Source organism: Maylandia zebra, linkage group LG8 (assembly GCF_041146795.1).
Source record: "Maylandia zebra isolate NMK-2024a linkage group LG8, Mzebra_GT3a, whole genome shotgun sequence".
Classification (NCBI taxonomy): domain Eukaryota; kingdom Metazoa; phylum Chordata; class Actinopteri; order Cichliformes; family Cichlidae; genus Maylandia; species Maylandia zebra.
In genome coordinates this window covers 11,894,139-11,959,794 of record NC_135174.1, presented here as the reverse complement: position 1 = coordinate 11,959,794, position 65,656 = coordinate 11,894,139, and the positions used below count along the sequence as shown (strand labels likewise).

The following is a 65,656-nucleotide window of genomic DNA, read 5'->3' as shown; positions in this document are numbered from 1 at the left end:
GTGTTTTCCCCGTGCTCTCTCTCCTCCTGTCTGAACCTCTGTGCACTTCCTGTTTACTTTGTGACTCTCACGCCCGTACATGTCATGTTCAGTTCACCCCGCCCTGTCTCGTTATGATTATCAGTGTCACCTGTGTTCCCCGTGTGTTCCCACTTTCCTCGTTAACCCTCTGTGTATTTCTGTCTGCATCTCCCTCTGTTCAGCGTGACGTCGTCCCTCATGCTGTGTGTGATTCCCCCGTGTTTCCTGGTGAGCTTTATGTTAGTTTTTCCCCAGTTTAGTTTTGTATCTCCTATTATCTTTGGTCAGCAATAAAGCTGCTTTTTGAGTTCATCCCCGTGTGTGTGAGTTTTGCATTTTGGGTCCTCCTCCTGCCTGCCACACAGCCGAGCCTTGACAGAAACACCTGTTAAATGACATTATCTGGTTTTCTTTTAATCCCTTTTTCTTGTGGCGGTTGAACTATTAAATGCAAGAGATGTGGACTGTGACATACCAAGTGATGGCCCGTCGTGGCAGATGAACAGGAGCCATTTATCTTAAATATGTCATCTAGGAAGTGACATTCAAAATTTTCTGGGGGAGCAACAGATGTTTAAAAACCCCATTAACCAGAAATCAGTGATGTGAACAACATAAACCTCGCTCAGCAGTAGAATGACAGTTAGTGGTGCCGCGCTAAAATCTCTGGCTTTAGAGACAGGTCCTGCTTATAAAGAAATGTAATCACAATAATGATAATAAAAATTGTAAAATACTATCCAAGAGTAACAAAGTGCATCACTCAAATGCACAATATTGAAAAAATACAAAAGCTTGAAGACCAAAAAAAATTATTTTAACTAAAAATATAAATTAGGGAAATATTTCACATATTCTGAGAATATCTCATTCTAGATAATAATAATAATAATAATAATAACGTAAATGCATGAGTTTGTTGTGCATTTTTTAATGGGAGCTGTTTTGTCTCTGTCTAAATTTGCTTGGTCGTAACATGTAGGACTTATTCGACTGTAGACCCCTGAGTAACCTGATAAATTACTGCTGAGTGGAGAGCAAAGTGATCACCATCAGAAACAAAAAGCTTAAAATTAGTCAGAAACATTTAAACCACTGTACACCCTGATAGAACAAAGAATGTGTATTAAATATCACTGTATTAAAAGCTGAACGTCAGGTACAAAGGTGGAGCCATGTCAGCTGTTAATAAGATAATTATTAACTTAATTATTAAGATGATGTGTTTTTTTTTCTCAAAGATTTATTTATTGCTTTTCCAACAACATTTTAACCAACAGGAAGACAGACTTCAAATAAAATAGAGGAGGAAATTAATAAAAAGAATTGAGTGTATAATAATGTATGTACATCGTGTATGAACAGTGTTGGGGAAACACATAGATATAGTTACACATACTCTCCCATGTAGATCATTCAGATATTATTCCAGAAAAAAAAATTATATATAGATAAGTAAAATAAAATAAAACAAAGCAAAACAACCCCCCCCCCCAAAAAAATAAATAAATAAATAAAATAAACAGAAAAAACAAGGGGAAGAGACAGTGCTCCATAACACAGTGAGACAATAGGTTTAAGTGCATTATTCCAGGGCTTCGGGCTGAGGTTTAGTCCAAGGGTGTCAAGTTAGTTAGAGAGGCAACAACCTAACGGTTGCAACAATAAGCTGTGTCCTCTTCAGTTCCAGTCCATTTAATAAGATGATGTGTAACTCAAATAGAAACACTCTCAGTACTGTGATGCTGTCTGTGAATATTGCTCTGTCATAATGCCTTGACTTTTATATATGTACGTATATAAATTAAACAGTCATCCTTGGTCTTCCTTTGAAAAACATCAGGTCAGTTTTTTTAAATGTGAATTTGTTGTGAAGCAGGATTATTACAATTAAACATATTTTACGTGTAAGTGCATTAGTGCATTTGAGCAAATTCGAAACGAACTATGTCAATACAGGATTCTTTCTCCCACAATGTGGAATTACAACATTTAATCTAAAACAGATACCGAATGTCCCGAATGAAACTTATGACCACATACATGCTCATATTTTGGAAAGGATGGAAGAAGGCATAAATGGTTATGGGCTGAGTTAGGGTGATGATGGTGAACTGATGTAGGGTGGTGGTGCTGGTAGTAGTAGTGATGGTAGTGATGGTAGTGGTGGTGGCGGCGCTGGTGACTGGTTGAGGCAGGGTGGTGGGTTGATGTAGGGTGGTGGTGAAGGTGGGTTGATGTAGGGTGGTGGTTCAAGCTGAAAAACAGGACACATTTGATGAAGGAGCGTGCTTATTACTGGATTAAGAATAGACTCAGTGAGCAACATGAGCATCATCATTGTCATCATCATCATCATGACGTCATAAATGCATGAATACTTACTATGTATGGAGGAGGAGGACTGTCATTTCTTAAGTTGTACACAGGAGGCTGAAAATACAGTTCGTAAATGTGAATTACTTCCTCCTCGTCCCGCTGCTGCTCGTCCAGTATAGGGATCGTGTACACAGCGGGAGAATTATTGTGACTAGGTGAGCAGTATTGTCCTGGTTCTCTATTATAAGTTAGGCAACAAAATATGCACACAAGGACGAGGACAATCAACCCAGGAACCCTGGGAAGAGAAAGGCAACGTAATCATTAACTAACATTAATAAAATGAGGTGTTTGTATCAATCTTGCCCTGGAAAGAAATACTTACAAAAAAATAAGAAAGTCCATCAGATTTTTCTTTAAACCTAAGTAAGGTTTAAGAAAAAAGAGCACTTGTCAAAAAATAAATACATTTTCAATCTCATTTTTAACTTTATGAACTTAACTCTTCTTTATGGATGTTATGCAATCAGGTGTTCACTATCTAAGTGTTACTAAGGAGAGGTTCAAAGGTAGATTTTTATCTTCTTCTACTGTCAGACTACAACAAAAAAGAAACCTGGAAATACTTTATATAATATGGCCTACAACTTAAGGTATAATTTCCCTGTAACTACAAGGAATTTAATGTATTTTACTTAAAATTACAATGAAATACATTTACCTACAAATACTTAAAGCTGGGTACAGGAAGCACTCATTTCCTGTATTTAGAAAGTTATGTTTAAACAGTGATGACTTGGCTCTATCATTATATGGTCACATAGGCATGTAAAAGAACAGCTGACTTAGAGAACATCCATCATGCACATCAACATATTGAGTATTAAATAAAAATGTAAAAAGGCAATTCAACGCCCCATGAAATAAGGCGTGAGTATAGTGTTTGCTATTCCACAAAATGACAATGAAATTTTACACTACTTTAAATTACTTATGCAGTACATACATTTATTTACCGTAACATTTATTTACCATATAATTTCTTTGTTTCCTGTAAAAACCTGAGTTGTTGCCCGCCTATTTTATTCTGTTATTCCTACCTTTAAGCATTTGAAGCTTGATATAATTACATTATGATTTAAAATAAAAAACACTGATTTAGTTACAGGAGAATTACACCTTAGTCACAGCACATATTATAAACTCTTGGCGATGGTTGTTTAAGGTAAAGCTAATCAACATTTACGTTAAAACTTCATTTAACACAAACGTTTAATTGTTGCTAAGACACTTTATATCACACCTCGGTACAAAATTAAACCTCAACAAAATTTGGATCAAACAAAGTGGAGGACAATTACAAAACATTTATTTTTCATTTTGAATGACATGTAATGACACAGGCTGAGTGTGGCTTCTCCTCGTGATATGGGCCTCGCTAAACAAAATCCATTACTAATAGATTCATCAAATTATTTCCATTTTTAAAATAAAGCTTACCTTCAGCTATATGTAGGTTAAGCAGAATGTTGACTTATATCAATGTACAGCCTTGTTTAAGAAGCAGAAATCACCTAGATTGGAGCTATTGACGCAACTTATCATCAGTTATGCTCTTGCTACACAGTATATTGACAGCTGCGCTGGGCTAAAGTCCACTGCCATTAAAGGTAACAATATGCAGGTGTAATAAGGAAAGGAAATCACATTTTGGGGTGGGGGGGATAAGCAGACAAGGGAGAGCAAGAATCCCTGTTTCAGCTTGTTTTTAAGGAATGCAGTCGAGGTGTTGTTGAGACATGTTGGAGGAATCTGTAGAGCGGCTGTCTGTACCAACAGAACTGCCATTCAACAGGCCGTAAACCACTGCAAGCTCTCAAGCTAAAAAACGAAACAAAATGAATGTTGATCTCACGTCCTTGTTCACAGTCTGAGTAACTGCAAGTAATATGAGAAGTTATTCTACCAAGTACAAGACACACTGTAATGTTACAGTCTTAGGGGAGGTGGGGGCGGCGGTGGCGGCACATTAACAGAGGTGCCAGTGTTGAGATGTGGTGCTGACAGAAGAGGAGGCGGAGGAGGAAGAGGGGAACCTGCAGATACGGGACGAGGTGGCGACGGGAAGGTGCTTGACGGGCTTATAGCTGGTGGAGGGGGAGGTGAAGGGGGAGGCGGGGGGAGATCTGTGAGCGAGGGGAAGGTGGGCGGAGGGGGGAGGTCAGTGTCCATGGAGAAAGAGGGAGGCGGCGGGGGAACAGGCAGGTCGGGGTCCAAACAGGCTGAAGAGGCCGGAGGAGGAGGAGGCAGGCTGTTGTTGGTGGGGACTGAGGGTGGTGGCACAGCGATGCCGTGACTGGAGCTGTAGACAAGACATAAACACCATGAGCACTACTGATAACCTGACAGCGAAACTGTGTTTTATAATGGAACAGTCCACATTTGTGAAATAAAGACATTTAGAAGAAGTTGGAAACATGAACGCCACTCATGACCATGAAGGAGACTAGTGCTGGTGCACTGGTGCTCACAGAGACCACTCACACTCACACCCAGGACCTCACAGTGAACCCAGGACATTACTGCTGTGATGTGACAGTGCTAACGACCCCACAAACATACCACCTTTTTCCATATCATAATAGTTAATTTTCATTAAGTTAAGGGTGTTAATTAAAACAATTATGTCAGTGTTTCCATAAAAAACTAGCCACAAAGAGGAAGGGTCTACGTACAAAGAGGTGTCTGCAGCGCTCTGTATGCTGTCTGCAGTTCCTGCTCTCTTTCTGGGCGCTTCAGTGACCTGTGGAGTGAAGAAAAATGAAGGCCACAGAACTTCTCCACATATAACATGTACCATACCGGGAAAACAGAGATGATTTTTCTATAAAGCTTTCATCTAATAAGAAGGAAGACAAGCCTATCAGATTTTTCTTTACCTGAAAACTGTGTCCTATGTTGTCCAGTGTGAAGTACGAGATTGGCTCCCTTGAGTAGGCTTCCTTAGGCTCCTTGCCTGAAGCTGGTGGGGTCATAGGCTTGGAAAAAGTCTTATTTTTGGGGGTAGTGAACACACCGATCTCTCTCCTGGCCACCTTTTCACAGTGGATAGCTGCATCCTGCAAAGCACAGTAGAAACAGCTTCAGTCAGAAAGATGGAAAAACTCTCAATCACATCACTTGTTCCCCTGAGAACCTCTGACAAAGTTACTCTGTGGCTTTAAGCAGAAATGTTACATTGTAAATGACCAGTTTCACATACATGCAGCTAGCACTGTACTAAAAATATATGGCTATTTACCAGTGACAGCAGGTTGATGGAGGACTCCATGTCTTTAATCTGCCTGGCCTGTAAGTCCAGCAGTCTCAGCACAGAGCTGGCCACATTGTTAATCTGATAGGTCACACTGGCCAGCGACTGGTTCACCAAAACCTTGATCTCTTCAACCGCCTTGGATTGATCTTCTGCCTGAATTGTTTAAAAATTAATTAAAATGAAGATGATGATGATGATTATAAAAGATCTAAACATGCAAACCTATGAAAACTGTTTTGTTTATATAGCCCTTGTGGCCCTTTTTTGGGAGTGGGGGCATTACTCACCTGAACATAATTGTTATCGCAGTAATCTGCCACTCGGTGGAGGTTGCTGCAGTTATCAACAAGGTCCTTCCTGGCAGCCGGCGCCTCTTGTAATATCTGAGTAATTAGTTCCGAACAATTCTTTTCCTCCGTCATTTCTCCCATGGGTGTCGCTGAAAAAAAGCCTCGTAAAACCTTTAAGTGTACTTGTTAGTATCTGATGAAGATGGAAAAAGTTTTCTGGAAAGAGGCAGCCGAGGCTGGGGAATGTGAGGTCGGTGGGGAACGCGGAAAAATACTGCAGGGTACAGAATTTAGAGCAGCTGGTCCCAGGGCAGGGCTAACAAGTGAGGTCTCGACTAGGACTGCTTAAGCAACATCTGTCTCGCGAGAAACAAACAAACAAACAAAAAAACACACCATTTTTTACATTTATTTTTTGGTGGGGTTAATGTTTTACACGTCCCATAGTTTGCTTGATAAAATAATTTAAAATAATTTTGCAGGTTTTAAGGAGCCCGGATGAAAGTCACTTGTATTATTCGTTAAGTCCACTAGAGGTCAGTGTAGTCTAAATAAAATAACTCAAGGTCTGTCGACGGCGGTTGCCCTCTGCAGTGATAACAACGGTGGGGGTGAGGATGATGATCGTCGCTCCACACGTTTGGATGCAATCTGTGGAAAGCAGGTATTTTTTTAATGATAAATTCAGGTAAGTATAACCAGAGAGATGATGACTTTTGTAATTAGGTTCTTACATAATTGCCAAACGCTTCGCCAAGTTTAAATACATTGCATTGTTTTACATATCCTGTATAAACACATTCAATTCCCCAACATCCTTCTTTGAGTTCTGGGTAAAAGTTCACAAGTCCCTGACTCCAGGTTTCCAACAACTTTGCGTTGGTTTACATGCTTATGCCCTTTTTGGGGCCATGCGATAAACCACAAGAAGAACTGACCTTAACTCCAGTTATTTTGAGTTTGATTACAGCCTTTTATCTAAACAGTAAAGAGAGAGAGTATGAATCATCATAATACTGCAAGATATATGTAAAAACCTTATGTTGTCTTGTTCTGATCACCCATTCACTTCAAATTATTTCTGACACGTCACTTGAAATATTTCCTACTACTGGATTCACTGCTTTAACATTTGTAGACGATCCCTAGAGGCATCATAAGAATCCCCTGACTTTCCCCTAGTGGTACCATGAGTTTGACATTTGGACTGTATTTGAATCTTAATCACGATTACCTACCATGGCGCTTGATACAGTTCCCTGGAGTTCATTGAGGAAAGCTGCAGACCAGCTACTGAGTTAATAAAAACAAAAAAATTACAGTTAACAAGAAACATCAAGAGGCTGTGGAAAGGTGCGTCTGTACCAGGAGCATTTGCTTTACTGCCACCAACACAGGGATGGTTCTAATTTGACAAAACAGCTCTGTGATAATCGAGCTTTCTTGCTGCTAAGGTCTTGTGAGGAGACCCTGACAGACGTAGTTAGAAACCCTTTTGGATGTGGTTCCATGCAGCTTCAAGCCCTAATCACACTTTTATCCTGAAGTAGGAGCCATCGCAAAATAAATGTATTCTTTCTTTATCATTATTTTAACTGGCATCTGCTTTTTTCAGTCTTTCACAGCACATGAGATTATAAATTGAACTATAAACATTTACGGTACTGAAGTTAAAATGATTAATTGTCCCAGAGATATCTTCTTCTTTTTTTTTTATCTGGTTATAAATTTCTTTATCTTTTAACTTGATCCTAGAATTCAAGTCATGCTTATGTTTGGCTTGTATAATAGATTTTTGCCACAGTGTGTACAGTTATCAGTTTAGCTGATATTACAGAGTTATTAGGAGCAGTGGTGACTGTTAAGACGTTTTTGATAACTTTATTTCTTTATTGGATATTTGTTTCACAAGACTAATACTCAGCGCAATATCAAAGCTATCATATGATTAATGAACTCCATCTTTATCATTTAATTTATTTTAATTTGTCAGACATTTGATCTTATTCCTATCCTTAGCTTGACTTGAGTCTTAAAGGCTATATTTTAATTGATATGTAAATTCCCTCCAAATTTGTTTGATTTTCTGTGTTTCTGCACTCTTTGAAAGGACTTAAAAAAGTAACACAGAAACGTGTTGTCACATGTGCAACACCTTTTGCGTGAATTTTGACGCAACATGTGTAAAAAATGCTTAAAATTACCTTCAAACAACTTTCAAAATAAACACGTGTGTGACAAATCTGACACAACGTGTGTTGTCCCTGAGCTGATGCAACACGTGTTAGCACTTAATGTGTTGTTGTTAATACATCTGTAAGAGTGCAGGACGGGCTTTTTAAGGCTGGCTTTCATAAGCACTATACAAAGAACATTTCTTCCTCTTCTTTTTATTTGGTTATTATATTTGGCAGCGTTTGTGTGCATGCGTGCCATCATTCTGTCTGTAACCACAATAACTTTGAATGATGTTTTGAATGAATTCTGATAAAACGTTTAGGGAAGTAGAGTTAACCATCAAATAAAATTTGCCTTACATCCAGTAAAGTCTACAAGGTCAGCTCATGTATTGGTGGGAAATTGACAAAAAGCCTCAGAAGTTTAGTGTTCATTGGGAATATATAGAAAGCACTGTATGCAGATTTAAAATATGTCCCATTTGACCTCTGACCTGTCTTTAGAAGCCAATAGAATGACCTGAACATAAAGGCATTTGAGGGAATTCTGAAAATCACATTACAATAACAGGTTACAGTCAGGCATAACATTTCAAATATGTGTGCAGTGTTTCTGAATAAGTCTAATTTTTAATAAAATAAAATAGACTGATGATCAAAACCTTTTTTTGCTTGCTAGCATTACTAAACATTTAAACCCATTTACTAAACAGTGAAATGAATGCTACAAATGCATTATATGAACAAAAATACAAATAATAAAAAATAATTATAATGTCAGGTATAATACAATTGGTTTCAACAGGGCAAATAACAAAGGTCAGATTTTTTAGGCTTTATCTTCAGTTGAGCAGATCTTTCATTTCTTTTGTTTTATTTTTATTGATCGTTTGATGAATGCCAACACCAGTTCTGCAAATTGTGCCTTGTGCTGCAGCAGCACTTTATCTAAGCTCCCCAGTCATGACAAGCAGTAGTGATCCAACACACTATGCCAAGACAAGAAGTTGTGGGCTCACAACATAACATACTACAGAGCAGCCGAGGAAAGGGAAAACACTCTATACTTACCTTTCTGCACTCTCACTGACCTCAGACATTATGTCAACTTAAATGCACAACTGTGGTGTTTTAACCTGTTCATTAATGGTTGTGACTGTGCTTCTTTAGTCCTCTCGGTACTGGAAAAAGAAAAGGTATGTGTGAAGAGTGTTAAGTAATGAACAAGTTTGCTACTTTAGCTTTGACCATCTGATAAGATCTGAACTGTTGCTTTTATCAGTGAACCCCAACCCACTGCAAATGAGTAGTATTCAAATCTAAGTCCAACGTCCATATCGGTCAGGACAGCACAAACTGCTGTTTTATGGTCTTGTTTACACCGTGAAACTATTCAAGTGTGAAGCTGTTTATTTTTTAAAATGGAATTGCTTGTAGTCCCTCAAAATACATCCCATTCACTAGAGGGCATGGAAAAATATATTCTTGGTCATTTTAATTAAATATCAAAGAACCTGGTAGAAGCAAGCCAGGTTCAAATGTGTAGAGCAATGCTGGGACTAATATAACATCAACAAACCCGAAGAAGAAGTCATATAGTTTAGGTTTGTAATAATTGCAAGAAAAGTGAAATCGAGCCTCTTGAACTGAACAAATCTACGGTCCCTGGCGCTGGTTCATGCTGCATACTTATTTGAACAGAAGCAAAAATTTTAAAAATAAATGTTCTGTTGACATTCTATGCCTGGGTGTATTCATGAGGGTTGAAGAAACAGTTTCCATAACATTTAAAAATATTTTCAATTTGACATTGTTTAAATGGAGCAGTGTTCTCCTCCGGTGCCTTTTTTTGGGCTATTTTTACTTCTGTTGGCATGTTATCGCTACCAGCTGTTGAAACCATTGCCTGGATGTGGTTCATGTTGCACTCAAGGATTTTTTTTGTGCAACATTGCTCCGATTAATGCCCTGCTTTGATACTTCTATGAATCTTAATGAAAGGTTATTTTGGCTGGGCCCTTGTTTCCCATGGGGCTGCAGCAGTAGATAGACAACCATGTCTGATTTTTATAACAGATGCTCTTCATGACGCAGCGCTCCTATTTATCTCTGCTTGGGACTGGTACTAGGAGTAAACTAGCCTGAAATCCCCCTGATGCTTTTTTTTGAGTCATGAACTGGAGATCTCCCATTATTCACTTCTTCTGCTTCACTCTCCATGTGTTTATACACTACTTTGCATTTAATCATTAGTTATTAATAATCCCTGGCTCTCTTCCACAGTGTGTTTTCTGTCCTATCTCCCTCCCCTCTTCCCTTCACCAATCATTGCAGATGGCTTCAGCAGAAACTCGAGCCTGATTATGCTGAAGGCTTCTTCCTGTTAAAAGGGAGTTTTACCTCCCCGCTGTTGCCAAGTGCTCGCTGATAGTGAGTTGTTTGATAGTTGGGGTTCTCTCTGTATTATTGTGGGGTCTTTACCTTACAATAAAACGTAATTACTGTTGATTACTGTTGTTTTGATTTGGTGCTATAGAAATAAAATGTAATTGAATGCGTTAACCACTACATCACTGTGAAAATTTGCTGACCATTAAAAAAAAAAAGAGTTCCTTTTAATGCCAGGATTACACCTACCAAGTTTGGATCAACTGTCTTTGAGACAGATGAAAGAATAACAGACGTATAGAGATTCCTTTATTCATCAATAAGAATAAGTCAGACAAATGTTGATTCATCTGGAATAATAATAATAATACAGATGCCTAAATATAGTTTAGGTTGTTGTAATTGTAAGTGAAGAAACTCCATCCTTGTTTGGCTTAATGTCATCCTATACGCTGCCATACCTGCCTGCATACACTGATACACACATACAGCCCAGCAGCTGACATTTCCAACATATAGCTGCAGGGCCGGCCCGTGGCATAGGCCGTATAGGCAAATGCTAAGGGCGCCGTCCATCAGGGGGCGCCACGCCAGTGCCATAAATGTTGAAAAAAAAAAAAAGTTGGTACTATTATTTCTAAATACAAAAAATAATCCCACGTTAATTAAAATGCAAAGTAAAGCTTATTTAATAGAAACATTATTTGTTACAACATTATGCCCCCCCTCCCCGCACGGTGCGCCCCCTCCCTTCCCGTATCATGGTTCCTTTTGGACGTCACCACATCAAAAAAATCAACACAAGATGTCAAAAAGGCCAAAACTGTCAGGTGCCCAGGGAAGAAAAAAGAGAGAAGAAGAGGAGGAGAAACGAGAAAAAGACAGAGGTAGGTAACGTTAGCCTACATGAAATTATTTGTCTGAATGTGATAGTAACCTAAATTTTTAGGGTTAAGCTAATGTTACATGATTCGCTAATTGCTAATCAATAAATAGCTAGTTAACTGTTTTAACGTCAGTTAATATTGTGGAGGGGGCTAAATTGTTATGTAAAATAATAATGTAACGTTAGGTAATTACAGTACTCCCACCATTCCTCATTTGTATTCATCTTTTAAGCAGGTGTTTTTTGTTTACATTGTTATTGCCTTCTGGTTAGCTAACGTTTACCCTGCAGGTAATAGTCACTTTTCCACCCCTGTATATATTATAGTTGTAAGCCTAGTTGTTAAAGTGCACATCATTAATGTTAATTAAGCAATATCACATGAGAGGGAATGCTGTTTTTTAATATGAGCACTGCTGTGATTCGGTCAAAGATAATCATAACACAACATTCTCATATGATATTATACTGTTACTTTGCATTCTGCTATTCAGCATTTCACTGTAATGATGACAATAAATTGAATCTAATCTAATTTGCATAAGAGTTAACATCATACATATATCTCTTTGGTTTTTCATTTATATTATATCATTTCATTTTATTCCTGGAATCATATGTTTTTATTATTAGACTTTAATACTCAGTGGTGTCACATACTCCTCTCTTCAGATGCACTGTTGAAGTTTCTAAATCCCACCCCTGTTTATTGTGTTTTATTGTGTTTATGTATGTAAAATTTATTGTATTTCATATATTCATTTTTTATTTTTTGTATTCATTTATTTATTCATATCTTTTTTTATCTTGTTAATTATTCTGATTGTGAATTTGCTTTCTTTAAGTAAAAAAAAAAAAGGTCAAAGACAAAGCTATTCGGTTTCTTGTGAGTACATACACTACACTGCCGATGTAGGGGGGGCGCCACCTAAAATCTTGCCTAGGGCGCCAGATTGGTTAGGGCCGGGCCTGTATAGCTGTATGTGAAGATTGGATATTCTGGGCTATCACAGTTTCTCCACACTTCACAGACTTCCATTAAACGAAAAGCCAAATTTAATTATAGTTCTAGGGAGTGCAGGAAGATTGCATTAAAGGGACACATATCACACAGAGACACACACAAAAAAGGCAGCAGTTAACACTCTTTCATTGTCTCTCTGGGTACGCGCAACTGACAACTCAATTCCAGTTAGTCTTCAGGCACCTGCTGCCCTAGTCTTAAACAGTTTTTAGCCTATGAGCCACTGGCTTACAAAAACTCAGAACTTTGCGTTTGATGAATTTCTTTTCTTATCACAGCTGTGTCATTATTTCAGGATACAATAGCTTTCTTTACACTTTATATAGATTGTGGTTTTCTTAAGTACAGTCAGTGTCACAACAAGATGCTATCAGAAACACGTGTGAGGACATGAAAAGTCTCTCACCGTCATACCTGATTAGATTTCCATCAGCTCAGCTAGGAAGTGTTCAGTAAATAAGTGTTCAGGGTCGTTGCACGTGCTCAGCATATGGCGCACGTTTTCAAAGAGGTCAGCAAGTCCAAGCGCAGGAACATTAAAAGCTCTTTCAAGATATCAGCTATGTGGTGTGGTAGATATCTATGACTTCTAGTTGCCTTAGTGAGATCGATGGAGATTCACATGCAGGACAGTACAACCTAAACTGCTGTCACACAGTTGCCCACTTAGCTCCAAAGACAGAATGGCTCTGATTTAACAGTCGGTTCGGCTTTAATTTTCTGTTACAGGGATCATCACTGCGGTTGTCATTTCAATGTTAATTACCTTCACTGGCTAAAGTGACCCGATCATAATAAGCTAGCCAACGTGTTATAGCTCACACAAAGTGCTCAAGAGTTCATTTACCTCGTAAATAAAATGTCAGCATCAACTCAATTACAGCTGTCATCTGCTTCAGAGGGAAGATGTTATCAGCAGGAGTGCAATAATTTCCACCAGCAAAGCCATCTGGCGAGACATTAATTTTATATCCCCCCCCAATCCTCCAACCCCCTTAACATAAAAGGATTAGACATTTTAAAACCCTAATCTATTAATTTACTGTAGTCATGTTAAAATCAAGGTTAATGACTTTGCTAACTGTCTTTAACAGCTGTTATAAATCAAAGTACATGATGCTGTAGGTTAGTATGAAGAAGTATAAGCTGCAAGCATAAATGACTCTTAAACAAGCAACTGATGCCTTGACCTATAGAAAAATATGATTGATCGAGGTGCCTTATTTAAAACAAAACAGTAAACTAGTGTCTTAAGAAAATGTTGTTCTTCACTCGATCCCTTCCATCTGCAATACAAGATCAGGCGGTTTAGATCAGATGTTTCATGGCCCCATTTAGTCACTGCACTCACTACCTGTGCTACCCAAGTGGCTTAAAGACATAATCCCTCATTTTGTCACAGGACTCTAGAGTGCATATGATAAAACAACAACATCAACAACAACAAATCTGATGAGTTGAGGACCTTCTTCAGGCCTGTCCAGCTATCCTAGAATCTCCTCCATGCTCTTGAGGCAGTGCTGGGAGACGTAACAAACCTTTTAGCAATGGAACATACTGATGTGCCATCCTGGAGGGGCTGGACTACCTGTGCAACCTCTGTGGGTTCCAGGTATCACCTCATGCTACCAGTAGTAATGCTGACCCATTGCTGTTTTGGGGTTTTTCTCATAGTTATCACTCTGTTGTTAATTTTTATTTACACCAAAGCAACTGAAACAGTTTAAAACCCCCTTGCTGCTTAACTGACCAGATCAATAACCCACAAGTTGAACTGACTTGATACTATACTCTGATTAAAACCGTCCCATTCATTTTTTCCCCCCGTAGCCAACACATATGATATAAAAGTAAGAAGCAGCAACATGCCCTTTTTAACACTATGATTAATTTTCTTCCAAGATCTCATTTAAAGTGTAACTAAAGTCCGGTGAATGATCTGCTGCTTGGTAGCAATAAAGCCAGCTGACATATTTCAGTACTGTCTCAATGTAGCTTCATGTCACATAAAAGTGTGAATGTAACAGCAACATAATTGACCTTTTAAGGGGACTGTTTTGTTTGTGCATACCTGGTGACACAATGAATGCACCTGCTGGTGCAATACGGTGAGTCACATAGCTACAAGCCTGTAACTCTGCGCAGTATAGGAGGGTAACTGCAGTATGCTTGAAACCATGTTGGAGAGCAGTGAATGCAAACATTTATACAAAGCTAAAATGATTCAGTTAGAACAGTTTATTACTTTTGTTTGTTTAAAATTTGAGGTCAGTTTAAAGCTAAAACTGGTGACAATAAATGAAACCGCAAACCAGTGCTTGGAGAAAGTTAAAGAATATGGTGAACAAAGTGGAACATTGGACTCCTGAAGAGACAGCTATCCAAAGCTCTATGAGGTTTTAATCATGAGGTGATGGAAAACATGACTGTTAATGAGTGTCGGCTTATGTTCGTGCAGCTGTTAACTGTTAACATACCTGATTCATACCCCCATCCTCTCCACACCCTCTCACCCAGCATTACCTCTTTGGCTTCTTCAGCCTTGTGTCATGATCCTGTGTTTTGTCATTGTAGTTTTCAGTTTGGATTTTACATTTGCTTAAATTATGTTTTCATTTTGATCTTGTTAGTTATTAAGTTTTTCCTGCCCATCTGTTTCCCCCCCATGCCTAATCTGCATTTCTATGTTATCTCCCGTGTTTAGTCAGTTTTGTCTTTGTAGTTGCTTTTTTCTGTCAAGTTCATGTGTCTTTGTTTCAGTCTCAGTGTGCTGGTCACTTCCTGTTTTATTTTGATAGTCACGTGTGTGCAGTTAGATTATGTTCAGCTGTGTTCCCCAGGTGTTTCCTCTTTGCCACGATTCCCTTTTGTATATAGATAGTCTGTATCAATCTCTTTCTAGTGTCATAATCTCCTTCATCCCTCTACTGTGTGTTCTGTCAGTTTGTATTCCTGAGTTCCTGTTTTTGTCAGTCTCCTGCATGTTGGATCCTACCCCGTCTTCTTCACACAGCATTAAATGACACTTTGAAGGTCTAATAAAGGCAGTGAAAATACATGTATGTATGTATTGGGCTGTAAACAGGGTTAAGGATGCCAAACATAGTTTTTGTCTTGTTTCTTAGGTATTTATAAGCTGTAGATGATTTCACATTACTCTGCTCATTGAATGCTGTGTGTACTGTAATTTTATTCAAATGGCTTTGTCAGGGAATTACTGGGAAGTGAAATACTGTAGCAGCTTGGCTTGGGATGAAGAAAAACTCAGTGAATTTGGTTTGTCTACTCAATTATGGCAGGAACACGTGCACATGGTTCTTATTTTAGAGAAAAGAAATGTCTCAGAATATTTCCCCTTTACTGAATAAGCTTCCACTATTATGGTTTTGCACAAATTGCTCTGACAGTTGCTGTGCAACAGCCAGTGAAATAAGGCTTGTTACATGCTACATTATAGTGGGACTGTACACTTAACTGCAGTTGTGTCGCATAGCCTGAGTGGTGTAAACATCCTCATTCTAGGTAATCTAAACAGTGGCGTTATGAATGTGTGGGAACCAAGAACATAATGATCATGATGCACACTGACCACAATATTCAACTGAAGTTGCTCACCATTTATTTGTTACTTGCTTCCTTTTTCTGCTGATCTCTCAGTCCTTTTCTCCAGAGTCCTGCCATCCCCCCACCCCCCAGCTTCATTCCCTTATCCCCTCTTTCATTTGCCCTGTCTTTATAACTCCCCCTCCTGACTGAGCTAAAGGAGGAAACTGAGAGCAAAGTATGTGGAGTCCCTCCCAGACACTCCACTGCTGGTTAGTGAGGAGCCACTGCCAAGCAGGGAGGCACACTGCACCAGTGTGTCATAGTCTGTATCTCATCTTGCTCTGTTACCGAAACTTCTGATCAGCCAGCCATCCAAATCCTCTCAGGCTGGTGAACAGAAACGGAAACAAGGGAAGGGAGAAAATTACAGAGGAAGGGGGTGTATGGGGTACTTTGTTCAGTGGTGTAAAGTAGTAAGAGGGAAGGCTGCAGGGAAATGTGGGCTGGGTTACACTGGCACTTAAAAAGAAGCTTGCGTTGACTCCTGTGCATTTCACCAGCAGCCAGGCTGGGAGGCAAAGAAGGGACGAGTGAAGGAGTGGATGAGACAACAGCTTCAGGGGGAAGGTGTACTCTCACTTCATTGAAGCAAGTGTATTTTTAGCCCTTCCACTCAACTACTTCACTTCACAGCTTTTTCTTCCACTGTGTCTTGGTGGGGGCTAGCCATGGGTACTGGTTTGGACAGGTTTCTGTGGTCAGTACTGCTGCTGCTGCCAGTCTTTGGGCAATCTGAGGCTCTGCCAGAAAGCTGGCTGCCTGGGGAATATTCAGACACCATCAGTGATGCACAAAGGTTCCTCAGTGACTACAACAGCACCGCCGAGGAGGTGTTTTTCCACAGTGTCTCTGCCAGCTGGAACTACAACACCAACATAACAGACCACAACTCAAAGCTTCAGGTAAGACATCTGCAGTCTCGAGCTCACAAGACAACTCGGTGGCCAACTTTTGCTCTCATGCTGATGTTTCATTGTCCACTGTACATCACTCTTGTCAGTACTAGCATCTTGTCACCAGAAATGCAGAGTTTTCTGGGGAACTCAGCTCTGCTTGACTTGGAGATTACTACTATTCATCTCTCTCCAGCATTGCATGCTCAGTTTCCTCCCAACGCAGCCAACTCTGCTTGCGCTTTACTGGAAAATAAATGAGATCTGAATGCCTGTGGTGTGAATGTCTTTAAAATATAATTCTAATGGGTCTCGCCTGCTCTTATGTTGGCCTTTTTTCTCGAGTAACTGTTTGCTTTATGATTCTTCTGCTTGAAGTATTTTGTCCTTATGGTAGCACTCTCTACTAAATGTAGTTTTGCACACACCAGTAGTCTTTATAGCCCGTTGTGGCAATATTTGCAGCCAGTAAAATGCCTTTTTAAAGCAATTTCAAAATGTGTTTCTTAGAAGGGAGCTGCGACACGTTAATATCAGATTGCAATTGTTCTAAAACTGCATGTTACCACAGGTTTGAGAGACAGTTGCATTAAAAGCTTAGGGACACGATAAAGCCAGTAAGGCAGCAGAAAAGTACAGTGAGACTGGAGTCAGAAACCAACAAAGCTGCTGCGGTGTGGAAAAATCACACCCATGAAATAGTCAAACATCCAAGTCCTGTTGGACAGCTGTTGAAACAGGAATTTGGTAAACTATCTAGGCTTTGAACACTACTTCCCTGACAAACACACACACAACAGGTGTCCCACACTGAACTCCTTGAACAGGGTCAATCTACAGAATGTGTTTTGTTCTGCAGCCTGCTTTTGTGATGGAAGGTGAAAGACAAGCAGCCTCGCACATGCTGCGCGTGAGCATATTTTCCTCCTCTGAGTTTTTTTTAAAGAAGGATCAAAGTGAATCTGAGCATAGAACTCCATCTAATCTGGTAACCAGTCAGCTTGACAGAGACATTTTGCGATATGGGCTGCTCAGCGAATCTTGTGCAGTTATATTTGCACACTGCTCGTTCACAAAAAGCAAATATGTGCATAAACACACTTTACTTGTCGCTTCAATGGATGCAAAGGTGATTGTCATTGCAAGTTAAACTTTTGTACGTGGAGAGGATCAAATAGGAAAAAAAGTTAGATATCAGCAGATGTCAAAATCAGAGGCTTTGGCATCCATTTCATTATAAACATACAGAGCTTCTTTTTTTCAATGCTACTTGTATGTGTTCATATTATAGAAAATGTTGCATAACTTAGTGCACATTTTTCTTCGACATTAGTGTTTTTTGAGATGCAGATGTTTTAAAAATATCTTTAAAAAATTGAAATGTAAAGTCTGTATTTCTGTAATCAGTTTAAATGCTAATAATAGGTGAGACAGCTCATTCCAAAAGGTAAAATTGAATTTAAATTTGTAAACTAATTTATTACTAGTAGAAAATATATAAATGTAGCAGAAATTGAGTGCAAGCTTACAGACAGAAAATGATTGCGAAAAATAGAGATTGAGAGGTAGAGCACAAAGATCAGAGTTAATGCTTCTCAGCCACACCATTTCTTTGTTTTTTTCCTTCTCCTGCAGCCTGTTATTTTAGGGAAGGCTGCTAAAGAAGCAGATAAGAAAGGCTTACAGTGGAAACATTACTTGTGAGAAGCTACTGTTCTGTCAGCATGTGTGAGGCGCAAATAATGGTTGCATCAATATGCGTGTGCAATTATTTTGTAATCTTTTTCATACTTATAGAAGCTAGTCTGATTTTCTCTACACCTACTACAAATAATAAAAAGCTGCAACACCATTAAAGGAATTCTTTACAAAAAAAATCAGAGGTGCATATAAGATGCACAGTTTATAGAGGAGCAAATGAGTGTTGAATGGCACAGCGGCCTTGAGTGCATCCATTCTTCTGAGGCTTATTGTTCATGACCTATGTCTTCATGATTGCTATAAAAAGAAGCTCTTGACACTTACTGGAGCAGCAGATAAGCATGTGGACTTGAGTAGCTATAGCATTTTTTTCTTTTTAGAGATGTTATCCTTGAACAAGGGTTATTTCACTTAGCACTTGCTCAGTAGATAGGTAGAGCTCTTTATTGCCACCACGGGGAAGATGTATTGTTACAGCTATCAATAAACCAGCAACTTGAAGACATATTCTAGTTACACAGTTACGGGACAAAGACAGAAGGCTGGTAATGATGACATTAGATGAAAAAGTAGAAATGATAAAGATTAGCTTAAATCCTTGCATCAAACTCAATGTTCAGCCATCCATCAAATTTCAAGAAATCTGCATGATTCTTTAAGGGAGACTAAATGTAGGCTATTGCTCTTATTTTTACATTTAATTATTTATTTCTAATAGATTGTAAACATAAATATTTATTTATTTTATGTGGGAGTCACTTTTTAGTTCAGGCTCAGTAGTTTGACTGCGTATTTCAGTATGCCACTGTAGTTGTGCTGCTTGGGCAATACATTTTTTTCCGAGGACCCACACGAGAAACTGGGACTGTTATGGAGGGCCACACCGATAAGCCAGACTCAGTCCTACTGAGTTGGTGCAGCCCTCCACAACAGTCCCAGTTTCTCGTGTGGGTCCACGGAAAAATGAATTGCAGACTCATGATGCAAGATGAAGAAAGACACCCGCGTTGCATAAGATATGTTTTACACAGATGCTGGCAGTTACATTGCTTTGAAAGTGCACTCTGGTCTATAATAGCAGCTTGTAAAACTGATCCGTCCTTTCATTTTCTGGAGGATGACAGTCTTCACAAAAAACTGGCATGTGTTATAACAAGCTGATAATAAGAGTCCAACCCCGTATGACTTTGTGCCAACAGCTAGTTCCTACAGTACAGCTCAACAGAGACTTTCACCAAGTCTGAGTTTTCTCAAGTGTTCACTTATGCTCTTGACAGATATCAATAATTCAAATATTTACAAAAAAAAAGAAAGGAAAAAAAAGAATGATCCTGCACCTTTGGCTTTTTCATGGTTTAAAAAAACACATGCCATAAACATTATTGATAATTATTATTTATTGCTACCTCTTGAGAGACCTATCAATGCACTGTTTAAAATATTTAGTAGCCGTATCATTTACGTCTACCTTGTTTTGTCTTTAGGTAAGTGCATCTCTTGAAGAACAGGCATTCGTGGAGGCATGGGGGATCAAGGCTAAGCAGGTCTTCTCTTCTGGAGTTCTCGACACCCTTCCTGACCCTAAAGACAAAAAATTGATGGAAAAGATCATGCTACTCGGTGCTGCCAACCTTCTCCCGAAAGAAAGAGAGGAGGTTTGTCTGTCAGATATTTAACAAGTCGGTAACCATGTTTGTGACACTGCTAAACTCTTTTGTATCTTTTTAAAAAAAATTCTCTACAGTATAACACCATTCTGAGCACCATGGACAATATTTATTCGACATCTAAGGTGCACCCACAGCCAAACATCAGCTGGAGTCTGGAACCTGGTGAGTTCACTATAATAAATGCTCAGTTTTGAAGATCAAACAAGACAAGCAAATGATATGATGCAAGAATTTTTAAGATGTTCAAGGCGAAACAAGGCAGTGTTAAAGAATATGAACAAGTCAACGATGCCCGGGGAAGAAAGCACTTTTAAGCGATTAAGATCTTATCAGCTTTTAAAAGTAGCAGGATGGGGATATTCACTTCAGGGAGGTCTCCGGGGGAAGTGCTGTGGTTATGTTGAGTGAAAATCTAGAGAAAAAACACATGGGTAGCTTTTAACTTCAGCAGTGTTAATTGTGAACAATAGTCCTTTGTGCTTTGCTGGCAAAAACTTCATAAAGTAACAGTGAGGCAAGAGTGCAAAACCAATCAGTTCTGCTACAATTTTTTTGTTTGTATAAGTAAATGCGTTCATTAAGGTGCAGTCCCTGTTATTGGTTTCTTATTCTTGGAAATCATCCATCTTGGGTTACTCCATGATGCATTCCACTCACAAAAACACTACTGTCTCTATCATAACAAAAACTTCCAGGTGTCGCTTTTCCCTGCCATTTTCTGTGCAGCTCACCTCACCTTTTCCTAACCTTCATTTCCTCTCTCTGGGATTTTGAAGAAAATTGTTGGTTTAAGTAATTGTCAAAATAACACTGAGTTATCACAAGTCTTCCTGCTGTGATAACGCGAGCAGACAGAAATCTAACCACCAGCACATCACCATGTGTTCAGGAAAACCTGAAGCTTTTGAGTGTAATGCACCGGATTAGCATCTTCCTGATTGTAACACTTTTTCCACATCTTTTTGCATTTCTATTTTAAAGAGCTCACAAAGATCATGGCTAACTCCAGGAGCTACAAGACGCTGCTGTATGCCTGGGAGGGCTGGCACAATGCGTCAGGCGTGCCACTCAAACAGTACTATCCAAGCTTTGTGGGGCTCAGCAACAAAGCCTCGCGAGCTGATGGTAAGTACTCCTTTCTAGCTGTTGATATCGAGCAGGAGATTCCTAATGGAGGGAAGAAGAAGCAAAGCAGAGTGAGGACACAGAAGTAGAAATGACCACATTAACATTTTTGCCCTGTTCAGGATTTCAGGACACTGGAGATGACTGGCGCTCTTGGTATGAGACTGAAACTTTTAGGCAGGACTTGGAAGAAATCTACAAGACCATTGAGCCGCTCTACCTGAATCTGCACGCCTTTGTGCGCCGCCAGCTCTACAACCAGTATGGCCCCAAATACATCAACCTTAAAGGACCTATCCCTGCTCACTTGCTAGGTAAAATGCATGCAGTATCCATCCAATATGAGCTACATGTACATGCATGCATTACTTAGGAGTTGGTTGGCCAAAAAAATATAGCAAAAAATGAGAAAGGGCAGGGTGGTCTTTAATTTGTAATTTATTACGATGTATTTATTTTTAACATTAATGTCTTTAACATAAACAGTAATTTTTAATCATCTGTAGTAAACACATATGCCATGGCCAATATAAGATCAGAGAATTAGGATGCAGGCACACCATGGGAGTAGTATAATGCTCTTATCTCACTGCTGTGCATAAACATGCTGCAGCAGGCATTTCCTACAGTGCTTGTGAGTGGTCCACAACACAGTAAGTCAGAACTGTTGCTTAAGTGTGTTTTCCTCCTCACCCCCAGGAAATATGTGGGCCCAGACCTGGAACAACATTTATGATATGATGATCCCATTTCCTGACAAACCTAACATTGATGTGACTGATGAAATGGTCAGACAAGTAAGTAGGACGGGAAGCTTTTATGGAACTAGATTAGGTTAAAGGAGGAGGGGAAAGAACGTTCTCTGGTTCTTCCAGACCATCAAGCTTTCACTGCAATTCAAATAATTTTGTCAAACAGCATTAATTGCGACTAGCCTGATTGTTTCCACTTCGCAGGGCTATAACGCCACACACATGTTTCGTGTGGCCGAGGAGTTCTTCACCTCTCTGGGTTTGGAGAGGATGCCTGAGGAGTTCTGGGAGGGATCCATGCTGGTTAAGCCTCAGGGTCGAGAGGTGGTGTGCCACGCGTCTGCCTGGGACTTTTACAATCGCAAGGACTTCAGGTAAAATGAATTTTAGTTGTGCTTCACATATTTTTCATTGCTAATAAAACATAAAATTCTATTCACATTGCATTCCCTATTTAAGAATTAAGCAGTGCACCACAGTCACGATGGAACAGCTCTTCACTGTACACCATGAGATGGGACATATTCAGTATTACCTGCAGTACAAGGACAAGCCTATGGGCTTCCGCAGTGGAGCCAACCCTGGTTTTCACGAGGCTATCGGTGATGTTTTGTCCCTTTCGGTTTCTACGCCCAAGCATCTGGAAACCATTAATCTTCTGGAATCTGTGACATCTGACATCGGTAATAGCATGAACACAGAAATAAAACCTTTCCATACCACCAACATCCCTTCTGGTGGGCTTCAGTACCATAACTAAGAAGGCTTCCGTATAAGGGCATCTTTTAGAAGCAACACTGCAACACTGTGTAATTTATCCCCAAGACTCTAATACCAGAAGTGTAATAAAATCCCGATTTTTATACACTCAGACAACTGAGATGAATTCTTATATCAATATCTTTCTTATCCTATTTGTTTGTTTGTTTGTCTGGTTTTACTAAATGACGCTTTGTGTTTCTCTAGAAACTGACACCAACTACCTGCTAAAAATGGCTCTGGAGAAGATAGCCTTCCTTCCCTTTGGCTACCTTATTGACCTCTGGAGATGGGATGTCTTTAGTGGAAAGACCCCTCCGGAGCGTTACAATGCTGACTGGTGGTATCTCAGGTAGGAGGTTATGCATAGAAACTGTTGTACAAGTTAAAAGAATTGCTTGTGAAATATGTTTGGACAGAATGGTTTTCTTGATAAGCCTATAGTCGAGTAACAAAAGGCATCTTTGGGTGCTAGGCAACCAGCATAGACTCAAGAAAGTTAGTGCTTTATTCATCTTGGAGGGAAACGATTGCCAATTACAATGACTGACATGTGACAAACTGGTAATTATTAGAGCAGGGGTCTTGCTGGATTAACCTGTCTCTTATTTCTTTAAACAGAACAAAATATCAAGGCATCTGCCCACCCACCAGGCGTACAGAGGAGCACTTTGATGCTGGGGCAAAATACCACATCCCTGGGAACACGCCGTACATCAGGTAAGCATCCTGTGATGGAGACGATTGATTGGATTATTGATATTTTCAGGACAGCCATCTGTAAAGCACGATAGAGGCTCTGTCATGGTTTGGGGCTGGATTTCAGCCAGTCTGACAAGGAGATCTTGTCAGTATTATTGGAATTATGAAATCTTTAATCCACCGTGTAATATTATGTTATAGATTTGCAATGACTTACATTTTCAGCATGACAGTGATCCCAAACACACTGCCAGTACATTAAAAGTGTACCGGGATAGAAAAAAACCACAACATGGAACAAGATCAGTCATGGATCGGCCTCCCCAGAGTCCGGACATGAACATTATTGAAGCAGAGTAGGATCATCTATACAGAGAACAGAACAAAAGGCGGCCAACATCCAAAAAGGAGCTTTGAATGTCTCTCAAGAAGAAGTTTGGAGAACTATTCCTGAAGACTTCTGTGTTCAGGCTGTGTTGAAGAATAAAGACGATCATATTAAATATTGACTTTCATTGTTCGAATCACACAAACTATGTTTTTGCCTTGTGTGCTGCATTTCCATGTGTGCAGACTTTGCACAGTACTGTATTAGTGCCTTAATAATAGGTATTGTGTGAAGGGCAACTCTGTGGCTGAAGTAAAGGCAGTGAACATGCAACAATGCCTGACAAGCTGAAAGTATGGTATTGTGTGCGGCACTTTCTTGCGGTTTTAAAACAATACTACGGGCCTACAATAGCAGGAAATGTAGCAGAAGCTGGGGTGGTATGAGAAAATCCTCTGACTCCATCTGGTTTCATTTAGGAGATGGAAATAAAAATCACAGACACAGTTACTTTAACAGAAAAAGATTGCAGAGCTTTCATATGTGTGGCCTCAAACACATAATTTACATAATTCGTATCCTCTAAATAGTCATTATTTTCTGTCATTTAATTTTTTTTTCTTTTACCTTGTTTGGTATACGACCTTCATTTGCAAAAGTTAAAGCTTTTCTTTTCCCCCCTGCAGATATTTTGTCAGTTTCATCCTTCAGTTCCAGTTTCATGAAAAACTTTGCGAAGCAGCCAAGCACACAGGTCCCTTGCACACATGTGACATCTACCGGTCTGCGGAGGCGGGAGCCATTTTAAAGTGAGCTGATTATACCTTCAAGTTAAATACCAGGATTATAATTAATGGCTTATGAAGGAAAAAATAAAGATGCAATGCAATTTCACTCTTATCCCTCCAGGAAAGTCCTTCAGGCCGGCTCATCTGAAAGCTGGCCAGTTGTGCTCCAGGATGCTATAGGCACTAATAAATTAAATGCCAGCTCACTCATGAAGTACTTTGAGCCAATTATTGAGTGGTTGAACAAGCAAAATGTGAATGAGACGTTGGGATGGCCAGACTTCAACTGGGTCCCACCTATGCCTGAAGGCTACCCAGAAGATATCGGTAAGTTACCGGATTGAGCACAACAAAGATTATTTACATCTTATAAATGTCATCACAAGTGGCAGCATTAGAAACATATGAAACATTAGTTCGGTGACTTATTTTTTAACTGACTTTCTTTTTTCCTGTTTACACAGACAAGAACACAGATGAGCTTGATGCGCAGAAGCTTCTGGAAGAGTACAACAGTACAGCTGAGGTGGTATGGAATGCATACACTGAGGCCTCCTGGAAGTACAACACCGACATCAATGAAGCCAATAAGCAGGCAATGGTGAGGCCCACTGACCAACCAGCTCAAAGGAGATTACCTTAACCATGCTCAAGCACCAGCTCTGCTCATAGTTTTGCTGAATCAATAAAATGAATTTTCTTGATCAAACTGTGTCAATGAATCAATAACTGATTGAGTTAATGTGTCACTAATAAATGCATGTGTGCATGATTCTAATTACCTACACACTGGTCCATCCATCCATCTGTCCATCCATTTGTTGATCTGTCCGTCTATCCATCCATCCATCCATCCATCCATCCATCCATCCATCCATCCATCCATCCATCCATCCATCCATCCTGCTTTCATTGGCATATAATGAAAATTGTTTAATATAAAATAAATGCTATTCATTATTCTTCCTTAGCTTGAAAAGAACCTGGAGATGTCAGCACACACCTTGAAGTATGGACTGCAGGCCCGTCAATACGACACCACTGACTTCCAAGATGGCTCGGTCAAACGCATCATTAAAAAACTCAGTGACATCGAGAGGGCTGCGCTCCCCTCTGCAGAACTGGAAGAGGTGTGAAGGAAATTCCTGTGTGAGAGTATTCAGAGCTGCTTGCTTGATGTTTAAAACACCTCTAAGTGTTCCTCAACAACGATGGACATGCAAAAGGGAGGGAGAATATAAGCTACCGCAATCAGAGACTATACATGAAATATATTTAAAGGAATGTCTCTTTGTTTTGACCCCACTTGCACCAATGTGAATATGTTGGCATTGTTTTAGGAAGGTGCAAATAACCCTACTCTATTCTAAAAGAAATGCATTTATCTGATGAGGTCTTGGCTCCAGAGCAGCTGTAGAAATCTGTCAGATACATTTAATAAATGTCACAACCTGCTAATAATTTCACTTGGATCAAAAGTAGTTTTTTTTTTTTAACCTTTTTAGTACAATACGCTCCTGTCCAACATGGAGACCAAGTACAGCGTGGCTGAGGTCTGCAGAGAGAATAATGAATGCCTCCCTCTGGATCCAGGTATGACTATGGAAAAAATGCTGCAGATTGACTTCCAGATAAATAATGGCTTTTGGTAGCTGATACACGTGATAAGGCTAAATAGTACAATTATTATCACACTGCCTTAGAGAGTATACAGTGAGCAAAGTTTGCATGATGAAATATTTTAAAATCTGTTTCAGATCTCCAGAAGATCATGGCAGAGTCCAGGGATTACGATGAGCTGCTATTTGCCTGGAAAGGATGGCGAGATGCTGCTGGCAAAGTACTCCGTCAGGATTATAAGAGATATGTTGAACTGGCCAACAAAGCTGCCACACTAAATGGTATGACATTTAAATGTAATTTTACTCCTACTGTGAGATTCTTCATTAATCTGTCCTGCTGGAAAACTTTCAAAAGTTTGGCCTTGATGGAGACAGCAGTTATAGAACAGATTTTTTTCAGATGCATGGCAGTCAAAGTGTGGTTAATATAAATAAGTGGAGTCAAGGAACTGCTTTAGTCAGTCCATCATATTTATACTCACCAGATACTTTGTTAGGTTCCGAGTTCAACCCCCTTTTGCATTCAGAGCTGCCTCCTCGGCAGAGATTCAACAAAGTGCTAGAAACATTCCTCAGAGAGGCATTTCACCCAGAGAACTGCTGCTTTTATTCTCTATAAAACTCAGAGATGGTTGTGTGGGAAATATCCAGTAGGTCAGCAGTTTCATAAATACTACAACACTGAAAACTCACTCATATCACCTCTCTTCTTCATTTAGATGCTCAGTTTAAACTTAAACAGGCCGTCTTGATCATGTCTTTATGAACTGCTGCCATATTTCCCAGAGGAACCCACCCGAGGGATTAATAAAGTTCTATCTAATCTAATCTAATCTAATATGACTGGCTGATGTGATTAAGCGCTTGCATTAATGAGCAGCTGAACAAGTGTGTCTAACAAAGTGTGTGTGTACATATACAGTATCTCCAAAGTGACAGAGCTGTGTGTACACACAGGGTATTTGGCTGATGGTATATCTAAACAATGAGGACATATAAGGATTTGCAGTAAACTGTCGCACACAGATTCACATTTTATCAAGACCAGGAGTTAAATCATTTGCTCCACAGCACTTATCCTCAGCCAGAGTCCTAAGCTTCATCACACCCAAGGTTTTTCTTTTTCTTTACCTAAAAGTTTTAAAATTTTAAACAATTTGTCTTTTAAAATATTGTCCTGTCAGGTATTTTATCAAAGAGATTTTTCCATTTTGCAGTGACACAGCAGAATGTATTATCACACCAGGCGGCTGACGTTATATAGTAATAAAAACACACTTTATCTTATATAGAGTTTAAGATTACACATTACTTGTCAGTGTTTAGGAAATGAAGACCTAATAAAAAGATATCTGCTATACAGTCAGCAGATTTGAACTATAAATACTGTTAATTATTTACTAAAAATTGTTGGATTATGCAACATGCTAGGTGAATGTTTTACTCTCAAATAAACAGCAGCCTTTTTCTGACACCCCAGTAATATGAAATAAATCACTTCTCCAAATCAAAACACTTTACATGATGATGTTTAAAGTATTCCTCTGATTAGTATTAAGGTGTTTCTCTCTGGCATTCTCTGTAGGTCACTCTGATAATGGAGCTTTCTGGCGTTCCCTGTATGAAACGCCTACCTTTGAAGAAGATCTGGAGACTCTGTGGAAGGAGCTGGAGCCACTCTATCTAAACTTGCATGCTTATGTTCGAAGGGGTCTATACAATAAGTATGGCTCCAACTATATCAACCTAAAGGGGCCTATTCCTGCTCATTTACTTGGTAAGTAATGCGATTTGACTGCACTCGAGGCTCTATGTGGACTTCAGATATTTAGTTTTTTTGATGATAGCAAGGTCACAGGACAGAACCACTTTTCAGCCAGCGTTTCACTTTGGAATCCCAAGTATTCTAACACTATAGACACAACTCTCCTTTTATGTCTGAGAGTAGCCCCTTCATATTCTGTCGTTGACTGTAGAAGCGTTTGGATTTAGCCAAGATTTAATTTGCTTTCAGGGGCATCAAGCGTGAGATTGTGTGTGACAGTTCCACATGGTCAGGGATTGGAGCGACTCACAGTCCTAAATCCCACTTGGTTAAACACTGGCACAGCCGATGACCTTCTACCTGACTTCTTAAGACTAAAAATATGGAACATGAGTACTGTTTTTTCTCTTTTTCAGGCAACATGTGGGCACAGACGTGGTCTGGCATAATGGATTTGGTCATACCCTACCCAGACGCTACACAGGTTGACGCCACCCCAGCCATGGTGCAGCAGGTGAATCGATGCATGAACCAGCCGTTGCTTTAAAGCCATTACTGCACACTTCCAAATCCAAGGAAGCATGCAGAAAACATATGCAAGCATCTTTTCTTACAGTCTTTCTCATTTCTCTCACTCAGGGATGGGATGCCATCAGAATGTTTCAGGAATCTGACAAATTTTTCACCTCACTTGGTTTGGAGCCAATGCCGCCGGAATTCTGGAACAAATCTATGCTGGAGAAGCCGTCTGATGGACGCCAGGTGGTGTGCCACGCCTCTGCGTGGGACTTCTATAACCGAAAAGACTTCAGGTTGAGCCTAACCTTTTTCCCCTTCAAGCTAGAATCAAGAGACACGTAGCAGCCTGGAAGCCTTACCAAAATCTTACAGAATATCAGTAAAATCTCAGAATCTTTATATGATACTTAACAAAGGCACTCCCTGAAGAAGCCTGATAATGAAATGGGATGGCATGTACGAAAAACTTTTATAGTCTTCTTCTTTTCACGCATGTTCAGCTAATGTAAGAGCCTCATTTGCTTTCTGTTCACTAATATGGTTGGTTTAGAATCAGCAACTGCCCTAACATGCTGCTCCACTGTGGCATCCACCTCAAATCTTCTCCAACCCTTGATCATTTCTAATATAATTTCCAAACTGTTGGAGATTATATTATATGTCTCCTTCCTGTTGGGCTGCCACAGTTTGTCCTCAAAGAAAAACTATTGGCTCTGAGAAGGCAAAGATAGGCATGGCTAAGTAAAAGGGTATTTTTGTATTACTTTGGATATTGTTTTAGCAGAACATATAAACTATATATGTTTACTATGTCTATTATTAGTATTATTTGTGTGAGGTGGAGTCATGAGTTTGTCTTTGAAACATTTTCATAATTTGCTCTAATGATTTCTTTGGTTGCTTCTCCAGGATCAAGCAGTGCACTGTTGTCACAATGGATGACCTGATCACCGTGCACCACGAGATGGGCCACATTCAGTATTTCCTGCAGTACAAAAACCAGCCCGTGTCCTTCCGTGACGGAGCCAACCCCGGCTTTCATGAGGCCATTGGAGATGTACTTGCCTTGTCTGTGTCGACACCCAAACATCTGCAGAGCATCGGCCTCCTGGACAAGGTTGAGAACAACTATGGTGAGTGATGTTTGCAACAAAAGCAAAATCTTTGAATGCATGTTGCTGTATTACAGCATATGATTTTGGCATTGATAAACACCTCATTTAGAGAGTGACATCAACTTCCTGATGAGCATTGCACTTGACAAGATTGCCTTCCTACCTTTCGGCTACCTGATGGACCAATGGAGGTGGAAGGTGTTTGATGGACGCATCCCACACACCGAGTACAATAAAGAATGGTGGAACCTCAGGTAAAGTTTATATCACAGAAATTGCATTTATTGCATTCATAGATGATGATTCACTAAGGAATTATAACAAGCATGCATGCCTCTTTTCTTTGTATTGCAGATTGAAGTACCAGGGATTGTGCCCACCTGTAACACGCACTGAGGAGGACTTTGACCCAGGTGCAAAGTTCCACATCCCAGCTAACGTTCCCTACGTCAGGTAAGGCTTTCTGATTCTCAAGAACAAACGCATGTGATATTTTATCACCGATAAGTGATAAATGATTCCATACTCATCACCTCATCATGATTGATAAGATAAATATGCTGTGGAACACAACACGATCTTACTATTGTGCAGTAGCACAACTGTACACTGAGCATAGTGCTGACCCTACTTTTTTTTTATCATCTTCAATCAGGTATTTTGTCAGCTTCGTCATCCAGTTTCAGTTCCACAAAGCTCTGTGTAATGCTGCCAAGCATAATGGACCTTTATACACTTGTGACATCTACCAATCCAAAGAAGCTGGAAAGCTCTTAGGGTTAGTACGCACACTTACACACACGCAAGTGGAGATGCTCATATGTATGCTATTTTTTTGTTTTCAGCACTGGCAGTTTAATTGTTTATCCGAGACATCCTTATTAGTTATCCTAGTCTTCTCTGACCTTCTCTCTAACCTTTCTATTGCTGTTTTCAGTGATGTAATGAAGCTGGGCTTCAGCAAGCCCTGGCCTGAGGCTATGGCTATGATCACTGGCGAGTCCAAAATGAGTGCCCAGCCACTCATGGAGTACTTCCAACCTCTCATTGAATGGCTTGAGAAGGAGAACAGCAAGAACAATGATGTTCGCGGGTGGCCAGATTACGACTGGAAGCCTTTTAGTATGTTAACAGAAACACATACATGTATTCACTCATCAAAACTTTGCTAATAAGTTTTCCATAGTCAAGGCCAAACGTTTCTGAACACCTACTCTGAAAAAAAAAGAAACACACATGGGAATTCTTTGTGTGTGTGTTTCTCCTCTGCTGCAGCTGAAATGAATCTCCTACTCATTTTGTTTTACAATGCTCACACTCTGACTGAATTGATAAAAACATTACTAAGAAAGTGAAAGAAAGGCCCTGGTAGGGATAGTGGAGAAAAGTGAACGCATCTCTTATTGGAGAGATTAAATTATGAAACCAATAACTAGATGCAAAACTAAATTAATTAGTATGGAAATGATTTTTAATGCTTTTTAAAAGTATTAATTTCATTATTATCTTTCATTATTATTATTATCTGAAACTAGTACCGACACAGAAATGTTGTTACACATGTGCATTGTTACACACAGAACAACAGCAGTTTTCTAATTAAGACATATCAACCTGCGCCACCTCTTGGTATGAAGAGGAATAGCTCTTGTAAATACCTAGCTACTGCTGGGCCTCTTGTTGAAGCAGCTTTTACTGATCTCTGTAGATGGAAACGTTTCTTCCCCATTGCTTTCCAAAATAAGCACAAGAAGAAGCCATTTGAAAATAACTGCACACGTACCCTTTATGTTTTAATTGCTGAGTGAAAAACAACCATTTAAACATGTTTGTATCCCCAACAGGTGAATCTCCAACAGGTGAAGCTAAAACAGTGGATTTCCTGGGTTTAAATGTGAACAGGTCGGCTGCCACAGTCGGCCAGTGGATCCTGTTGGCCCTCGGCATGCTGCTATTGGTGGTCACCATCCTTATGGCCTACATGTACAGGAAGGCAAGAAAGCCTGAAAAGTCCTTGTCTACTATGGAGCTGAAGCAAAAAGATTAGCCATGTTTGAAGACTGAACGACGAGAGTGAAGCCTGACTTACTGTAGCTGGCACAATACCAACCTCAATGTGAACATCAGTGTTTTTTGTGTACTGCACAACATCTGAACAAATTTGCTCCTCATGTTTTGTCTGCCTACCAAGTTTTGCATATTTATTGTATACACAAAAACACAAAATTCCTTACTTGCCTATGCAAAAGAACACATGCAATTTGTTTTTGTAATTTATTTGTAAGCTTTGATGTTAAAGAAGGAAGAGTTTTAAAATGAAAAAATGAAAATTTGTAAAGTCATTCATTGTGTAAGTGTTTCTGAATATTTGATTTTTTTCTAATAAGTTGAATCCTCAGCATTTCTACAATAAAGACATTAAATATTTATTCTGCCTCTGGAGACGTGACATGAATGAATTACAAAAGTTATTAAAAACAATTTCATTACAATAAAAAAAATGCACAGTAACATAAAAAAGGCAACACCACACGATGAAAAAAAAAAAGAGCTTGTGCACTGTTTTCAGCCCTTCCCTCTTTACTCACAGAGTCAATACAACCTCTTTAGTGGCTACAGTTGCACAACAGAACACAGTACCTGCAGGCTCTCAGGTAACACAGACTGGAGCAGTAAAGCAACACTTAGTCTCATCAGAGACTGTTTAATAACAGGCTTATAACAGCAGTCTATCATTACAGGTTTACCTTAACGGGGGCCACAGAGGCCTAGAAACAATCCAAGAGAAGGCTTACTGTCTTTTAAAAATACAAAGCTCAGTGACAGTGAGAAAACAAATTCATTAAAACAGTCAATTTAACGCAACTTGTTACTATATACAATTTATATGTACCTATGTATACTGGATCGTAAAGTCTCCACAAAGACATCATCCTACTAAACTAATCCAGTGTTGTGACTCCCTGTATGACATTCTTTAGATATGTATGTTAATGTATTAGCCTAAGATGATGTAATAAATAATACTCCCTGACTAAATCAACACACAGCTATTGCTTTTCAACTTGTTACAAACCTGCTTTCGGCGTACACTGCTGTGGAATTCAATGCAGGAAATTACAGTGCATCCGCTGGGGCTGTTTATGCATTTGAGGCTAGCGCCAAAACCATTCCAACGCAAAGTCAGGGTACATTTGATGTGAACATTCACTCATAAGAGAGCGGCTGCTGGTCATTATGTTCTAAGTGTAGGGGTTGAAAATGATCTATAAATCAGCTTATCTTGAATTAAATCCCTAACAGAGTCACTGACTCCTGACCACAAAGTGATAGAAGCAGAAAGGACATTTACAATCACAGATTAGATATATACACTCAGATTAGATATGGAAATAGGCACGGTGTGAAACAGCACAACAAATGACCAGCAACATTTCTCAGAAATTTTAAGGAAAAAAAAGATATAAAAAAATACACATACAGAAAAAAAAATTCAGTACATTAGCTCCTACAACACAATCAAAACCAGTTACTTTTGTATGCGACACAGCTTCTAATGTACAAAGTACATGCACATTCACAAGCGCTTAACAAGTTACAATCTCTGGAACAAAATGTTCAGTGTATTGCACAAAAAAAAGAGTCTATAAAAAATAAAACCATTAAAAAAAATGAATGCACTATCCACAGTTGGTCCATGTTGGTCCACGTGGCTCAGTCTAGCCCAGGGTTTTTTGGCCTCTTGACACTGAGCAGTTCAGGGTTTAAAACAAAGGCCTCAGTAGTAGTAATGCTGCATCTCTGTCCAACTTGTGATCCAATACTTTTTCTGTGGCTCCTCGGGCTGAAACCCCAGATTGAACTGATAACGCTCAGCCCTGCGAATTTTCACTCCCTGGTGTTTTGGCATTATTCTGTAGTAGATGGCTCGCTTGAAGAAGCCAAGCTAGCAGGAAAAAAAAAGAAAGGAAGAAGGTGACATTAAAAAGTTTGAGAGCTGAGTTTTTTAATGGCTTAAGAAGAAGATTTAGGATTTAGAAGCTGAGTAGATTCACGCTGACAGAGACAGAAATACGCACTACCCTGCTGATTAAGGGAGGATTCACATATGTGTGTTCCTTTAAGGTATATCCTCTTATACAGATACCTCGGAAGTCAGATGTCAATCCTTGGGAGTGATGTCACTTCCAAGGTGACTGCATTCCAGTTGTAAAGTTGGAAAAGCACGTAAAAAATGTTTTTGTTCTGCTTCTTAGCAGTAGAGCCATTCATTCATTTATTTAACCAGTCATAAATACACAACGGTGGCAGCAGAGATCAAATGTTTTACATTTTTGCTACTGTTTTTCTTCACTGCCACCATCTTGTCAAGTTAGGGTTGGCTACTTTGGTGTGTGTTCCAGATGAAAATTCTAACTGGGAACTCTGAAATTCCGTCTTCCAACTTAATCTGGAATGCACTAAGAGTTGCTGGTGCAATCATCGATGTGGCATCAACCAATCAGTCTTAATAACATTATTATTTTTATTATTATAACATTATTTTTCTCAAGTATTCAGCAAAAGCAGCGCAAGGAAAGCCAGGCAGTGTATATATGTATATGTGAATCCTCCCCAAGATGGAAAAGAAGCAGTGAAAAAAAGTTAGCCATACAGAGATCAACAGTGCAGTGTTAGCCTGCAAGGAAAGCAGTCGAAGTGGTTAGTTGAATCACATCCCAAGCTCGGTGCTGTCACTGACAGCATCTACAGAAAAATCCTTTCAAAGGGGTGTTTTTACCCAAAAGCCCCAATGGTGTATGCTGTTGGGAGACATGGGGCCTCAGTAGTCCTCAGTTAGCCTCTCTGTCTCAGAGGGCTGGATCTTCATCTCAGCCTTCTGGGCCTTGGCCTCATACATCTCCCTCCTGCTGGCTCTCTGGAAGAAGCCACACTGGAGGAAGGCGCATGAATTCTGGGGTTAGACTAAGGTGTCAAAACAGAGGTTAAAGCTCAATAAAACACAATCTCACCTTCCATAGTATAAGAATGATGATTCCTAGCAGTGCAATTCCTGCTACAGCTGCAGAGATGATGATCCACAGGGGAAGCTCATAGGGCGTCTCCACCCTTTCCTCTGGTTCTATTTGTACTTTGAACTACAAGAAAAGTGAAGAACGTAATATATTATCATATCATAAGCATCATTTTAATTCCTGCCATCATCATCACATACCAAGGCCGTCTGACTCTCCATCTTGATGTTTGATTGATTATTAATAAGCTTCAGTGTGGCTTGGCCTTTAACTTCAACTACAAATGCATCAGAATAGTCCTGTAGGCACACACAGACACAACATCAGAACATTTTCCCAAATGTCAGGGCATAAACAGTAAAATAGGATTGTTATTTCAATCTGCACTTATTTATATTTGGTCATATAGCTCTTTTCTAGAATAAACTCCTTCCACATGTGTACAAGGAAAGCATGAGTGGGTAGGAAGCACCTTCCTGCCCTTCTATTTGCACACATGGAAATCCTGAGGCACGGACATGCCAGAGAAGAACACAGACAGCAGATATCACAGTGATCAAGAGAGACACAGCATGAATAGAAGACAACGTGTTTAAGTGTGAAGAAGCTTACACAGCACCTTGCCAAGTGAGTTTTTGGCCTACCAGATCTAACAGCACACTTGATATATAATTAAAAAATCTCCATGAATCTACAATATATATTAGCTGGGGAGCTCACCTCTAACATTGTACTATTCCACAACCGGGATCGGACATAAATCGTGGCTGAATTCGAAACATTGAGCAGCGGGCAGGTAAACGTCACACACTTTGCTGTCCCCTTGGAGCAATCCTTTAACAGGCCATAAGAAAGAAACTCTATTAGAGAGTGAACAGATACTGACAGTTAAGACTAGATTTAAAAAGAAAAATCCTATTATCTACAATGGATGACTCAATTTGTATATTAAATGTTAATGCTACTGACGTTGGTATTTGCCACAGTGTGAGGTTGTCAGTCCAATTATTTTGAAAGATATTAAATTCTGTACACAAGACTCCTCACATACAAATGTCACACATATACGCATGATTATGTTAAGGGAATATAAAGCTAGGACTTACCAACTGGTACCTCTTTTTGGGAGTAGAAGACAGTGTGACTGCTGCCTGTGGCTCAATAATATTTGAATGGGTCACGTCATTCTCACCTTTAACTCTAATCTGTCGCTTAGTACGCTTAGGTCTTCTCTCTGACAACTGCAAGATGGGAGAAAAAAAAGAAGAAAGAAAAAGGAAGAAAAAAGAGGAAACAGAGGAGACAGAGACATTACATCAGAGGGTTAATTACTGGTTTGATAAAGACATTATTACATTTTTCTCAGAATAGCATTGTCATTTCAGCTGTCTATATATAGGCTGCATACACTATGGCTTTCTATTTTGGGGCTTTGTGAGGTCTGTGTGTGGCGACAGATGTTTTTTTCCAAAATGTATTTCTGAACAGTGGTTTGGCATTAAGACCATTTTCACACCACTTTTCTAAAATTGACATTTATTCACACTGCGCTGACTTGAGTTTATGCTGACATCGGCTTGAGCAACACTCGTAACAAGTTGATGACCCACCTAGCTTAATGAATTCATGCTAATGAATTTCTCAAAGGTTGATATTTGAGAAATTGTATTTAGAGGTAAGGTTCATGGGTTTAAAATATATCTCACAGTTTATGGTTCAGTACCTGATGTTTGTTTAAAAAATGTAATGATAAGCCTTGGCTGTACTTTCTGTTTAGTGCTAATGAGTAAAAGCTAGCATGCTAATGTGCTAAATAAAGATGGTAAGTGAATTAAACATAAGCACTTTAGCTTATTTGGATGCTGATGGAATTTAACTCAGAGTATATGTCATATATTTACCTTTAAACTGCTGTTTAATTCTCTGCGTCTTTTGACACTGCCAAAGAGACTATGGAGTCCTCCTTGTTTAGATACCGCAGTCGTTGGTCAAACTATTCTTGACACTGTCACTTCTGTTCTAAACTGAAACCTAAACAATGGCTGAATGAAACTGTTCGCAGTGTCAGATGAGACCGCAGGAAAACAGAACATCAATAGCAAAAGGTAAAGTACAACTGTTTTTTGATATTCTTAAGGAAAACTTCACGTTGTTATCAAAGACCTGTAAAAGCTGAAAAAAACCAAGCAGATAATATTTTTAACAACTGTCACAGACGCTTAGTGAAATTAACTCTTTGATTAAAATCCCTCAACTTACTTAACTCATGACATGTTTCAACGAGGTACATCGTTTTTTTTTGGGGTTTTTTCAGTTTCAGTGATTGCTATGTGGAGTTCCCCAAGGTTCGATTCTGGGGCCAGGCTTGTTTTTTTACCTTTACAATTTACCCCTAGGATCCATTTTAAAAAGACATGGCAGTTCTTTACACTTTTATATTGATGATCATCAAATTTACCTACCCTAAAAAGGTCTTTAAAAAACACAGAGTGTTTCAGGGACATCAAACCCCTTGATGGCTCTATATTTTTAAATATTCAATGACAGAAAAACTGAGGTTGTGATACTTAAACCCAGTGATGCTGGCATTGCCTCAAAATTGGGCTCTGTGGAACCTTATATTAAACCCACTGTAATCAACTTTGGAGTTCAAGTGAACTGTGATTTTAAACTGGATAAACATATATCCATAAATATACAGCTTTATCCATCGTCAGATCACTTAGTGATTTTGAGAGTTATAGAAGTGTTTATTTGTATGTAAAGCGTATATATTTTAATTATGTTCTTACTGTGTGAAATTAATATTTTTGGTCAGTTTTTTAATGTGCTTTATAAATAAGGTTGCATCAGACTGAACTGGATTGAAAGTACAGCTAGCCTCTCTGTATGGCTTCACAGAGAGGCTAGCACAGATGTTGACTCATTTTTATGTGACGCTCAAGTTTTTGAATGTCTTAAAAGTTTGATTTGTGTATTTTTTGTTGCTGTTAAGTTTTTGTTTTTGGTCTTACTCTGGGTCATCTTCACAGATATCACACGTTTCAAAAAGTGTTAAAAAGAACCTTACAGTTAGGTTAAGCATGTTGACCACATTCCCAGGAGGTTTACACTCCGTTTCAGAATCCCCCTGAACAACAAGCTTCGTCAGGTACAGCAACCACTTGCCGTTTGCTACCTCACAGGGCCACTCAAACTCCACAGCCAGGGTTGCTATGTCTTGCAGCGATTGTCCCATTGTGTTCATCTAGAGGTGGAAGCAGTCAGAAACATTAAAAATAGAAGTGAAATACATCAGATGGTATGAAATAACAACATGGTGACTGTAACTCCTAAACAGTATCCACCCCTGCTCACACTTAAACCACAAACCATGGCTGACACAACAATCCACAGCCGACGCAATATTAAACTTCTGAAGTGCTGGCTTCAAAGACAGGGTGGGGATGATGGAAATGTGGGTGAGTAACACACATTATAGATACAATGTACAATCTCTGAGTGGTGAAGATGACTCACAGTAAAGGTGAACTCCACCAGACTGCCCACGTCACTTGTGTTGACCATGGCTGACTCGCCCATCACTGTCCCACCAAACTTTACTGTTTCCACCTGTGACTTTTCACTGGATAAGCTAAAAGACAGATATGTTTCACACAGTGTAAGTAAACAAACTGTAAGGAGGGTAATATGATGCGCTGACCATTTTATTTATCTACCCTTCATGTACAACAGGGGTTCTCAGATTTTTTGATGACCGAGTACCGATTTAGGGAGATGGTTGATGGAAGGAAGGAAAGAACCCTCCCCCAAAAAACCACATAAAAAAACCTAAAAGTCCTCTAGGGGCACGGGAGACATGCCTAACCTAACAGATGTATAAGAAATATAGTAAATGCAATGCATATACTTCCCATGATGCCTGTGATTACTCTCAGTAATCAGGTGGTTTATGTGCTAAATACCTGCATTACTTTGAATTTGAAATACAGTATGTCATGAAACATTTGCGATTGGGACTTACAAGCTGAAGACTGGATTAATGGTGTTTTCAATCAGCAAGGCCATAGGAACAGGCGTTAGGTCACTCTGCTCACTAAGACTGGAGAAATTACAACAGTGTGCATTATCTTAAAACAGCTTAAGAATTTAAACTTCATTAAAAAAATGCAAAAAGCAGAAAATGAACTTAATTATTATACACAACAGTATTATATTGACTTGTTTTCCCTGTTTAGTATTAAGCAAGAACAAAATACAATGTGCAACCAACATTATAAAGTCCTTACGTTGACAACAGCAGCTGACACTCAATCTTTCGTGTGTGTAGGGTGATTCCTGATGTCTCAAACTTGAGCAGGAAAGACACCTATTAATAAAGCAATGCAAGCACATGAGAACTGTTGCAAACCCAACTGTCCAGTAGAAAAAGATAAAAATAATTGTCACCTGTTCAAACCTACCTTTTCGTTTCTGCTAATTGGATTCCCCACCTCACAAATGACTGTATCAAGAAGAGTGCACTCAACTTTGTTATTCTAAACACAGAAGAAATAAACAGAATTAGTTTTAATTTTTAAGGAACTGACATGACCAGCGATGTGGCTAAACATGACCAAACCAAACCAATACAGTGTGCATCTTGTAAGAAGAGTAGCATTAAAAAACAAAGGAGATTTAAATAAAAATGGGCATCTTCTGCCCTCCAGTGGACCTACCAAAGAACTGACACTAGCATATTTCAGCACATCAGGGATAGTGACATTGAGCACGACTCTGTGGGCGTCTTCAGCTAGCTTCCCTTCAGATTGATAGTTGGTAACGTTTACCGAGAGCCCTATTTTCTTTATGGAGCTGTTGAACTGGAGCACTTGAACTTTGTCCTGACTGTAGAGGGACAACATGTATTAGCTTTGTTATTTAATGATTATTTTGCTTGACTAACACATTCATGACATAGCAATAACAAAAACAAACAACAAATATGGCTAACGATGGCTAAAGTGCTAAAATGGACCTTTCCAATGGGAGTCCATAAGCAAGGGGGAACCCTCACAATTTCACACATTTCACATTTCACTTTGTTTTCTTTGTGCTAAGCTAATGGTAAGCTGGTACTGGTGGTAGCTTCATATGCATTATATATATACATGAGCACTGCAACAATCTTCTAACCTAACTGAGCAAGCTAACTAGTGTATTTTAACCTTTAAAAGTCAGCTTTGTGTCTATACATGAATGACTCAAAGGATGCTTGGTTGCTCACTATATAAATTTACCTGGGATAAGGCTTTTCTTCATTTTCTTCAACAAACTTTGCTGTTAGTTGCAGGTTACTGGTACATTTGTTGTCTGAGCCACACGCCTTTTGAAAGTGAATCTGCAGGAAATAGAATAAGCAACATCATATCAAATCTTACAAGGGGACACTGGACCGTACCATTTCTTTACCATCTCCAAGTTACTGAAAAGGAAACTTGTAAATGAAGTGCATGCAAGACTCCATACCTCAGTCCTTCGGCTGGATTTCTGCTCTGGGCTCAAAATTGGGAAGAAGTCCAGGTTCTGTGGGGCTCGTCTGGCTCTAGGTATTGGTTCGTATAGTGAGAAGTTGAGGAAAAAGACCACTGGTTCCAGTTTGTCCCTCACAGGTTCCTGTGAATTAATTAAAGAGTTTCTTTTTGCTTGTCTCAATAAGCACAGGACTATCAGGTAGCCGCAGTTTATTTGTTCTCTCCAGTCACTCAGCAAGATGATCATTTGCAAATAACACAAACACAGTCAATACAACATCTGCAATAGTTGCGTTGCGCACTTACAACTACAAACAGCTTGAGAGTTTCACACGCAGTTTTGGAAGATGTCATGGTCAGGTTGCCAGTGTAAGTGTTGATGTCATTCTGAAAACGAACACGAGAGCTTCCTCTTCTCTCCCTGTCGGCCTCTACTATATACGTCACCACTTTACAGAGTGAAAACAAACAGAAAAGATTAAAGCAAGCTCATGCAGTAAATATATATATATATTTTTTTCCTTACAATACAAAGAATTTCCATGGTGATGCACTTGTTTGTAAGTTGGAAACACTGTTCATTTGAAAAAGAAAATTGAACACGGAAAAACTTACTGACAGGTTTCTTGAAATTTGTATTTCCGGTGCTTAGAGTGAAAGACATGCACAGAGTAGCTGTAATGCTGTGAAGCACAAAGAGAAAGAGAAGAAGAACTGAGACCTGATAAAACACTCAATAAGCCAGTTTCAGAATGACATAAATTTAGGAGACATCTCACCATGGTTTATCTCCAGAGCACATTTTATCGTCCACAATCTTAGGCTCGACAGTGAAGTCTTGGGTTAAGTGCACAACCGGTCGAGCTCTTATTTAAAAAGCAAAACAGAACAAAACAAATTAATTAATCATTATAATAATAATAATAATAATATGAGAAATAACTCCATGAATACTGAAAAATAATAGATGTCATAAAAATAGTTTGTCGTAACTTATGAGACAAATGTCACTGTAGAAAATTGCTATATATTATATATACACTCACTGGCCACTTTGTTAGGTACATTTGTTCAACTTCTTGTTAATACAAATAATACACAGTCACATGGTAGTGATCAGCCCACAACCTTCCAGCAGAATAACGTACTATGACACTACGTCAGAAAGCTCAACAAAGACTTCGCTGCACTCAAATGATACCGAGATCACAATAAAATTGCCCAAAGAGCACCTCTGTGTTGTGGTGGAACAGCAGGTGAGGATTTACATCATGAATGTGCAGCCGATACATCAGCAGTGTGTGTTATGCTATGATGTCAATAAGGGGGTCCAACTAACATGGAAATATCTTGTTTAACTTTGTTTTTGATTGTGTCTACCTGAGGAGGGCAATGTGATCATCCAGAGAGCCAACTAAGATATCAGGGTAACTGTTATCATCTACGTCCATCCCTCCGCTGATGGAGTAGCCGAAGGTCTGGAATTTTTCACCAAACGTCCTACCCATAATGGTCTGCAGAGGGAGTCATTGACACAGGTTTTCAGAAGAGTACTTTGAATAAAGTTTTTAAATGACCACAGAATGTCATACATTACCTGACTAGGCTCCCTTGATATTCCCTTTTTGCTTCCCATCCATATGTAGACCATTCCTGTCTGGTGGAATGGCGCTCCAACAGCAAAGTCTGGAGACATTAGCATTACAGTTAAACAAGTGCTGGAAGCATGACAAGAAAAGATGCTAGAAAAGAAAACTAGGCACTCTTTGTGTATAGGAAATATTTGTCCTCTAGGTGGCAGCAGAGAATGTTTTCAGGACTCATTTGAAACACGACAAGTTAAATACCTCGTTTGCAGCTGAAATGATTTCAAATTACAGAAATATTCCTTTAGCGTGCTTTATGCTCACACCACAGATTGATTTCACTTTTTTAAACTAGAATATTATCAGATGTAGGTCCAAAAGAGATGCTGGGTTCATGGTCACACCTTGGAATCCGTCTTGGTTGATGTCGCCAATGGCGGCCAGGGCAAGGCCAAAGGCAGAATCAGATGGGCCCTTCAAAACCATTGAGGCGGTCTTCTGGAAAAATCCATTCTCGTTCATGAAAATGTACACTGCTCCCCCCACTTCATTCTTACGGTCAAAGTAAAAGGGGGCACCCACAATCAGGTCATTCCAACTAGAATATGCAAGACAAAAATCCACATATGCATGTAAATACAAAAATACATAATTATAAACATATAAACATACATAATACTAAGTATAGCTAACCATTCAACACAAGTCACCAAAGGTATATTAACTGCATCTCAAAAGAATGTACTACCTAGAATCTTAATGACCAACTAGATTTCTAGATAGAGAAACACCTGATTTCTTCATAATTTCAAAGTGAATCCCTCATCCCTGCCACAGAAAGTCACTATTATCATCTGTGTTCAGACACACACTGCTTCACTGTTATGCACCATATGCATAAAAAAGGCAAATCACGTCCTCATCTATGTAAAAAAAAAAAATCATTGTTCATTTCCCCACAGTTACACTCTCCGGTGTAGAAACGCACCTGTCATTGTTCAGATCTGTCACTGCCAGGCTGTTTCCAAAGTAGGAACCCACTTGTTCCCCAAGGATGATCTGGTCCAACAAAAGCTTTGGTTGAGTTTTATTTGAAAAAATCACAGCACCCTTAGACTCATATCTGGGAGCCCCTGTCACAACTGTCGAGTCATCATAGCTCAGGAGCTTCTTTTCTTCGAGAACTGAATAACCTGTGAATGAAAATGCTTGAGAATCAGAGCTGCTGTTTTTGACAATTGGATGGTTATCTGACGGTAGGGAGATTGAGTGTGAATCTTACTAAGGTTCCCAATGATTTGCCATTTGAAATGTTGTAAAGACACACCAACACTTACCTATATAACTATATGCTTTCTCTAGACTTTCAAAGCGTTTGTCAGCATAGTTCCAGGGGTTTTGTAGATCTATCCGTATCACATGAGCATCTCCTTTAAAACAAAGCAGAATCACACAACAATGTTAAAATCAGCTTAATACACATTTCAAGAGTATCCAAGACATAACACAATCCAATCAAATCCAACAGACTTGCACAGCGTGCAAATAATGAGTAACCCCATTATTTCAGCAGTAGGCAAAACAGGTTAGCTTGACAGTTCCCACCTTGCCAATTGTAGCTGCCTGGAGAGCCTAAATAGACATCAGTTTCCGATATACCGCCTGAGATGCCCATGTTGCACATGCCGTCCAAGTTGTGGTCGTTGTTGGGATTGCAGACGTCATAATTTTCATCCTGCCACTGATCGTCTTGGTCAAAGGTCAGGTCATTACTCCTTACATAACATTTTCCTAACATCCGCCACTGATTCTCTGACATTACCTTCACATATCGATGTCCACATGCCTGGAGACCAGAGAAAGTATTGAAGAAGTGCAGTGTGTCATATCAGAAATTGACAGTGCTCAATTCAGTGACTAGGAAAAACAGCTTCAAGTAAACTGAAGAATCTCAAACATCAATATAATGAAACCAGTGTCGCTGCTTTTTAATTTACACAATGGAAACGGTCCTCCCTTTGAGCGGTTACACAAAATAATCATTTTCTATGAGCCAGATATCAATTTTAGCCTTCTAAAAGAAGTTTAAACAGTCAAAGATGTTTGAAACATGCTAAAATTAATTTCTTCCTGATAAAAGGGAGTTTTTCCGTCCCACGGTCACCAAGTGCCCACTCATAGGGGGGTGTCTGATTGTTGAAGTTTTCTCTGCAGGGTCTTTTCCTCTTACAATATAAAATGACTGCTGTTGTGATCTGGTGTTATTTAAAAATAAATATAAAAAATATATTTAAAAAATGCATTAATATGTAAGATAGAAAAATAAAAACATGGAGATTACACCAATTAGTGCTTGAACAAAAACTGAAACATATTGACAAAGACAGACTAGGAACAACATGCTGTTAGTTTCCCCTCACTGTAAGTAAAATGTGTTCTCCAGTATATTGTAATTGTCTAAAATGTAAAAGTAATAAAAAAAAATCTCTTGATCAAAATATAATTTCTCCCTAAACATGAGACATTATTGCATTTTCTCCCTGTGTGTATCATCCTGTCTCAGGTGTGTGTGTGTGTCTACAGTAATTAAACATCGCAACAAGTCAAAGGTGTCATCTCTTAGACTAAATAATAAAAGAAAACATCCTGTGTGTCAGCTCACCCTGCCTTGTACATAATATCACCGGTAGTAGTGACTCATAGAAAGAAAACAGGAAGTCATCTTACCAACACGCGTCCATCTGGCTGGCCCTTCTGACTGGACACTGTCACACCCAACCACATGCCCTCCACAATCTCAGAGGTAGTTGCTGTGGATGCGTCATAAAGAGGTAGGTCAATTATTAAAGCAACTGTTTTAATTTGTCATCAGGCTGGTGCTGACAGGAAGGTCATTACATACAGAGTAATTACCTTTTTTTCTGCTTTATAATGTTCCCTGTTTTACTTCTTGTTCTTTTATTTCAATAGACCGTTTACAACCAGATTTCTATTTGCCATCATACACTAATCAAATCAAACCAGCATGCAGTACAAAATCAACCATTCCAGACTATTTATTACATTAAAAGAAACATTCAGCATGGCTATGGTGATCACAGTCATCAGAACACCTACTCAAACTGTAAATGCAAACCTTCATGCAGCCTGGATCATGCCCTGACAAATATTAACCACAAAAATGTGCTGAGACTGCAGCAGCACTCATTCTAACCTCAACATGAAAAGTGATTCAGAATCCTCTTATTATACCATTTGCCCCTAGGTTTGGATGGGAGGGGGGTGGGGTCTAACATTTAATAACAGTCTGTTCATGTAAAGGTGGACAAAATAATTCCAAATGCTCCAAAGGATGCTTGATGATTTTACTGAAATGATCTGACACAGTTCTTTAGTCTTTACTGTAAAATGAGGAAGCTAGCTAGTGTTCATTTAAAGGTTATTATTTTTTGTTCCTCACATTAGTTACATCCTTTTGAGGCCCTGTGCAGGGGAAAACCAGTTTTAACACGTGAAGTTCACTGAGGGAGTACAATCCTAAATAGAGCTGAGCTGTGAGTCTCCTATGGCTGTGTGAAGTAAGCGTTGTTGAACAATCATATGAGCGATTCCTAAATTTTAGTTTAAACCCAAACTGGTTCTGAACAGTGTGCTAAGTCAGGAAGGAGGGTTTTAAAAAATATACGTACAACATGCAGTCTGGGTTTTTTTAAAATTTGCTTCTGTTGGAGATCTCTGCGTTTGTTGTTTCATTTTGCACCACCATCTGTTATGTTTGCATCAAATCTATGGAAGTGCTATACAAACTCAGTTGAGGTGCTTTTAAAGTATTGTGAAAGACGGCTCCTCGCTGGTGCACTGAATATGAAAATCTTCAGAAATGTTCAAAAGCGCTCTCACTCACCATCGATCATCAGAATACCAAATAAGTGAACATCTTTAAGAAGAATGGTGTTCAATCTCATCATTATTTTCCTTACATATATAGAAGTATTTTAAAGGAAACCCCCCTCGAGCTCGCTAAAATCTCTTAATGGAACAGTTCAGAAACAGCTACAACACTGCAACCATGCATTCCCTTCATCACATCAGTGCTTCGCAGTGATCTTACTCGAGGTAACCAGGTCCATTCTGGAGCAGTCAGTGGTGTCGGTGGTAATGGGACAGAAGTAGACGGCGCCTGTTTCATTGACTTTCGGTAGAGATTGTGCTTTTTCTTTGGGCGCACCTATAAGAAGCCTACAAAGGCACAGAGGAACACAGAAAGAACAAAAACACAGAAAAAACAAAGAGAGAAAAACAGAAAGAAAGAGACAAACAATGTATGAAATCACAATGGAAGTGTGGCACAGTGTTAGACAAAGCTATGACACTATCAGCAACGGTTTATCAGATAACCTTCGAGACACAAAAAAAGCACACCATGCAGCTTAACAAGTCAATCATTTATATTTCACCTCTTGAAATTGAGCTATTTGTATATATTACAGCTATTTATTATTTTTCTAAATGTTCTAACATATTGTATTATTTAACTAGTTCAGTCTGTTACTGTTGTTGTCTTGGAGGAACTGTAACTCACATTATTTCCTTAAGGATTATGAAAGTATTCTGATTGTGATTAAAGGCACAACTTTTATGCACAGCATTTACCCACTTAGAGTGTGTGACGTGACCTGAGATGTTAAGATTCAGGGTCTAAACACACACAAAAAAGCAGACTCATTTCACAAGAAAAGAAAGAGTGAAGCAGTCGGACCATGACCTGTGACAAGCTTGGGCAGCGTACACACACACACGCACACACCCCCATGCACGCACACACACATATATAGAGAGAAATTTGCTTCTTGGCTCTTTTTGTCCACTCATCGAGACACTCCCTGCATCTGCACCTCTTACCACACCACAGAGCTTTGAAGTAAAGAGATTACTGCTCTCTGAGGCTCTGTGCAGGAACACACCATTTACCGACAGCAGAAGATTTATTAGCTCCACTTTGTGGGCGAAAGGTGTGGACAAGCTAGTTTACAATATGTGAGCGAGTGACATACGCATGAAATGAAAGCACTCAGTGCTTTGGTCAAAGTGGGTAACACAAGCATGTCATTCTTCTCATTTTAGCGTCCTGAAAATGATTTCAGTGCTGTCAGTGCTGACAATGAGTTATCAGTATTGTGGGAAAGAGTAGAAATAGAAAAATAAGTAAGTCAAGATGTTCACGATTGTTGACCTAACTGCGAGTATAGTGGGAATCCAGCTTTCTCTCTTATTCACACTGACAAGTTAGAATAAATAAAGGTCCCAAATGTAAAGTTAAAAATAAGTCTTCACAGTAAAATCACTGTACTTTCAAATCCCACTTTCTCCCACGAGTCAGCCTGGGATTACTCCAACTTGGGGAGAGATCATTTCTCCTGAAAGATGAATCACAGCAAAAGGCTGTGCTATGCTAAAAACTGGAGGTCTGAAGACAAAGCGGGAAATCACTGAACAGGGTCTGTTAGCACTTGCTCTTGGTTAGTCATACCTGATTAAACACTGCTCACAGGTTTCGTGGTTTTTCAATCTGTTTAAACACAGCGAGCCCATGTACCAGGCTCCACCACTCCACCACAGTCGTCTACATATATACACACATTCACAGTGATATCGACATTAACATGCCCCTATAAACATTTACAATCTTAATCTGACTGCAGGCCTATGAGCATAGACAAAATTATTGTCTCTTTGATGTCTCACCTGAGCCTGCAGAGAGTCAGACATGTAAATTAGTCACATGGCCCGACTTCCACTGATTTTAGATCAAATTACTCTAAAAAGTATATGAATTGTGGCACATAAGCTGACAAAACACTGAACTCAGATCAGACGCTGTGGCACACATAGCTAATTCCTTGACATTAATCATATATGTTTATAGGTAAGTTGAGACATCATCCCTTTCGTTTTATGAATGCAGTATAACAGCACCGGCACCAGCACAACCACTTCTCAGTATGACGACAACCACAAAGAGACAAGACGGCTGCTGAGGGCCAACAGTTTCCAGGTTAAACTGTCAGAGGAGACCTTGGGTGTGGTAATTATTCAGTAATGTGGACAGTAAATAAGATACAAGATACCACAGAGGTTTGTAGTGGTGGATGGACCTAACAGAAACATGGAAAGGAGTCCTATTCAGTGCGGCGTTGACATTCTTTTGTTTATCGGTGTAGATATCTGTGTGTGTGTGTGTGTGTGTGTGTGTGTGTGGTCTTACACTACAGATTAACTAAGCCGATGAGAAGCGGGCATGTAAAACTGTTGTGTTTTTGAGCCGCAGGACACAGTGTCCCAAAACACTAACTCAGATATTATTGTAAAGCCACACAAGGCCTCATGGGAGCTTTATCCAAAGCACTCATAAAGGGAATGGCGTCAAGCCGGAGACTGGGCAAACTTGACACACAGATAGCAGTTTGAACTTTTCTCACTCTAAATAGAAATCATGAGGAAGCGGGGTAGGGTACAAAGTCCAGTGTTAATCATGCATGCTTTAGGGCATTTGAAGATCTTGGCTAGCAGGGTGCTGATTGCAGAAAACTAGAAAAAAAAAATTACTGTCATCATCTTACTATCTCAGTGGTGCCATGTGGGTCATCAGTGTTTGTTGTTGAAATTTAACAAAGCTGTGTGATACCATCACATCTAACAAAAGACGGGTTATCAGCTACCTTAGGTCCATGTACGTGCTACATGAACATTTAAGAACAGGTTGACAATTCGGCTAACTGACAAGTGTTAGATGAGAATTCCACGTGTCAGGCAAATATGAACAATCAATAAATATTTTTTTAAATATCATTTATTGTCAATACTGGAGGATAATATATATCATATATTAGGCTATTTGTCATTAGAGAAAAGTGTTGCAGATTGCAAAATACAAAAGGTTTACCAAAAGGCCTTTCTCCATAGCTTCCAGTGTATGCTATGATGTGTATAGGACTACATAAACAAAAAATTGTACCAGACACACGACACAATGAACCTACCCCTGTTTTTAAAAATAAATGAGACGCAGGGTTAGCTCAAAGGTTCAAAGGGCTATCTTTATAGTCAACCAGTCTAAAACGCTGCACAAGTCACTGTAATAAATAATATCTATGTTTTAGCTTTAGTTTGACTGCTAGAAGATTTTTGAGATGATAGCAATACATGCTCATAATTTTGATATATTGACTAATATATCATGTCCCTGCTTTCATGTCCCTGAAAGCAGGTACATGTGTCATGTCCCTGCTTTCAGGGACATGACACATAAACGGATTTCCCTAGCAACATTTATGCGTAGTTATATACTACAGATGAATTAGACAGGCTCTAGTTTTAGCATCTTTTAGCAACTTTTCTTTTTAGTCTTTTTTTTATAATTTTTTGATCGAGTTAAATCCTGCGGTAGAGAATCAGGGAGATGAATGTCCTTCCAAGAGAAGCTTGACGCGTGCATTTATGTTCATATTTGGCCCCTACATGTCAACTCCTGCTTGTTAATGTATCACTGGGCATGTTTGATTGTTTCTGACAGGCCATAATGACCCTAATCCCACTGAGAAATGTCCCAGTGCTCCCAACAATCAGACTGCCACTGTTAATTTTTAATGTAAACACATAAGAGTAGCTACTTTTGGCAAAAAAAAGAAAAAGAAAAAAAAGAACGAGCTTAATTTCCAAAATTCCAAAGTTTCGCTTGAAAAATGACCTTGATATCCTCATGATCATGGATGCATGGAGGACAATAATAACTGAAGGTTTTCACTTTTTCAAGTAATGCAGCACAGAACCATAGACTAAACATCATTACTAGCCCGTCCTTCACATTCCTGATCTTGAGTGAACAACTTGCAAGAAAATGTCAACTTTTTCATTAAAAGCAGATCTTTTTTTTTTTTTTTTGATGAACCCACATTTCTCTGTTGCATATGTAACCCTCATAAACTTGGCGTACAACTGATTAACAACGAGGTGACTCGCACGTCATATCCCGTCCTGTCCTAGCTGTGTGCTCTCCTTCTTATCGCCTTTCATGCTCATCACCTCCTCATAAACAGGCTGTCAAAGGCTCGGCTAAATGGAAAGGGAGAAGCAGGCAGCTGCATTCCAACTCCAGGACATGTTGCAATTTGCCCCTTCTGTCTAAGAAGTCATCCAAAAGGCTGGCTAAACCAAACATTTACTGTTTGCACCCAGCTAGGGGTGGGCGATAGTGATGTGTCGGTCGCGAACGAAATGGCTCTTAGAGCCGGGTCTTTGACGTGAACGACGCGAGCCGGCTCCTTATCGCGAGCCGTGTTTTTTTCTTCTTCTGTGTCTCTCACCCTTTCTCGCACTTTTATTCCGCTTCACTCCGCATGCGAGCCATGTGCTTTGCGCTGGGCAGAGGGGGGAGGGGCAGTAGTTACACTCGCAGTAGCACAGGAACAGAGCGGGAGGGAGAGACGGCGAAAGAGAGCCAAGGACAACAACGCCACATTAGAAAGGTATAGGAATCATCCACAACTATTTTCAGTTGCGGATGATAAAGGATTCAGAAAGTTTATTCATGCAGGCCCATATGACAGAGAATATGCATCTTCTTTTTGTTTTCATATTTTAATTTATATTTAATTGTGTTGCGGTTTGCAGTGTTTTGTGTTGTTTCACTTTAAATTTGTTTAAATTTAAAGTGAAACAACACAAAAATGTAAATAGTTAAAAGTTGAAATGTAAATGGTTGGTTTTTGTATTATATGATTTCTTTATTACATTTTATGTGGAGTGAATAAACAAAAGTATATTTATGGTGGCTCCTAGAGACAAGGCACATACAAACTTCAAAACACGTAAAAACTACAAAACACGTACAAAACACAACAGAAGTGCTCCAGGATGTGCCCCCCCACCCCCCACAGTGTTGAGCTTTTGTTACCTAGTGGCTACACAAGCCGGGAAGTACCAATGACCGGATTTGGTGTGTGGTAGTAACAGGTAAGTGAACTTTTTTTTTATTATTATTATTTGAATATATATGAGTGCTTCTGTATAAATACACAAACAATACACATATGCTTTCAATTGTGTAATTTAACTGATATAGGTAGCTCTGTTTTGGAAGTTCAGTTAACGCTAGAAATGTGTTTTGGAGTTTGTACGTGCTTTGTCTCTAGGGGCCACCCTATATATTTATATATTTATATATATACATATATAAATAGGACCAATTTTTTTTATATTAGTAATTCCTTTTGTGCATAATTTTATATTGTTGTTAATAATAAATTAATTAAAGCAACAAAACAACCTGAAGAGCCGGTTTGGAGCCGAAAGAGCCGGGTCTTTTTAGTGAGCAGAGCCAAAAGAGCCGGTTCTCTAAAAAGAGCCGGAATTCCCATCACTAGTGGGCGATATAAACGATATACGATAGAAACTATATAAATTTGGCCAACGATAGAGATTTTGACTATATCGCTCTATCGCGATAGCGCATGTTGATGATGTCATTAAGCTGCGCCTGTTTTGGTCGAAAGCATCGCAGCGGCTAAAACCATTATCATCTGCAAATTATGGCGGGTGACAGTCATAGCAAAGAGATGAAGCACTTTTGAAATATGGGGAAAGACAAAAACTGCGCTTCCTCCACTTCCGTAACATTGATTCATTAATGTTGAATTCTCTCGCAGCTGCTCTATTCCCATGTTGTTGCAGTATATTAATAACTAACCTCGTATTGTGGATGAATAATCTCAGTTGTTCACCTGACTGAAGTTTGGCCCGTGTTTTAATGAGTGGAAAAAAAGTTGGCGTTCATCCTCCAGCTTCACTGTGCTAATGTTATGCTAACATAGCTGTGTCGCTAGCAATCACGTAGCACAACATTATATACCAGGTAGTCCAACTTCAGTAACCCTGCAAACACCACTGCTGTTTAGTTTTCTGTCTTCATTTATGTTGGAAGTGGTAGCAGAGCTGTACGTTTTAATTAGTTTCAAAAATCTCTCAGTCAGAAAATGGTATGAAATGTTTAGGTGTAAACTACCGAGCTAACTTCCTGTTAACTTCTAACTCCGTTAAATTTAATAAATTCTGTTTTCATGGATGCCTGGATGTTAAACTTAATTGTTACACCCGATAAAGCAGCAACGCTGATGATTTAATTAAAGATGAAAGAATTTAGATCATTTTTAACTCTTAGTGTTCGTTTGACTTTGGGACCTGAAGCGGACGGAGTTTTGGACCCAGATTACTCTGCGAAGCTCCTCACTATGGCAGCCATAATGCTCTGACAATCCCTCAAGCAGTGCGGCTTACCAAAGTTGTACTAAAACATTTTTTAACAGATTTCTGCACGCCAAAATCGGTTCGAGGTCAGTAAGCACAACCAGAATTCATATATAAGGCACACACTCGATTTTTGAGAAAATTAAAGGATTTTAAGTGTGCCTTATAGTTTGGAAAATACGTTATACAGAAGAAAAGAATATATCGTGATATATATCGTTACCGCACATGCTTCAAATTATATCGCGATATGAATTTTAGGCCATATCACCCAGCCCTACACCCAGCTAAGGTGAGACTTAGTTAGGCTGCATTCTTGACAACAGGACTAAAAATCTTAGAAGAAGACAGTTTGATGGACTACTGTATATTTGTGTCAGCCATTAAGTTAAACAAACAGTGGTTCATTTATCTAGTCATGTTAGCCGGCACTGCCTCAGAAAAGCCTCTGACTTGAGCAAGAACAGATAGTGGGAAAAGTCTCTCAACAAATGAGGGGAGCTGCAAGGGAAAGGGCTGATTGTAAGCAAATGTCAGAGTCAACACAAACAACTTCTCTTGCAGTTAATTAAAATTAAGCCACGCTCACCTATAATCTTTACCCCCCACATGTCTATTTGCTGCTAAGATAACACCAACAACAGTGAAACCAGGAAATCCAACTTAATTAAACCCTTTTTGGGATGACATTTCCTTTCCAACTCACAGGATTTTGAGAGATTATCAAGACGAGACAAAGCGCGAGTTAGTCACGTTTACAGTCAAACAGGCGTCTCATTAAGAATACACACATCTTCACGTCGATCAAGTCGGAGCCGTTATGAGACATGGGATACAGGTGTGTAACGGGCAAATTTGTATTTGTTTCCCCTTAAAGGCCTTTATCTTATATGTGAAGAACAGGAAACATTTAAAAGTGGGTGAGGGAGAGAAACTGTCACAAAGAGATTCAGATGGCGGAAGGAAAGGTGAGCGACACGAAGCAAAGTGGGAAACTTTCTGCCTCAAGCCTGCTGTTTAATAAATTGTGCCTGCAGAGTGTATGCTGTGGTGTTACAGCTGCCTGTAACATGCGTGATTGATTGCCCTCCGGATATAGCTTAAGGCAACCTGTCTGTCACAGGATTTGAATGCAGCCCTTTTAATAATATTAAAAGTAAACCATGTGCCACCGATGACATGTCAAGTTTGCATAAGTGATACTGATTTTGCACAGCAAACTGAAATTAGCTAAAAAAAAGAGAAGCTATGGGGTGATTGTAGCTCAGTCACCAGTCTGCTTGCCAAAAATCCTCGGGCAAGATACTAACCCCAAGTTGAATGTGTGTAAATGTAAGAGTAGAAGCACTTCCAAAGAAAAGAAAGAACTGCTTTTGTGAATGGGTGTGAGTGAGTGCTCAGAGTAGAAAAGCACTATATAAGAACCAGTCCATTTCAATTGTCATGACACCAGGTAAAGATTATACTATTTCATAATATTATTGTACGTAGAATTATACAGTAGCCACAGCAAAACAGTAGTTTTATGAAATATGTTACTGTTGACCTGGACCAGCACAGCCATTTTTCACACCAGTGCTGTCTGTGGATCGGGGTACAGTATGGTGACACCACACTGTCTCACTCTAACTGCAACACAAGGTGGGTCACTAAATTACCCAAAATGCACAAGCAAAGAAAAATGCAATAAAATATTATTAATCCTCACCCTTTATCTTAAAAACACAACATCAGACACACATATATATAAAAAAACCTGCATGGTCTCATCTACTGCATCCTCATTGTTTTTCAAGGAAACACTGCCACTTCTACTAAAGAAGAAAATAAATACAGATCATGCTAAATAGTGACTCAGTTTGCAGACTGAATTAAGCCTAACAATGAGAAGAGACTAGACGTGAGATCTTTTTATGATTTTCTAATGACATAATGACTTCAGTAGACGATGAGAATCTCTGATCCACCTCTCCCACCAGTCATGAACAAAAACCCTGAAAACGTCCTCCCCAACAGAGAGTGGGCACTCCACCCTTTTCTGGCTGATGACTTGGAGGTGCTAATTCTTATCCCAGCTACTGCACACTTGACTTGTAGAAGCACATCATCTGTGATACATACAGCACGTCATAACCTGTTTGTGACTGACAAAGATGACAAGGGATGAATCATGGCAGCTTTCAAGAAAATGAAGGTGAATGCTGAATGCCGCATATTCCAGGAAAAATGAACAAATTCTTTTTTCTTTTTTGTGAAAGGCAAGCCAGTGTGCTTCCTTTGTGGTGAGGTGCTGGCAATAATGAAAAGGGCAAAGGTTGAGCGCTGCTACAGTTTTGAAACATGCTAAACTTGATGAGTAGAGAGGAGAAATGCACTCGTAACTCAAAATGAATCTTCATCTTTTTGAGTTTGAGTGCTCAAAAAGCATCTTTCACACAACAACAGACTGACAGCGAGAATATTACGTGTGCAGGTTTTGTGGTGAGTGCAATTTATAGCCAAGAAGTTGAAATCTAATGGGGCTAAGTAACACAGTAGCTATAGACCTTTTTGTTGGTCTTTCGTTTTTGCATCCCTCGGTATGTGTTCATAATAGTGTGGCCCTCAGACAACTATATAAAAATTTAAATGGCCCTTCACATGAAAAAACAAAACCCAACAATCAAACACATGGAGAGTGAAGTAGAAAACACACAGTGCAACATAGGAAGCCCATCAGCCCATTGGGAACGTTACTTTAAAGTGCAGACTTCACAAAGGCCTGAAATAATTATCCACTGCCAAAAACACACAGCACTTGCAAATTCAGCATTCTAACACAAAGGTAGAGAAGAAACCCAGAGTCAGAGGGAAGTGGAATGTGAGCGGCTCCTGCCACAGCCAATCAGCGTGCAGCCTTTATTCCTACCTGTACCTGTGTCTACTGAGCTGTGCCAGTATATGCACATAATTTAGCCTATACTTTATAGTCAGTGCTAATTATAAAACAAAGCATTTCAGTCTTTTCAACATTCATGCTGAAAGACTTTCTTCATCGAGTAATTTAATGCCTTAGGAAACGAATAAATGTGTAATAAATTACTTCTTTGAGTAATTACTCAAACAATGAGTAGCTGTGATGAATCCAGGTCACTGTACTTTCAGGAAACAAAGAAACTACATGAGGCGGTGAGCACACACTTCGCTTTCATATCATTCACAGTAAGCACGCCTAGTTCTTAACACACTTAAAGAACATTTGCCTGCATTTACAGAACAAAGTCGATGACTCATCTCTGGTCAAACAGTGATGAAAGAGTGTGCATGAAGTAGAAAACATGGCTCACACAGACTCACCTTCACTTTGCATCTCAGGATTTTCATATATTTATGTCAGGGCAATTTGGATATATATATATATGTTAATGCCAGCATGAACAATAACAGCAAACTACAAAAGCCTAAGCCTTACAACTATCATAATGTCAAATTATCTACTTTAAAGATTTACATTCTTGCAATATGGACTAGACTAAGATTAAATGTCTCTCTATAATGACAAGCATCACTGTTAGTGCATTTAAATGTTTATACAAAAGGGAGAAATGTAGGAATACACTGCAAACCACTTTCACACATAGCAGACTGCTGATAAACTTTGTTCTCTTTTTTTCACCAGGATACTTTTTTAGTGGAAATTAAGTGCAGACGAAAGAGGAGATGACAACAATGTCATACAGTTGAATAAAGAAAAAAGAAAGGACTCCGCACCTGTAGACAGGCACCCACACTAACAGGGTATCTCAGCTGGACAAACATCCTGTTTGAAAACCACCATCTGTCTTTGGTGAAACAGTAACAGGAGACCAAACTAATTTAGAGGCAGCTCAACAAATTAAACATGGCAGGACATCCCCTTGATGATAAAGAAACTCACTTTTTATTGGCAACAAGTGAAACCTAGTCTGAAGCGGGCAAAGAAAGTTCAGCTTGTGGTTGCAGGTTTGTCTCCTGTCACTGGATGAATAATATCGTCAAGTACTGCTGCAGGGTGTAGCCCCCCCTTCCACACACACACACACACACACACACACACACACACACACACGTGTATTTATATCCTTGTGGGGACATCTCGTTGACATAATGCTTTCCCTAGCCACTTACCCTAACCCTAACCATCAAAAATGAATGCCCAACCGTGACCCTTACCCTAAACCTAACCATAACCTAATTGTAACCCTGACACTAAAACCACATTTTGAGTCTCAAAAATGCTTTCAAACTGTTTGTCCTATACTTGTGTTTGTCCCCACAAGTATAGTAAACTACCAATTTTTGGTCCCCATGAAGATGTTAATACCCGTCCACACACACACACATAACTGACAGAGAAATTTACCGATCAGGCAAAACATTGTGACCACCAACAGTTAAAGGTAAATAACTGATCTTCTCTTCATCATAGTATCCGTCAGTAGGTAAGATATATTAGGGATTAACTGAACATTTTGTCCTTAAATAGAAATGTGTTAAAAGCAGGAAAAATGGACAAACGTGGGGATTTGAGTGAGTTTGACAAGTGCCAAATTTTGAAGAGCCTGGCCTGTGTTGTCTGATCCAACAGATGAGCTACAGTAGCTCAGATTGATTCAAAAAGTGCATCACGGTTTGTTGTGTATAGGGCTGCATAGTCACAGACCAGTCAGGGTGCCTATGCCGACTCCTGTCCACCACCTAAAGCACCAACAATGGGCACGCAAGCAAGAGAACTGCAACACACAGTAATGGTCCAGTGACCTGGTCTTATGCATCACATTTTCTTTTACATCAATTGGATGACCGGGTTTGTGCGCATCGCTTAACTGTATAACACCTGGCACCAGGTTGCACTATGGGAAGAAACAAGCTAACAGAGCAGGCTTGCCCAAAGCAGTTTGATGCTTTGGGCAATGTAACATCCTTGGCATGTACCATCTAAATGGACTGGTTCTTATATAGTGCTGTTCCATCCTATCAGAGCACTCAAAGTGCTTCACACAACTTACCTCATTCACCCAGCCCTTTTTTCTATGCTCTAAGTGCTTTCTATTTAACATTCACACACATTCACACTCCAATGTCCAAAAGCCACCCCATGGTCTACAATAATACCTAAGCATTGTTGTAGACCATGTACAACCTTTCATGGAAACTGAATGCTGTGAAGGCTGTGGCCTCTTCAGCAGGCCTCAAAGCAAAAATGGTTCAGAAATGGTTTGAGTAGCACAACAATGAGTTTAAAGTGTTGACTTGGCCTCCAAATTCCCCAGATATCAATCCAATCACCCATCTGTGGGATGTGCTGGACACCTTGCAAAACTGCTGCTAACATCTTGGTGCCAGATACCACACTACACCTTGAAGGGTCAAGTGGAGTCCACAACTTGATAGGTCAGGGCTGTTTTGGCACCAACACAATATGAAGCAGGGGTCATAACGTTATGCCTGAACGGTGTACATACAAATGTATACATGTAAACAGGAATACACATACCGCTGGACTAAACCTGACCACATGCTTCTCAGTGACGCCATACCTCAGTAGTGAACCATGAAGCCAGAAATCACAAGAGGCTCACAGTATTAGTAACAGTATTACTATTAAAATGTTGTCCATTGCTGTATGTAAAAGAAGAGAAGTAGCTGTGGGAGACACAGATGGACAGTCAGCCACACAGCTGTAACAGAGCTGACAGCAACCCATGTTGGCGTGCATGTTCAGTGCCAAGTTTCTCTCAGATATTACTCAGCTTATATAAAAGAAGTGCAGGTGTGCATGAAACATCTGCCTTTACCTGCTAATGCCTGGAAATTTTCCAACGCCAGATTTTTTTTATCTCTCTTTGTTTACATATTCATTTCATACATCTATTTATTTATAAATATTTATTTAGCCTTTTATCAGTAATAAGCGTTGGAACATCCTATATTTATACCAGCACTTATTTGTATTTTACGGACGCACAACAAGTTGCAGCACACGCACACTTCCTAAAAAAAATACCAAGTGTAATCCAATACTTGTGGATCATTTCTCTCTTCAAAGGTGAAAAATGGCATGAAGACAGAGAGGTACTGGAGCATATGGGTTTTTCAAGCTACAGGTAGCTCCCAGTAGCCTGGAGGCTAGCTTCTTTTCTGTGCAGCTGAGGGCATTTATGCAACCGGGGGAGGAAAGAGGGAGGGGATCTCTTACACTTTTGTTAAGATAAAAACAGTCCTCACTGCAGGTATTTCTAATGAAAGCGCCACCATAACCAATCTGCTCTGTGGAGATTAGCAGGAACCCCGAGCCGTGCTGGGATCCATTTCAACATGTTTTTAGAAGCCGTTTTTGTGCTGCTACACAGAATGCAACTCATGTCATTACCAGCTGATTGGATACAGCGAATAACTGCGTTAAGATCAGGGCCCGTAACCATGGTAAAGGGATTTTATACCAACAGCCGTCGCTCAGCATAAAATCACTTTAACCCCATTTTAACCTACTTTTTACTCCAAATTTCTATTTGATCTTCTATTTGAAAAAGATTCTGTGTCAGTGTAAAACCTACTGGCTTGCATGGGATAGACATGAAAGTGTTGCATCGAGGCATGACACTAGCCCTTTGATAGACCTCGTTCAATGACAAAGACCACTATCACATATGTATTAGCAGGAATGTTGGATTACAGTCACGTTTACGGCCCACAGACTTCTATCACTGATCAGTCCAGTGAACAGTTCTATTGACTGTATAAGGCCCTTACAGAGCTTACAACCCATTGCACAATACTGTACTGGAGCACGTAAACGACACAAAAAGCTGTGATAAAAGATTGAAAAAGTAAAATCACCGGGGTGCTTTGAGAAACAGGGTTTGCCAGAAAAGTTTACTTCTATCGAAACATATGACGAAAGGTGACGTATGTTCCTGTGCATGTTCTAACTGAACATCAGATGTGTGTACAGTGGGTGGACCAGTTTAATTTTCACCTCGCAGCAGAAAGGGTAAGGCCCCGTCAAATTAAATCGTTGACTTTCATAGCCTCTGGCTGCTGCAGTCAGACAGGGATGATCCTCGATCCCAGCCACGTCAACTCTGGCGTATTCATCAGTCAAAAGAATGTGTTATTTTTTCAGCTTTCATCTGTAAAATGAAGCAGTTTTTGGATCAGTTTGAGTCAAATATTTGGAGTTTTTATGTGTATTCTCTCTTGGATAATCATTCGCCCTCCTGTCTTGTCTCAACCTGAAACCTGGCAGGTTGTAACTGTGCAGAGAAGAGTAATACATTCCTAAAATACCATAAGGTCAGGGGACTGGAAGAGCCAATAGGTGGCCAGCTGACTGCCCTGTTTCCCCCCCTTCCCTGAAACAACAGAGAAAAAAAAAAGTCCTTCTCGGGGAAAAAAATCTCTCTGAGACCTTAAATGGGTGATCCAAACAGATAGGGGGAGTGGGGAGGTGAATAGTTGGTACAAATTGGCCTCAGGTAGTTCTTGGATTATTTGGGTAAAGCCCATCCCCAACAAGAAGCAATGCTGATCTACTAATTGGATGTGCAACCCATATTCAAAATATATTGTTGAAATTCAGCTCAGCAACCATTTAGTGTAACTGGATAATAACCTGCATCTTAGAAGGTTTCAATTAAAAACAACGACAACAAACAAACTCTTTATTCCAGAAATGGGAGTGGAAGCCATTTGACTCGACTGGTATCCTGAACTCTGACTCACAAGGACAACAAAGAACAGTGTTCTTCTCTGTACATGTCATGACTGGTGCATACGTCTTGGCGTTTTTCAGATATTCACACTGCAGTTCCAGCCAGAGAAAATATGTCGCTAAAAGCTGTGCGGTTCATTGAGACAGATATGCAACCACAAAAGAAACTTATTTTAAAATCCCTTCCTCTAAGACATTGCAGACACCAGCACACTGTTATGTCTTTACAGAGTCATGCACTCTTATCGCCTATTGACTCGGCCAACTATTGTTTTGTGAGCGCCACTATCTCCAAACCACATATCAAAGCGGGTTTCACTTATGTCTCGTAAGATGAAATAGGTGACATCAACAGCATTGTGTTTTTCCCTGCAGATGTGTGCTACACTGCATGCCCACAACATGACATGCCCTGCTGTGTGATGTGAATCTTTAAGCAGAAGACGTATTTTCAGTGTGAGATTTAGGCTACAATTATATTAATATTGCAGTAACGTTAGTTTTTATGGGTTAAACAGAGCTAGCAGCATAGCTAACACTGGCCAATAACCAGCACATATGGACTTAAGCTTGGCAGTACAGGAGTATGTTATTCAGGTAATTCATGCAGACATATATTTCTTCCCCTTTCCAGTTTTATGCAGAACCATCTAGGTTTATACTTACAGCTCAGACATGAGAGTGAGTTTGGTCTTCTAATCTAATCTGTCATTGCATGACTTGCAATGAGAAATAAACCTTATATCTAACTTCACTGATGAGAGCACAGAGGAAGTGGGCTCTGATCTGAAACGTTTCTTCATGCTTTACTCTTCAAAGCAGAACGACACTGATAACAGCACATTACAAACATGCTGTGTGATCATGGAAGCGGATGGATGAAGGGGCTGCTCTAATTGACCGAGTGAAATCCTATACTGCACAGTAACACAGTTTGAGGAGCTCTCATTAGAAATGCCACGAAGACAGCAAAGACGCGACATCCCTGAACATCAACAGATACAAAAGCAGTCACTTCCTATGTAAATCCTTGCAAGTGCTCCACACTGGTGTTAAGCTGTGAAGTGTTACAGGCCAGTAAAAGCTTTAACAGGAAACAACCCCAAGTTCTCTCTAGCCGACAGCGGCAACAATAGTTCCACCCAAATTCCAAATACAGAGTGAGTAGATGTGCAAATGTTTACTTTACAAATATTTAATAACTGAATATAATACAGCCACCCACATCATGACTGAAAGTTCAATCACAATGCACTGAAATGCACATCAGGATAAAAATGCTCTTATTGTACCAGGACTGGCTTCCAAACTAGAAGCATACACGTGGTTTACAAACCAGGATTTATCTGTGTTCAGAGAACTGTGAATGCTGGTTAAAAACAAGTGTGTTTGTGAGTGTTTCCACCAACAGCTGGACCAGCAGCAGAAACTATTAAAAATAAATCTCATCTATTCACTTTAAACAATGCGATTTTCAGTTTCGTTCATTATTGTTGCAATAATGAATAAAAAAAGACAAACCGAGCAAGTAAGAAAAAAAACTGACAGTGAGATAAAACAAATTTGTGTAAAAGTCATGTAATATGGTGATCGTGTAAAAAAAACAAAAAAACAACAGTTTTGCTTTCAAAACAGGTCACATCAGGCCGAACGTGTTATGAGACACGTTTTCTACACGTTGACAGTGCACGGCAAAGATTTACAACGCCGCCGGGTACGAACTTCGTCGAATTACTTCCAAAGAGCGTAGAGCACCTGTCCTATATTCTCACTGTACTAGAACAAATGTCTGGTTTGGTCTAACTAAATCTGCAGACGTGGTCTCCAGCAAGTTGTTTCTCTCACAGGTAGTATGTAAGTGGAGCAAAGAAACGCTCGACAGGTGACAATAAAGCGTCGTATCCTACTTTTGCGCAGTTAACCGTGCACAGTACGAGGTGAACAGAAAGTGCTGCTTTACCACGACTGTTTGCCTGCCGACATATTACCTCTAAATTAAAAAAAAGAAAATATAAAGCAATTTCTGAAAAATGCATTATCCAACTATACTTACAGATACTGTCTGGAGCCCACCGTCTGCTCATGCAAAGCTACAGAGAACCCAAACAAGCTCCCCCTGGTTTTCCCCTCTTTGATCACAGGAAACCGTTCATCTATATTAAATCCAGTGCAAGTTTGCGTCCAGTGGCACACGGCCAAAACAGCGCAGAGTAAAAGTCTTTCAGACATGTTTCCGTTGTTTTCTCCCTTGTTAGGTGCACTCAGCTCTCGCAGGTCCACGATCAGCGAACGAGCATGGGGTCCGAGTGGCAACTCTGCCGCAATGAGCTCCAACAGGTAGGCTGCTGCTTCGCAGAGACCTGCCCATTAACAGCCCCTCTGTGCAAAGTCACTGCCTAGGTGTCGGCGCCTCATGCTCGCTCCGCTGCCCTGCCCCTAGCGGTGTCCCTCCCTTCCTGTCAGATCTCGACATCCTTCAGAAGCAAGTGCATTAACTACAGGGAGCTGCAGACTCTAGTGGTGTGCGATACAGCGAATTTTAATATCAATCCGAAACCAAGTAAATACATGGACCGTTTTGTTGATACCAATACCGATACTTGTAAAGGCAGCTTATACAGGGAGAAGCAGTGTGCTATGATTTATGAAATGTATCATCAATTTAGAAATCCTCTACACATTTTAATGACCGCGTGATCGGTGCGATTTTCATTTTCCACAATAATTAGTTGATACAACAAAACACACCTTTCAGCTTTTCGTCTCTTTTAATGTAATTTGAAGCTAATTTTTTTAGGAGACCTGAAATGTAGACGTGCCTATCTCTAAAGCACTTTATGTCAACTTCTGTTGTTTAAATGTGCTATAGGCTGTATAGGATTTTTTCATTGTGCACGTTTGAGGTATATTTTTTCATTGCCAAGAAAATTATTTAAATAAATCAGTGCAGTGGGGTGAATACTGAACTTGGGGAAGAGAAATAAAGTATCCTATCCTATCACACTAGTATTGATCCGATACCAGTACCAGCTTTGGTATCAATATATATTTGGACCTCTAGCAGACATTCTGTAACTGTGGTTAATGGTGTGAAAACCTCGTCTGTCACTATAACTACTTGTCACTCTTATAAACCTCCTGTTCCTGCTCTCTATCGCTCTGCTGGCTGGCACCGTACCGAAATGTCTGCTATTTTTGTTACCACACACACACACACACACACACACACACACACACACACACACACACACACACACACACACACACACACACACACACTGCTGCAGTGGCGAATGGTTTGCTTTAAAAGAAAAGGAAACGAAACTCAATATGAAAGGATTTCCGCTCGTAGCAGACAGCTAATTTGAATCAGGCATTTCACACATCAGGATTACTCTTGAATGCTCTGACTCTAAAAAAAAAAGATATTTAACTTTTCCATATGCTTATCAACATCATGAAACCATCAGAGGAGTTTCTTCCAGCTAAATGATCTCTGTTTTAGTATTTTCAGTTTATATTTTGAGTATTTTTAATCTAAGAGTTGCATGATATACATGGCCCGCCCCTCACATGAGCACTCTTGTGACAGCCACCGTTTGCCTCACTCCACTGCCTATTGCTCAAACTTCTGGTGTCCAATGGGAAGTTTATTAAACCCTTAATCTCCTTAGTGAGTTCATGGAACAGGCCAGAGTTTTTAAAGCAGCCTTTCCTTCTCTCAAATCTCCCTCCACCCCAGTTCCTCTCAGGTTTTTTTTGTACTTGCTTCCTTTCTTTATCAAGAAACTGCAGCTCCATCTCCTCCCTATTTTCCTGTACTCCACAGCAATGTGCTATCTTTCATCATGTCTACTTTATTGGCTGACCACTGGCTAAAACCTGGCCTAGCTGACCTTCTCTAATTGATGGAGTAAGCTCCCACTCTCCCCCTTCATCCTTTAGGAGTTGCTCTCTCCCAGAAGTACTCTCTCCTTCATCCCCAGTGAAATAATGCCCCTTGGGGGGTTGTAGTTCACTGTGCACTTTTCACAGGCAAATTGCAAACACTTCATCTACTATTTTTAAAGAAAAAAGTGTGTCTCAGGTATTTAGTGCAGGTTTTTTAGTCATTGCAACTGCTCATAGGTCTTCAACATCACTGTTTGGATATACACAAGAAAAAGTGTGTTGGAAAACAAAGAGAACAACTGCAACGAGCAGGTTAAGTTGCACTCCACAGATTTTAGTGTAGCATGAAGTCTGCCCTGGAAATTGGTTGGAGGTCATGTGTCTGACACCCTATACTTTTCAATCAGTTGTAGTATAGCAGCATTGGTACACTTGGGGCACTATCTTGCAAATGAATGTTCTTCTTTTACACAGGTGAGTGCACAAAATGTCTGTGTCTACAGTGTCAACATCCTGTTGTGACCTTATCGAGGCACTCATCTGGTACAGCGCTGACGTTAAACAGATACGAGCGTGCTCCAACTCAGCGGAAGACAAATGTCCTGAGAGGAACTTAAAGCGAAAAAAGAACAAGAGATGAGCAGCCTGACCTCCCCCTTTAGACTGGTCTGTGCCATACCATTCCATAGTAAAAGGGCTGCAGAACATCTGATCCTTAACCCCTTTAGCTCTTAGACCTGCCTTTTTATCACCTAAGAAGTGTCCCCTGGGAAGCTGACAGATAATGACAAACCCTGTCTCTATGTATTAGCAATGTGAAATTGCGCTGACAGCCAGCTGTAAATCACTTTTATGACTCTGTTTCTTTTCATAGAATTAATGGGAGTTTAAAAAATACAAAAACTATATCTAAATATCTAAATTAGTCACAAAACAGGAGTTCACTTTAAGACCCTACATACAGGAAGAAAAAAAATGTTCCAACTTTTAAATATGTATTCCCCTGACCCACATGTAAGCTAACACCAGTCTCTGTGAACCATGGGGAAAAAGAGCAAAATACACTTGGTTCCCCTAGAGTCTCTGTTCTGGAACTGTTAACCCACAAGACACACATGGAATGTAATTTGCAATTTATCTGCCGGCTTCCTGTTTTGTTTTTTCTCTACCAAATCAACCACCATCCCATCCCCCATCACCATAGTGCATAACCCACTCAAAAACCTAAATTCAACCCTTCCCCTAATTCAAATTACTACAATGTTTGTCTTTCTGCACTAGAACATCCACTTAATTCATCAGGTTAGGATTATATGCTTATAGCATCTTCATGCTCAGCTTTCCTGCTGCTTTGTGCTTTGTTACATACTCCAAACTGAGCTCTATGAAGGCCTCCATTGACAGAATGCTGAAGGCTGATGGGGTGGATGCTATGTGGAGTTCTGATCTGAATGCCTGATAGTGGAAATGGACTTGTGTATTGTAGAGGGCTGTGGAAAGAGCAGAAATGTGAGGGCATGATTATCCTCCATAACAGTCCCATAATAATTAATCTTCCTGACAGGACTTTGTACTGTACTCCCCTGCCTTGTAAACCTGAAATTACACAGATTTTTTAAAAGCATAACTAGATGGCATCCTCATCTTGAATTTCTATGAATATTAATCCACATTAGCTGAACCGGAGAACAGAACATACAGAGCAGAACATTGACTAAATATGAAACACAGCACGCTCTCACACCGAGCCCTGGCTGCCCGGTGACGGCTGAGCTGCTTGTTGCCATGGAGCTGAGAGTTGCTATGAAGGCAGTATGTTCCGAGCGGCGGTAATGTCTGTCGAGGACACTG

The 65,656-nt window shown here is 39.7% G+C and overlaps 3 protein-coding genes across 4 annotated transcripts; 1 reads left to right on the top strand and 2 right to left on the bottom strand.

Annotated features, from left to right (window-relative positions):
- Positions 1 to 3,692: 3,692 nt before the first annotated feature.
- abi3b (ABI family, member 3b) lies at positions 3,693 to 6,275 on the bottom strand. The gene is made up of 5 exons (XM_004562391.3): positions 5,944 to 6,275; positions 5,642 to 5,809; positions 5,280 to 5,459; positions 5,076 to 5,143; positions 3,693 to 4,702 (listed from the first exon to the last, which is right to left on the bottom strand). Exons 1-5 carry the CDS (start codon positions 6,085 to 6,087, stop codon positions 4,330 to 4,332), a joined length of 933 nt encoding a protein of 310 aa, XP_004562448.3. The 5' UTR covers positions 6,088 to 6,275; the 3' UTR covers positions 3,693 to 4,329.
- Positions 6,276 to 16,270: 9,995 nt separating this feature from the next.
- On the top strand, positions 16,271 to 32,195 carry ace (angiotensin I converting enzyme (peptidyl-dipeptidase A) 1). 2 transcript variants are annotated; one of them, XM_076887334.1, is made up of 26 exons: positions 16,271 to 16,594; positions 16,694 to 16,929; positions 20,106 to 20,276; positions 20,366 to 20,453; positions 21,273 to 21,416; positions 21,539 to 21,730; positions 22,116 to 22,213; positions 22,373 to 22,542; positions 22,628 to 22,851; positions 23,135 to 23,279; positions 23,549 to 23,647; positions 24,644 to 24,766; positions 24,867 to 25,072; positions 25,210 to 25,346; positions 25,717 to 25,875; positions 26,251 to 26,338; positions 26,503 to 26,646; positions 27,953 to 28,144; positions 28,549 to 28,646; positions 28,772 to 28,944; positions 29,561 to 29,784; positions 29,876 to 30,020; positions 30,121 to 30,219; positions 30,422 to 30,544; positions 30,704 to 30,888; positions 31,611 to 32,195. In XM_076887334.1, exons 1-26 carry the CDS (start codon positions 16,570 to 16,572, stop codon positions 31,811 to 31,813), a joined length of 3,891 nt encoding a protein of 1,296 aa, XP_076743449.1. In that variant the 5' UTR covers positions 16,271 to 16,569; the 3' UTR covers positions 31,814 to 32,195. The 2 variants fall into 2 exon arrangements, with proteins under 2 accessions (XP_076743449.1, XP_004562446.1); XM_004562389.3 differs by having other exon boundaries at positions 16,271 to 16,929.
- A 1,376-nt stretch (positions 32,196 to 33,571) lies between these two features.
- itga3b (integrin, alpha 3b) lies at positions 33,572 to 62,309 on the bottom strand. The gene is made up of 26 exons (XM_004562388.5): positions 61,968 to 62,309; positions 45,992 to 46,119; positions 44,608 to 44,690; positions 43,486 to 43,726; positions 43,218 to 43,310; positions 42,869 to 43,073; positions 42,285 to 42,478; positions 41,892 to 41,980; positions 41,675 to 41,808; positions 41,074 to 41,160; positions 40,910 to 40,977; positions 40,601 to 40,743; positions 40,290 to 40,436; positions 40,061 to 40,161; positions 39,500 to 39,668; positions 39,245 to 39,319; positions 39,071 to 39,150; positions 38,806 to 38,883; positions 38,301 to 38,415; positions 37,852 to 38,028; positions 35,888 to 36,022; positions 35,502 to 35,615; positions 34,982 to 35,080; positions 34,779 to 34,904; positions 34,547 to 34,699; positions 33,572 to 33,712 (listed from the first exon to the last, which is right to left on the bottom strand). The coding sequence occupies exons 1-25, from the start codon at positions 62,141 to 62,143 to the stop codon at positions 34,589 to 34,591; spliced, it is 3,168 nt and encodes a 1,055-aa protein (XP_004562445.2). The 5' UTR covers positions 62,144 to 62,309; the 3' UTR covers positions 33,572 to 33,712; positions 34,547 to 34,588.
- Positions 62,310 to 65,656: the final 3,347 nt, after the last annotated feature.

Bases quoted from the DNA above. Each gene is read 5' to 3' on its own strand.
- abi3b (XM_004562391.3), bottom strand. From the start codon at position 6,087: ATGGGAGAAATGACGGAGGAAAAGAATTGTTCGGAACTAATTACTCAG. The intron at 5,810-5,943 runs GTGAGTAATGCC...TAAACAATTCAG, and splicing joins GCGATAACAATTATGTTCAG to GCAGAAGATCAATCCAAGGC. The intron at 4,703-5,075 runs GTACGTAGACCC...TCTTGTCTACAG, and splicing joins AGCGCTGCAGACACCTCTTT to CTCCAGTCACGGCATCGCTG.
- ace (XM_076887334.1), top strand. From the start codon at position 16,570: ATGAGACAACAGCTTCAGGGGGAAG. The intron at 23,280-23,548 runs GTAGGAGGTTAT...TTCTTTAAACAG, and splicing joins GCTGACTGGTGGTATCTCAG to AACAAAATATCAAGGCATCT. The intron at 29,785-29,875 runs GTGAGTGATGTT...CACCTCATTTAG, and splicing joins CAAGGTTGAGAACAACTATG to AGAGTGACATCAACTTCCTG.
- itga3b (XM_004562388.5), bottom strand. From the start codon at position 62,143: ATGTCTGAAAGACTTTTACTCTGCGCTGTTTTGGCCGTGTGCCACTGG. The intron at 35,616-35,887 runs GTAAGTCCTAGC...GGCCTGTTAAAG, and splicing joins CCAAAAAGAGGTACCAGTTG to GATTGCTCCAAGGGGACAGC. The intron at 34,700-34,778 runs GTGAGATTGTGT...GCCTTCCTCCAG, and splicing joins TCATTCTTATACTATGGAAG to TGTGGCTTCTTCCAGAGAGC.